This window comes from Microcaecilia unicolor, unplaced genomic scaffold (genome assembly GCF_901765095.1).
Source record: "Microcaecilia unicolor unplaced genomic scaffold, aMicUni1.1, whole genome shotgun sequence".
NCBI lineage: Eukaryota > Metazoa > Chordata > Amphibia > Gymnophiona > Siphonopidae > Microcaecilia > Microcaecilia unicolor.
The window spans coordinates 75,071-147,159 of record NW_021963571.1 but is presented as its reverse complement, the minus strand read 5'-3'; the positions used below and the strand labels follow the sequence as shown (position 1 = coordinate 147,159).

General features: G+C 44.1%; 1 long non-coding RNA gene and 1 pseudogene across 1 annotated transcript; one reads left to right on the top strand and one right to left on the bottom strand.

The window, feature by feature from the left end:
* Nucleotides 1-40,184: 40,184 nt before the first annotated feature.
* Nucleotides 40,185-56,572, bottom strand: LOC115459443. Its single transcript, XR_003940275.1, has 4 exons — nucleotides 56,560-56,572; nucleotides 54,452-54,455; nucleotides 42,641-42,651; nucleotides 40,185-40,329 (listed from the first exon to the last, which is right to left on the bottom strand). It is a non-coding gene; the product is annotated as an uncharacterized LOC115459443 (long non-coding RNA).
* On the top strand, nucleotides 47,842-51,138 carry LOC115459442 (annotated as a pseudogene).
* Nucleotides 56,573-72,089: the final 15,517 nt, after the last annotated feature.

The window sequence follows — 72,089 nt, the reverse complement described above, 5'->3', positions numbered from 1 at the left end:
GGGGAGTTAACTTCTCGACCCCGTCATCGAGGTTACCGTGCCTCCATGTCGGACGGATTTGGATCTGAGCTGCTCTGTCTGAGTTGTTAGCTCAATCCGATGATGGCTCATCTGATGAACAAAAGAATCCGCAGCCAAGCGGAGAACTCGAACTCCCCACGGGAAAACACAAGTATAAGTGAGAGTGGGATGTTTGACCACGGAAATTCAAATCCTGGAGACAAGAATCTTTAAAAACTTGTTTATTGATGAAAAGACTCTTTTCATCAATAAACAAGTTTTTAAAGATTCTTGTCTCCAGGATTTGAATTTCCGTGGTCAAACATCCCACTCTCACTTATACTCATCTGATGAACATGAAGGTCATGGAGTTTTCTCTGCTGAGGATTCTCTAGATCTTCTGTCTCGACTTCCTCACCTACCAGCAGCTCTTCTCTCCGGAGACTTTGTCTTTTTCATTTTTTGTCTGAGGCCATTCCTTTCCTTGTGGAGATTGTGAGTCAGCCCAGGGCCCAGATGCTCGAGATCTTGGACTATCCATCTCCACCTAAGTCTTCTACCACAGTTCCTTTTCATGATACAAGAAGACTGAATCCCAGTATCGGATCCACGGAGGGCCCAGTTTCATTAGGCCTCAGTTACCTCATGATTCGGCGGTGGTGGATTCTGCCCTCAGAACAGATAGGAGTTCTGGAAACTTGCTTCGGTGCCCCCGGGGCCAGAGCATACATCCTTAGCCTCTTTTGGGAGAACGGCGTACCAGGCTGGCATGATCGCATCCAAAATCGAACCCTACCAGATCTTTTCGAGCACTCCCACCGGAGCAGGCTAAACCTTTTCACCAGGTGGTCAGGCAGCACACGGTGTGTCGCAGGTTCCTGTCCAGGGGCATTTTCGACACTTGCAATGTGACATCTAGATTTCTGCTCTGGGTATAGTGATGCGCAGACTCTCATGGCTGCGTACCTCTAACCTGGAGGAGAGGACTCAGCAGAAAATTGCAGATATTGTGTGCATCCACTTCCTCATCTCGGAAGTTCTTTAATGGGAAGAGAAGTTTTCCTTACGCCTCAAGGGGTCGTACGTATACTCCTGCTTCTCGACAGCTGGTTCAGGCTCTGCCACAGCACGCTTGTTCTAGTCAACAGCGTGCGCCTAAGTGGGCCCCTGCAGCTCCTCAGCAAAAACCAGGGGCAGGTTTTTAACTGACTCCAATTCAGCATAGCCACCATAAAAATGGCAAGAAGGGCTGGGATTCTATTCCAGGTACTTCCTTGTGGGAGAGAAAACAGGGAGGTGCGTCCCATCATAGACATAAGGGGCCTGAACAGATATTTGGTTCAGGATGCTTTCCCTGGGCACCCTTCCCATAATTCAGGAAACCGATTGGCTATGCTCCCTGGACTTACAGGATGCTTATACCCAGTTTGCGTCCAGAGTATTTTTCCTAGTGCCTGGCTGTTGTTGCAGCGTCTCTACGTAGACTGGGAGTGCATGTGTTCCCTTATCCCGATGATTGGCCGTCTCAACAGATTACAGCTCAGTAAATATTGAGACTTCTAAGCAGTGCTTTTTTTGTAGAAAAAAAGGTGCCGGTACTCATTGTGGGCAGAGTCACCACATATGACTCCACCCCTATTATAGCCACACCCCTTATACCAGCCATAGCGCATATAAACAGACATCATTGAAAATAAACTAGTATGGGTGAAAAAAATAACGTGATTTGTTTTCATTATAAATAATTTCTGTAAGCTGTTACAGCTCCAGTATACCCAGTGCAAAATAAGACAACAGATGTAAATTCTCAAATTGGACATATTCCAAACACTAAAATGAAAATAAAATGATTTTTTTTACCTTTGTTGTCTGGTGATTTTGTTTTTCTATCCATATTGGTCCTAGTCTCTGATTCTGCTGCTCTCTATTTGTTCTCTTAATTCCCTTTCTAGGGCTTCCTTTTCATTTATTTCTTTACTTTCCACCTTTCTTCTTCATTTCTTGCCCTACATCCGTAAGTAAAAAGCTAGGTCCTCTGCAGACTTGACTGTCCAGTGGATCCAGCTTCTGCCTATTTTCTACATCCATGTGTAGTTTTTCTCCTCTCTTCCTTTTCCCTCGCCTCCATCCATGTCCAGCATTTCTTCTCTCTCCCTTCCCTCTCCTCCATCCACCCATGTCTAGCAGCCCTCCTCTTCCCTGCCCTCCCCTCCATCCATTCATGTCCCACGACCCTCCTGTCCCCCCTGCCATTCACCTATGTCCAGCAACCCCCCTGTCTCCCCTGCCATCCACCCATGTCCAGCGACCCTCCTGTCCCCCTGCCATCCACCCATGTCCAGCGACCCCCCGTTCCCTCTGCCATCCACCCATATCCAGCAATTCTCCTCCCTCCCCTGCCCTCCCCTCTCCCATGTCCAGTGATTCTCCTCCCTCCCCTCTCCCATGTCCAGCGATTCTCCTCCCTCCCCTCTCCCACGGCCAGCGACTCTCCTCCCTCCCCTCTCCCATGGCCAGTGATTCTCCTCTCTCCCCTGCCCTCCCCTCTCCCATGGCTAGCTCCTCTCTCCCCTGCCCTCCCCTCTCCCATAGCCAGCGATTCTCCTCCCTCATCTCTCCCATGGCCAGTGATTCTCCTCCCTCTCCTGCCATCCCCTCTCCCATGGCCAGCGACTCCCCCATCCCCCCTGCCATCCACCCATGTCCAGTGATTCTCCTCCCTCCCCTCTCCCATGGCCAACGATTCTCCTCCCTCCCCTGCCCAGCGATTCTCCTCCCTCCCCTCTCCCATGGCCAGCGATTCTCCTCCCTCCCCTCTCCAATGTCCAGCGATTCTCCTCCCTCCCCTGCCATCCCCTCTCCCATGTTCAGCGACCCCCCCCGTCCCCCCTGTCATCCACCCATGTCCAGCAATTCTCCTCCCTCCCCTGCCCTCCCCTTGCCAGTGATTCTCCTCCTTCCCCTCTCCCATGTCAAACTTCCTTCCACTCACTGTCTCTAACAAAGTCGCAGCGGCGAACTGGTGGGCGGCGCTAGTAAAGGCATCAAGCTCCTCCATTGTCCTTCGCTTCCCTGCCATCTCAGCGTGCGTCCCGCCCGCCCTCACTGAAAGGAAATGACATCAGAGGGGGGCGGGACGCACGCTGAGACGGCAGGGAAGCGAAGGACGACGGAGGAGCTTGATGCCTTTACTAGCGCCGCCCACCAGTTCGCCGCTGCAACTTTTTAGAGACAGTGAGTGGAAGGAAGTTTGACATGGGAGAGGGAAAGGAGGAGAATCGCTGGCAAGGGGAGGGCAGGGGAGGGAGGAGAATCGCTGGACCAGTGAAAAAAGGTGCCGGTACGCCATACCGTTGCGTACCGGCACAAAAAAAGCACTGCTTCTAAGGCACATGGCTTCCACAGTTCATGTAACTCCCATGGCACGTTTACACATGACATCCGCTCAGTGGATCCTAGCGTCCCAGTGGTATCAAGCTTCAGGGAATATAGAGGATGTGACCCAACTGTCCGCCAGTTTTCGGAATTCCCTTCAGTGGTGGTCAATTCACTCCAATTTGGTCCTGGGGCGTCCATTCCAACTTCCTCAGCTATAAAACGTGCTGATGACGGTTCCATCCCTCCTGGGGTGGGGAGCACATCTAGATGGGCTCCATACTCAAGGACATTGGTCCCTTTAGGAAAAGTGTCTCCAGATTGATCTCCTGGAGTTGTGAGCGATCTGGAACGTTCTAACGGTTTTCAGTGATTGGCTATCCAACCAAATTCTTCTAATTCAAACAGACTATCGAGTTGCGATGTCTATCTTGACATCAAAGGGGTACTGGATCTCTCCCTCTGTGTCAGGACGCCGTGCATATGTGGCTGTGGGCTCGCCAACATGGCATGTTTCTCCAAGCAATTTATCTAGCTGGCGTAAACAACAGTCTGGCCGACAGGCTGAGCAGGATAATGCAGCCGCACGAGTGGTCGTTGAGCATAACTGTAGCTCGACAGATCTTCCGAGAGTGAGGCACCCCCTCAGTGGATCTTTTGCCACTTAGTTCAATCACAAAGTTCCTCAGTTCTGTTTCAGCCTTGTATATATTAAAACTGACAAAATGGAGTCACAAATATAAAATGGACTCCAGAAGTGCAGCTGGAATAGCTGACACTGAAAATCTGACATTATAATAACCTTTATTAAGAATGTGCTGAGAGTCCTGAGAAAGAAGGGAGTAGAGGAACAGGATGTCTACAGCATGACCATGAGTTGAAAGTAAGAACAAAGGTTGGCAAGACATGTGAAACTTGTGTCTGATAGTACTGCATAAGGGAAAAAAAGGGGAGAGAAAGTTAGATGCCAGATGGCTTGAGATAAATTAGTAATGAGCAAAATAACATGTAAGGGATGTGTGATGATGCCAGAATTATGTGTATATAAGAAAGGAGACATTTGTATTAGCAAGCAACTTCTTAGCAAGCAACTATAACTGCAGCTTTGTAACTGATGAGATTGTTCTTGCATACTTGCTTCCTAGGCAACCTAATGTTGCGTAGCTCTGTCATGACATTGACAGTTGAATAAAAATTGTTTTCTTGGTACCATTTGTTTCTACATATTTTTTTTTATATACTATGAACTGAATGAACTGAGTTTTGGATTTAGTACAACTGTGGATTTTGTACAATTGGCGACCTGCACGAAGGGACTCCAATCCTTGGAGCTGTTGATTGAGCCCAGGAGCATCGGTCTTACGATACTGATCAGCTTGTAAGAAGTGCCCCTGCAATCTTCTGATCTCGTGCGAGGAGCCAGCGTGGTTGATTGATCAACGGTGCATCGGTCTTACGATACTGGCCAGCTCGTGAGAGGTGCTCTGCAATCTTCTGATTTGTAGACGGGGACTGCTTGGGTTTTTTTTTGTATTATTTTTTTTTGACGTCATTCTTTCTTCTGTATTATATTTCCTTACGCTGCTTGCCATTTTTCTGTTTTATTTTTTATTTCTTCTTGCACTCTTTGTTCTTTGCTATTATTTGCAATACTATTGTACTATATGTAAAATGGCTAATATTAATATTGATATTGAGGTTCCTGTCTCTTCTACAGCAGACGGTGCAAGCTTTGTATATGCAGCACCAGGATTTCGTTGCTGGGGATAATGTTGTTTATCTTTCTTGAATCTGGTTGTTAAAAAGGGTATGACAATTCATGCTTTTCTTTAAGTCTGATGGGTATAGTATTACGGAGGTTAAATACAAAGCCTCCCTTCAGGAATGTAGCCTTGATAGTTTTTTTTCCTCCAGCTGTGCTGTTTTTTTTTGTTTTTGTCACGCTATGTTAACTTTCAACTTTGTGATTTACTGAAAGGTGCATGACGGCATTTTCTGAGGTTTAAAATAAATAAATAGGAATTATTTAGCTGAGTTTTGGATTGTGTAGTTATTACAAATTTTATATACCTTGTATACCAGGATTTTGTGCTAACCCAGTGCCCTTCTAGGCAACTGCCTGGGTTGCCTCACTTTGTTTCTCTTTTATTACATTAGATTTAATATTTGTATTCTTATAGCTCCATGCTGCACTTGGGTTCAAAGCACGGTGCATTTGTTGTAATTTACTGTGAGATTTATGGTATCGTGTTCATTTACTGACCATAGTCCCTAAAGAATGTAAAGAAAACCACAGAAGGTATCCCATACCCCAAAAGCTAAAACATTGGATTTTAAAACTCAGATTTGTAGCTTATGTCAAAGTTACCGAGACAGCTTGTTGCAGCTTGTTTCCTCCCCGCTTCTGCACAGATACATTAAACAAACCCTGCATTCGGAAAAAAAAAAAGGGTCCAGTTTGTGCTTTTCTTCAGGGACATATCAGCTGCCTGTAGCCATGATTCATTTGCCTTTTATGCAAACCTTATGAGTCTCGTAGGCAGTGCAAATCACAGCTGCTTAATTGTATTGCACTAAATTTGTTTTCCTCCACTGCAGGGGAGGGATGCAAATTCCTAAGTTATTCATGAGATTTGCAGACTATTTCTTGCCTATTCTCTGTATCTACCTCAGTAGGATTTGTACAATAAATGTTTGTCTGGTGAAATATCCCACGTGTATGTTCTGTACCACAGGTAATTTAGATTTCAGAGAGATAAGTTTTAGGTTTCATGTGGATTTTCGTTGTTTCAGTGTTCAGTTGTTTGCTTATGATGTCACTCTTCTTTCTTTTATTGATGATTTGCTCCCTCTGCTGATCTTTGTGTGTATTACATGCACAAGTTGCTTTGGAAAAAAAAAAAAAGAAAAAAAGGAGACAGTCCCTGCCCAAAGGAGCTTACGGTCTAAACCAGGGCAGACAGACAAGACTCACAATTACAGACTTTAGTTTTAATAATGTGATTTATGCAAGGAACCGTTTGTCTACTAAACTACTTAATGTGTTTAATTCATCATGCTTGTGATAAATATATATATCTGTGTTACTTTACTTTAGGCAATTGGGACTCCAGAGATATTGCCCCCTTCAGGGTAAAGGAATTTAGCTGAATGCTCAGATTAAGAAGTTGTTAATGTACCTTGAATGAGAATGCTTTGTGCTACTATAGAACATTTTTAGGCACCTGCCTACTTGCTGACATCATCCTTGTTCTAACTTTTCTCCATAAATCATATGTCTCATGATTTTAGCTGGACGCTTAAACCTGGTTGTCCAGAGAGGTGAGGTGTACCATGATAAAGATCTAAATGTAAGTTTTAAATCATAGGGAATCACATTGTGAAGAAGATGGAAGCAAGTTCCCATTCATTGAAAGGTTACTGAGATGTTTGAAGCTTGTAAAAGATATACTGCCAATGTGCAAGTTGTGTGAATAGTGTGAATAACCACATGGCAGGAGTACATGATTATGTGCTATGAAAGTACACTTGTAAGTTAGATAGAAGGGTTGTGGAAGTGGATATATGTGGAAGTGTTTTATTGAGTATAGAATGAAGCTAATGGCATTTTGTTAAGGGTTTGACCAGATATTGAGTGAATTATTATCATTTATGCCCTGAGGCCTACATAGAGGCCCTGTTCTGATTTATCGTTTGGAGTCCTCTTTCTTGTTTTTCAGGTTCATCAAATTGTCCTCTCACCTTAGTTGGCAGGCAGGAAAGATATGTATTTCTACTTCTGAATTGATAAATAATTTTTATAATTGGCATGTGACATTACATTTACCAGCGTCTGACATGAGTAAAGCCATGGAAGCTTCATTTTGGCATCCAAATATGCTTTCTTATGCCACACGAGTTGTATTAAACTGTTTAGTTTGCTCCAAAAATATAGTACATCGAGGACCAAGTATTTCTCCTGGATCCATTCCAATTCCAACGGGACCTGGAGTAGAATGGCATTTGGACTTTACAGATATGGTAATACCGGTAAAAGGTAAAAGGTATCTCTTAGTGTGGGTCGACGCATTTACAAAATGGGTGGAAGCGTTTCCGTGTTCAAAGGAAACTGCTCAGGTGGTAATAGACACCTTTTTGAAATATATATTACCAGCCCATGGATGTCCACAAAAATTGGTAACGGACAATGGAAGTCATTTTGTAAACTCACTGGTCAAAGATATGACTGATTTATGTGGAATACTGCATAGACGGGTGGCAGTCTATCGCCCTACTTCTAATGGCCTAGTGGAACGCTATAATGGCCTATTAAAAACAAGACTTAGAGTCTTACTAGCCTCATTAAATCGAGGCTCAGAAAAGAAATATACCTGGTTGGACTTATTGCCCATGGCTGTGCTACAGTTAAGGTGTCATCCAAGTACAAAATTACAGATCACACCTTTTCAACTACATACAGGACGAGATCCCAGAGGGATACCTGTAAAAGAAATTGATACCGGCTTTGACGGTATAACTAATTATTGGAAACAAATAAATCCAATAATAAATTTAACTAGAGATATGGCAATTTGTAAATCGAAGGAAGCTCCTAATCTGACTTTTTCTTCATCTTTTTCAGTAGGTCAAAAGGTCCTTCGAAAGAACTTCACACATAAGACCTGGAAGGACCCAATTTACGTGGGACCATTTGAAATAAAAGAGCTAACTCACACAGCTGCAAGATTGTCAGACCATACCACCTGGTACATCTATCAGATTTACGTAAGGCTCATGATCTAGGACTACCTGAGGAAATAGAAACCACTATTGCACCTCCAGAGAGAAGAGAACATTGATTAACAACATTGCCAGTGACAAAGGATTATGAAGGCTTTTGTAATCTATTTGCTGGTAGGACTTACTTATGGACTCAATACATATGTTGAGAGAATTCAACATGCCTCAAAGACTCTTAATCTGACTAACTGTATTGTTTGCACTCCACTTGTCACTTCCGTACTTACCATTCCAGCACACATTCACCCTTACTCTATGATTAAGTTGCAAGGTATTCATAATTGTTTCAGTAATGGTACCTGTTATTTGAGTCGGGATCATGAGCACAGACAATATTGGACCAATGTTACTACTCAACGTCTGCCTTCTTTGTTTGCTCATACTATACCTGCACTAAACTATTGGTGTCTGATAAACTCTAGTTCACTTCAGGGTAAGATGCCTAATGTTTTATGTAATTATACTTATGACATACAATCCCGGAATTGGACTGTGTTACAGGGATCTTATGTTATAAATCAGACTGCAACATCTATAGTTTGTGCTAACAAAATAACTTGTAACTGGACACTGACAACCTCTTATGTGACCTCTACTAACCTTACTCTCACAAATTTGACTTTCTTCTTTTCATTATGTCAATTTAATGCCTCTTCTATACAAGCCATTACTGCTATGCCTACTGCGTGTTCTTCACTTAAGGCACTAAATAATCCTATTTTTCCTTTCTCTCAAACCTATGCTTTATATCATAACCTAACTTCTCTACAGTCTTTACGGTTGGGAGATTATCTGTTATGTGATAATATCCTGTACACCTATCTTCCTTCATGTTATAAGTTCTGCACTCTTGTTCAACTAAATTTATTTGATTTGATCATTCCATTAGATGCTAAACCACATAGTTCCAATAGTCAGAGACGACGTAAAAGAGATGTTTCTAGTACCTCCTTTAGTGCTTTAACAGGAGATGATCAAGCTTTACAATTAGCATTAGATTATATTACCAGTACCTATCCTATGACTAAGACACGTTTAGATGCCTTGTCAGCCACTGGATGGCTTCCATTTGCAGGATCTGCCATTGCAGCTGAAATGGGTATGTCAATCAGACGCTTACAAACAACCACAACCATGATCTCACAAAAACAAAATGTAAACATAACCCAGATCAATCAGGAATTGATTGAGAAAAAAGAAATACACAATTTGTATGCTAGAGTATCTGTAATGAAAAAATAACACTTGACAGAAACTGTATGCTAGCTATGACGGCCTCTAGAAAGGGAGTAATGAGAAATACTACATCCCTATAGAGCTCAAACATGCTAGACATACTATAGTGTTTGCCTAAATGTGTGAACACTGTACACAGTGTTCAAGGGAGGATTGTATATATTAAAACTGACAAAATGGAGTCACAAATATAAAATGGACTCCAGAAGTGCAGCTGGAATAGCTGACACTGAAAATCTGACATTATAATAACCTTTATTAAGAATGTGCTGAGAGTCCTGAGAAAGAAGGGAGTAGAGGAACAGGATGTCTACAGCATGACCATGAGTTGAAAGTAAGAACAAAGGTTGGCAAGACATGTGAAACTTGTGTCTGATAGTACTGCATAAGGGAAAAAAAGGGGAGAGAAAGTTAGATGCCAGATGGCTTGAGATAAATTAGTAATGAGCAAAATAACATGTAAGGGATGTGTGATGATGCCAGAATTATGTGTATATAAGAAAGGAGACATTTGTATTAGCAAGCAACTTCTTAGCAAGCAACTATAACTGCAGCTTTGTAACTGATGAGATTGTTCTTGCATACTTGCTTCCTAGGCAACCTAATGTTGCGTAGCTCTGTCATGACATTGACAGTTGAATAAAAATTGTTTTCTTGGTACCATTTGTTTCTACATATTTTTTTTTATATACTATGAACTGAATGAACTGAGTTTTGGATTTAGTACAACTGTGGATTTTGTACAGCCTGCAGGCCCATGGCAGTTTAGCATCGGATGCCTTTTCTCCTTCATTGGGGGACAGGCCTTCTGTATGCGTATCCTCCCATTCTTCTGGTGGGAAAGACTTGCTGATACTCAAGCCAGATCATGGAGCCATGATTCTGATTGCTCCCTTCTAGCTGCGTCAGACATGATTCCCTCTTCTTCTGGAGTTGTTCTCTGAAGAACCCTGGAGATTGGAATATTTTCCAGCTCTCATTACACAGAACGAGGGGACACTTCTCCATCCCAATCTTCAATTCCTGGCTCTCACGGCCTGGATGTTGAAAGTGTGGATTTCGTCTCTTTCGGTCTTTCAGAGAGTGTCTTGCTTACTTCCAGAAAGGATTCCACGAAGAGGTGTTATTCTTTTTAATGGAAGAGATTTGCCATATGGTGTGCCAGCAAGGCCCTAGATCCTCGCTTTTCTCCTATACAAACCTTGCTTGAGTCCCTCTACACCTGTCTGAGTCTGGTCTCAAGTCTAATTCAGTAATTGTTCATTTTAGTGCAATACGTGCTTATCATCATTGTATAGACGGTCAGCCTATCTCTGGACAGCCTTTAGTTGTCCGCTTCATGACATGTTAACTTTTGTCCATTGGAGCCGACTCTGTGGGTGCTGTGGGTGTTTGCGCACCCCCAATATTGAGAGAATTCCTTGCATGTGTCCAGGGGTGTTATTTCCGTTGGGCTTATCACCCCCAATGATTTTGAAAAGTTGGCTCCTATGCTTCTGTTCATGGGATCTCAATGTCGTTCTCATCCAGCTGATGACAGCTCCTTTCGAGCCACGGGATTCCTGCCATCTGAAGTATTTGACCTGGAAGGTCGTTTTCTTGGTGGCTGTTCCTTCAGCTCATCGGATCGGTGAGCTTCAGGCTCTAGTAGTTCAAGTGCCTTCCTTCAATTTCATCATAACAGAGTAGTCCTCCGCACCCAAAGTTCTTACCGATGGTGGTATCGGAGTACCATCTGATCCAGTCAATTGTCTTGCCAACATTCTTTTCCCCTCCTCATACAAGCCCTGGCCAAAGCAAGCTGCACACTTTGGACTGCAAAAGAGCGCTGGCTTTTTAAGTGGAGCGGACGAGCCCCCACAGACAGTCCGCCCAGTTGTTTATTTCTCTTAATGCCAATAGAGGGGAGTTGCTGTCGGGAACCGCACCATTTCTAATTGGCTAGCAGATTGCATCTCCTTCGCTTTTGTCCGAGCTGGACTGACTATAGAGGGCCATGTCACAGCTCATATTATTAGAGCCATGGCTGAGTCGGTGGCTCATCTAAGATCAGTCATTATTGAAGAAATCTGCTAGGCTGCGGCGTGGTCATCAGTCCACATATTCACATCTCACTACTGCCTTCAGCGGGATAGCCGACGCGACAGTCAGTTTGGGCAGTCGGGGCTGCAGAAATTGTTTGGGGTTTAGAATCCAACTCCAACCCTCCTAGGCCTGTTTCTATTTTGTTCCAGGCTACACTCTCATTTAGATGTTTCTTCTTTTCAGATTTTTTAATACATCTTGAAAAGATTAGCAGTCCAGAAGATGAGTGGTTTCTGGTGACTTTAGATGTGGTCAGTTTATATACGGTGATTCCTCAGGAGGAAGCATTAAAAATCTTGGAAAATGTTTTAGATCGCAGAAAGGATTGTTGGATACCTACTTCCTTTGTTATTGATTTGGCATCTCTAGCATTGAAAAACAACTTCTTTCAGTTTGAAAACAGACTTTTTAAACAAGTCACAGGGGTAGCGATGGGTGTAACTATCACACCCTCTGTGGCTAACTTGTTTGTTACAAACTTTGAGGAATATTTTATCTATGGATCGCCCTGGTTTAACAAAGTGAAACTATGGCTTAGATTTATTGATGACGTCTTTTGTCTTTGGAGTGGCAAGAAAGAAGAATTAGAGGATTTTGTGGTCTTTTTGAACAGCTGCCATACATCTTTAAAATTCACCATGCAATACAGTACACATACCATTTCTTTTCTGGACGTCTCTATTATGAAGCAGGATAGAATGTTTAATACTACAGTCCATCGAAAAGAAACAGATAGAAATACTCTTCTGTATTATGACAGCTGTCACCCTAAAAAATTAAAAAATAGCTTACCGTTTTCTCAATTTCTACGGTTTAGACGTATCTGTTCGAATCTTTCGGAATTTAAGAGGAAAGCTAAAGACTTAAGTTCACGATTGACGGACAGAGGTTATCCAAAAGAAATTATACAGCAAGCTTATAAATGTGCTAAATATAATAATCGGGATTACCTTTTTTTACCCAAACAAATTAATGTTAATGAACATGAAGACATTTTAACCTGTGTGTTACCATATTCCAATACAGCCCATAGGTTTGCCAATATCATTAGATCTAAATGGCATGTGATACAGACACTACCAGGTTTTGAAAACAGTAAGCTAAGACTGGCATTTAGCAGAGGACGTAATTTGAAAGAAATTTTGGCGCCGTCTGCTTTATGACAACCTATATCATCACAAAGCAATGCTTTGGGTCATATAAAATGTGGACATTGTGCAATGTGTTCCATCATGCTTGAAACTACAGAATTTATTCACCCTCAAACTAAGAAAAAATATTTTTTACATCAAAACAATTCTTGTGTATCTGATTGGGTAGTTTACTGTATTCAATGTAGCTGTAACAAATTATACGTTGGTCAGACATCCCGCAAATTATCTACCAGATTGGGTGAACATAAAAGTAATATTGTTACAAGAACAACTACAGCTCCTCTTGCTGTGCATTGCAATAAAGAAGGACACGCTTTTGAGAACTTGAAATGTATTGTACTTCAACAATTGAAATGGTATCCAGGAGGAGGAGACAAGAAGCTCCTTCTACTAAGATTGGAACAACGTTGGATTTTCCGTTTACATACTTTGCACCCATTCGGTTTAAACTCTAAGATAGAGTGGAATCAATTTTTTTGATTAATCATCTTTATCTATATTCTATAAAGAAGATTCTACATCTGAAGGTTTTTTTAGGGGTGGAGTTTTCAGCAAGAGCGTCTGACGTCAGCTTATAAAAAACCGCAGCCATCTTGTGATCATTTGGCAAACGAGTCCAGATAGAGATCGTGCCTTGTAAGAGCAGATGAAGTGCTTTTGAGCTCTGTAAGTTCGGGAGGACTGCACTGATGTATGTTTTTCTTTTCTTTCTCTTTTTTCAGATCTTTTTCATTCAAACACCACGGACCCTGAGGCAGTATTTTGAAACTTTGGCCGGAGTTGGGCCGTGGATGGTGTCTGTTGACTGTTATACAAAAAGATAAGTAACCGATTAGTGAATTTTCACACGGTATATTTTTGGAAAAGTATTTTGAGCATATTAGCCATATTTAGAAGAGGTTTTTGCCTATGATGATTTAGAGGACCTCCTTATGTTGATATTATCAACGATAGAGTAGATTTTGAGGCTTTTCCTCTAATTATAATTACATACATCGATTATTAGTGGATATTGAATATAGCTGACTTTTATTTCATATATTTTTTGCATATCCTTGCTTGCTCTTTATGATGTTTTAGATTTTTATTCTTTTCAGGTCAATTTTTATTCTGTCCTCGCCGTTGCGAGGCTCAATTGACCACTGTTTGTTGTGTTGTGTAAGCCTGGGAGCTAGGGATACCCCCCTTGTGAGAATATCAGCCTGCTTGTCTTCGGAGAAAGAGTAGTTACTGACCTTTAGCAGGTGTTCTCCGAAGACAGCAGGCTGCATATTCTCACAAACCCTCCCACCTCCCCTTTTGGAGTTGTTTTCTTCATCTTTTCGATTTAACTGAGGGGCATGTCCATGCGGCGAGCGGGAAGATGTGTGCACGCATGCGCGGTGCGATCGCTCGCGCGACGGAACGCTGTTGAAGAGATTTTTAGATTTTGCATGAAAATCCTCCGGGGCCGACGTGACGTCACCCACTTGTGAGAATATGCAGCCTGCTGTCTTTGGAGAACACCTGCTATAGGTAAGTAACTACTCTTTATTCTCTCCAGCAAGTTTCCACCCCTGGAACAACTCTGTATTACCAGTCTCTCGTTACTGGACAGGCTGTGGGGAGGGGCAACAAGCACCGCCCAGGATCCCGCCCCCTCCTAGCAGCCTCCTGAGAAGTGCTCACTGCTCAATTTTTCCTGTTTTGTTACTAGTTAAAAAACAAAATAAACAAGGAAGTTAAACACAAAATCATATCAATACGATGATACAGACTCGTGTAAGCAAGGGAGACTTTAATGCAGATAATAAGGATATGTTAAAAAGCACTCGCTCAAGCAATATTGGGAGGGAAACGCCTATTAACAGTTTACAAGCGAGTTGCTAATCATGCCAGTGATTTATTTCTCAGGATTTATTCAATAATTCCAGAGTTTCTCATGCCAGTCATTAATTTATTAGGATTTATGCAATAATTCAAGAGTTTCTCGTGCGATTCATTCATTTATTAGGATTTATTCAATAACCAGAGTTTCTCATGCCAGTCATTAATTTATTAGAATTTGTTCAATAGCTCCAGAGCCGCTCATGGTAATTTGGAGCAGTGTCTCTTCCCATCTCGAGATGGTGAGTCGTAAGAAAATATTATTCATGAAGAAAGGGAAGCTGAAGCTGAATCTCCCAACGAGGGTTATACGAAGACTTCGCCAACAGACGGGAATCGTTAAGTCAATTGTTGCCATTGCACAGAGCGGAGGTTAGAGTTTTTTGTCTTCGGAGGAATAATAATAATAATAATGAGCGAGGACAGCCGGGCACAGCGTCTTTATAGGCACGGTCGAAACTGAAGCCTCAGTATACACGGTCGGTGATCTGCACAGCGAAGCAAAAGAGAGCAAGATGCTGTTCTGGCATCTTGAAGCCCATTGATATAACACCGGCGATCAAAAAAGGTAGCAGTAACAGGATAAAACGCACAGTACTAATAGTCGAGAGAAAATCGATGTCAAACAGATATCAAATGGAGAAGAGATCAATCTAAATTTACAGTTGTGTATATTCACTATGGAATTGTAATTAAAACACGAGGAAAAAGACCTTCATCGGGGTGTCAGCTAAGTGCTGGACTTTTTCTTTGTTCTATTTGAGTAAACAAAAGACAAAAAGAATTTGCAGCTTGGAGCACTTTGTTGATAATCGCTGCTCATAACCATGATAGTAACGAATTGCTGCTTCTAAGCCAGGGTAGCTGGAAGATGGTCTCTGGGTGTGTGACTTTGCAGCTTCTAGCACGTCACCGCTGCTCACAACCGTGACACCCCTCGCTGGCTCACTCCTAAGCCAGTGTGGGTGATTTGAAGCTGCACTCGGAGCAGTTGTAGGACGTGCTACAGAGCCTCCCAACTTTGAGTTTCACGTCCGTCGCCATGTCAGTAATAACAGTAAGAATATAAAGTGACTTTGCAGCGTCTAGTATTTTAGGGGAGGTGATCGCTCTAGTGAAACCGCCTAGGGGACAGCTGTGTGGAAGACGATCTCTGTCACAGTCTGTCAGTGTGGGTGATTTGAAAGCTGCACTCGGAACAGTTTGTAGGACATGCTACGGAGCCAGTAATAAGAGTAAGAATAGAAAGTGACTTTGCAGCGTCTAGCATTTTAGGAGAAGTGATCGCTCCTCAGTGCAACATGACAGTAGTGAAACCGCCTACGCGAGAGCTTTGTGGAAGACGATCTCTGACTGTCACAGTCTGTCAGCGAGAAAAGTGCGGATTTTTCGCGCATGCGCAAACGCCCCTGCTCATCGTCGGAGTAGGAGGAGCTTAGTTCCTGAGCCTACAGTATAAGAGGACAAGGTTGCGGGAAATGTGCAGAGCGCGGCGGAGGGGAAACATCGCTCTTAATTAACCTTCTGCCTTTTTTTTACCTGTACAATGGCGACATTTCGGCGCATAATGAGTGTGTTCCAGTCCTGGGATCTTGCTATCGAGATCAGTATCAGATTAATCACTGTGACCGTCAGGTTCAACTATCCAGTGAGGTCGCAGTTGCAGCTCATCATCTGGGCAGCGAACGGCGTGAATGGAACGGGAAGTGGACCCAGAAACGAAGCGGAGCCCAGAAGACGAGAGGACTGAGTCTGGGCATCTCGCACTTCCCGGCGCGGGCAGCGACAAAGCCCGAGGATGGCAACTTAGCAGTTATACGGCAATCCCTGCCACAGCCCCGCTTGCTCCCTTTTGCTCTCTTTTGCCTCAAACTGGAGGCATGCAGAGGCCACGCGAACACCCATTGAACATCTCGCGAACACCCGTTGAACATCTGTGCAGCTGTGGATGCAGCAGCAGACTTTCAGCGCATCAAACGCGCTGCGGGGTCCCTAAACATCTGTGCGGCTGTGGATGCAGCTGCAGACTTTCAGCGCATCAAACGCGCTGCGGGGTCCCTAAACATCTGTGCAACTCTGCATCTAGCTGTGGAGACGTCGTGCACCCTGCCAATGCCAGGCAACGATTACCCTTCAGCCGAAATTTCAGTACCAAGTGAGACTGATGGCTTTATTTACGCAAACCTGCTTTATTATCTGCATTAAATTCTTCTTTGCTTCTTACCAGTCTTGTTTATCAAATGTTTTTTCTTTCATTTTGTTTTAAAAGGTCTGTGTTGTTTTCGGGTAAGTTAGACGGGGGACAGGGTCCAAAGTGTAGATCAAAGGAGGCGCTCGACCACGGGAACTGCAACCGGCGAATATTCCAAAGCACGTAACGAGAGTACTGGCGAGTGCACGCATCAGATCGCCGACTCCAAATGTCGGCGAGTGCGCAGATCGCCGACTCCAAATGTACCGGCGAAGTACCGGCGAGTGCGCACACATCAGATCGCCGACTCCAAATGTACGGGCGAGTGTGCACACATCAGATCGCCGACTCCAAATGTACCGGCGAGTGCGCACACATCAAATCACCAACGCCAAATGTACCGGCGAGGCAAATGTACCGGCGAAGTACCGGCGAGTGCGCACACATCAGATCGCCGACTCCAAATGTACCGGCGAGTGCGCACACATCAGATCGCCGACGCCAAATGTACCGGCGAAGTACCAGCGAGTGCGCACACATCAGATCGCCGACTCCAAATGTACCGGCGAGTGTGCACACATCAGATCGCCGACGCCAAATGTACGGGCGAGTGTGCACACATCAGATCGCCGACGCCAAATGTACCGGCGAGTGTGCACACATCAGATCGCCGACTCCAAATGGATGTACCGGCGAGTGCGCACACATCAGATCACCAACGCCAAATGTACCGGGGAGGCAAATGTACCGGCGAAGTACCGGCGAGTGCGCCCACATCAGATCGCCGACTCCAAATGTACCGGCGAGTGTGCACACATCAGATCACCAACGCCAAATGTACCGGCGAAGTACCAGCGAGTGCGCACACATCAGATCGCCGACTCCAAATGTACCGGCGAAGTACCAGCGAGTGCGCACACATCAGATCGCCGACTCCAAATGTACCGGGGAGGCAAATGTACCGGCGAGTGTGCACACATCAGATCGCCGACTCCAAATGGATGTACCGGCGAGTGCGCACACATCAGATCGCCGACTCCAAATGTACGGGCGAGTGTGCACACATCAGATCACCAACGCCAAATGTACCGGCGAAGTACCAGCGAGTGCGCACACATCAGATCGCCGACTCCAAATGTACGGGCGAGTGTGCACACATCAGATCGCCGACTGCATAAAGGCATCCAACTGTTCCCAGTGCAGCTTCAAATCACCCACACTTAGGAGCGAAGTGTCACGGTTATGAGCAGCGATCAAGTGCTAGAAGCTGCAAAGTCACACACCACCGAGAGATAATCTTCCAACTACCCTGGCTCAGAAGCAGTTAGTATCATGGTTACGAGCTGCGATCACAGACCACTAATAATCTTAAAGTCCCAGAGGCTGCAAAGTCACACACCGGCGAGAGATCACCTTCCAGCGACCCTGGTTTAGAAGCAGCGATTCGGACTATCATGGTTACGAGCAGCGATTACCAACAAAGTGCTCCAAGCTGCAAATTCACACACTGACAGATCATCCTCCACACGCTCTCGCATAGGAGCAGTTTCAGTACTGTCTTTGTTCTGAGGAGCGATCGATCACCTACCTAGAAGCCGCAAAGACACTTACTGTTATTATTGACATAGCAAAGAACGTGAAACCAAAGTTGGGAGGCTCTGTAGCATGTCCTACAACTTAGCTGTTTGATAAGAAAAGCATTCTATGTTTGAGGCTTTCCTGGAAAAGAGGAAGAAGACGAAGCTAGAAATGTACCACAGATTAGTTTTTCAGGGTGTGGTTATTTCAAGCAGTCATTGAAATCGTACTTTCTTTCAGCTGCTGCTTTTTCAATATATTTTTCAGTATGAAGCACAACATTTCAGATCAAGACAGATGAAGATGGCTGGCAGTAAAAACATCAGGTAAGTGGTGATTGATAAAAGGAGCATCTTAGGCAGGCAGGACAGCTTATGTGAGCTTTTAATGTGCCCTTAGTGTGCAACTGAGAGATAGCACATGGAGGGGCATTTTTGATATGACATCTGAATATGATCAAGCTTTTTTTTTTTTTGCTCCTGTAAGAAACAAAGAAATTAAGGACAAATACTCTCCAGTCTGCCCATCTATACCAGCTACTCATTTCTACTACCCCTTTCTCTCCCTTAAAGATCTTCTGTGCTAATCCTTGTCTCCACCATCACAACCCTTTCTGTATTCAAGTATTTCCTTAGATTACTCCTGTCCCTTTTCACTTTCATCCTATGTCCTCTCATTTCAGAGCTTCCTTTCAGTTTAAACAGACTCTGCCTCCTGTGCATTTGTGCTCAGGAGGTATATAAATGTCTCTATTATGTATTTATTTATTTATTTATTTATTTGTTGCATTTGTATCCCACATTTTCCCACCAATTTGCAGGCTCAATGTGGCTTACATTTGCCGTAATGGCGGTTGCCATTTCCGGGTAACAGAATTACAAATGGTATTGCGTTAGGTGCATACATATATGGTAACATACATGGAACATGGCTAGTATGGAACAGATCATGGTATATATATGTACCATGTGCATACATAGGTGTTAAAGAAAAATAACTTATGGTATTGCATGAAGGTTTCTGAGAATAAGTTGGATTGTAACATACATTAGGTCATCGATTATAGAGAGTCCCTTTTCAGCATAAGGTTGAAGTGGTAGTGCTTGATCATAAATATCAAAGAGGTTAATCAGTCATGAGGTAAAAGATCGGTTATGTATACAGTGGGGGAAATAAGTATTTGATCCCTTGCTGATTTTGTAAGTTTGCCCACTGACAAAGACATGAGCAGCCCATAATTGAAGGGTAGGTTATTGGTAACAGTGAGAGATAGCACATCACAAATTAAATCCGGAAAATCACATTGTGGAAAGTATATGAATTTATTTGCATTCTGCAGAGGGAAATAAGTATTTGATCCCCCACCAACCAGTAAGAGATCTGGCCCCTACAGACCAGGTAGATGCTCCAAATCAACTCGTTACCTGCATGACAGACAGCTGTCGGCAATGGTCACCTGTATGAAAGACACCTGTCCACAGACTCAGTGAATCAGTCAGACTCTAACCTCTACAAAATGGCCAAGAGCAAGGAGCTGTCTAAGGATGTCAGGGACAAGATCATACACCTGCACAAGGCTGGAATGGGCTACAAAACCATCAGTAAGACGCTGGGCGAGAAGGAGACAACTGTTGGTGCCATAGTAAGAAAATGGAAGAAGTACAAAATGACTGTCAATCGACAAAGATCTGGGGCTCCACGCAAAATCTCACCTCGTGGGGTATCCTTGATCATGAGGAAGGTTAGAAATCAGCCTACAACTACAAGGGGGGAACTTGTCAATGATCTCAAGGCAGCTGGGACCACTGTCACCACGAAAACCATTGGTAACACATTACGACATAACGGATTGCAATCCTGCAGTGCCTGCAAGGTCCCCCTGCTCCGGAAGGCACATGTGACGGCCCGTCTGAAGTTTGCCAGTGAACACCTGGATGATGCCGAGAGTGATTGGGAGAAGGTGCTGTGGTCAGATGAGACAAAAATTGAGCTCTTTGGCATGAACTCAACTCGCCGTGTTTGGAGGAAGAGAAATGCTGCCTATGACCCAAAGAACACCGTCCCCACTGTCAAGCATGGAGGTGGAAATGTTATGTTTTGGGGGTGTTTCTCTGCTAAGGGCACAGGACTACTTCACCGCATCAATGGGAGAATGGATGGGGCCATGTACCGTACAATTCTGAGTGACAACCTCCTTCCCTCCGCCAGGGCCTTAAAAATGGGTCGTGGCTGGGTCTTCCAGCACGACAATGACCCAAAACATACAGCCAAGGCAACAAAGGAGTGGCTCAGGAAGAAGCACATTAGGGTCATGGAGTGGCCTAGCCAGTCACCAGACCTTAATCCCATTGAAAACTTATGGAGGGAGCTGAAGCTGCGAGTCGCCAAGCGACAGCCCAGAACTCTTAATGATTTAGAGATGATCTGCAAAGAGGAGTGGACCAAAATTCCTCCTGACATGTGTGCAAACCTCATCATCAACTACAGAAGACGTCTGACCGCTGTGCTTGCCAACAAGGGTTTTGCCACCAAGTATTAGGTCTTGTTTGCCAGAGGGATCAAATACTTATTTCCCTCTGCAGAATGCAAATAAATTCATATAATTTCCACAATGTGATTTTCCGGCTTTAATTTGTGATGTGCTATCTCTCACTGTTACCAATAACCTACCCTTCAATTATGGGCTGCTCATGTCTTTGTCAGTGGGCAAACTTACAAAATCAGCAAGGGATCAAATACTTATTTCCCCCACTGTAGATCGTGTATAGCGGTGTTATTTAGTATTTAAGATGGAAGTTTATGGTATGCCTTCTTGAAAAGATCTGTTTTCAGGAGCCTTCGGAAGATGGTTAGGTCCTGCGTTGTTTTTATGGCCCTTGGTAGTGTGTTCCATAGCTGCGTGCAGATGTATGAGAAACTGGTCGCGTATGTGGATTTATATTTTAGCCCTTTACAGTTAGGATAGTGGAGATTGAGGAATGTGCGTGATGATCTTTTCGCATTCCTAATAGGTAAGTCTATAAGGTCTGACATATAGGTCGGGGCTTCCCCGTGAACAATTTTGTGGACCAGGGTGCAAACTTTGAACACAATTCGTTCTTTTAGTAGAAGCCAGTATAGTTTTTCTCTTAGGGGCTTGGCGCTTTCGTATTTCGCTTTCCCAAATATGAGTCTGGCTGCTGTGTTTTGAGCGGTTTGAAGCAGTAGTCTAGATGCTTAGCACCGTTAATTGTACTAGGTTGCGGAATACTTCTCTTGGGAAGAAAGGTTTGATTCTTTTAAGTTTCCACATTGCATATAACATATAACATTTTCTTTGCTGTATTTTTGTGAGATTCCGGTCAATTGTGACTCCCAGAATTTTCAGGCTGTCTGAAACCGGAAGGGTGTAGTCTGGGGTGTTTATGGTGTTGGGTTTGTTTGTGTTGTATTGTGAGGACAGGATGAGACATTGTGTTTTTTCTGCGTTTAGCTTTAGTTGGAATGCGTCCGCTCATGAGTTCATTATTTGGAGGCTGTGTGTGATTTCCTTTGTGATTTCAGTTATGTCTTGTTTGAATGGGATGCATATCATGACGTCTCCTCTCTCCTGCCTTTCTTCCAAAATATATATAGTAAGATCTATAGATGTTGTACTGTGTACAACTAGAAGACCCTCAATTTAACATACTTCAAGGCCCTGATAGAACATGTTACAGTGGTCTATTTAACTCATTATTAGCGTGTATACACCAACATGTGTAGTGTTGTGGTATCTGAGATGGAATAAACAGTACAAGTAGCTGTGGGGCATAGAAAGAGTTCTGGATCACATTAGAGAATTAAGCATCAAAAGTAAATACCTGTCCAATACAAATCCTATTATTTGGTAGAGTCTTTCATAAGTACAGTGCACGCCATTTAAGTGCATGTCTGATAAGCGCATGCTCTGTTTAACTGCATGCCGTACTTCGGTCCCGTTTTTGGCGCCATCAATTTCTATGTGGACCAACTTCAGTTTAGCGCACCACTGATAAGTGCAAGATTCGTTTATATGTATGGTTTAAAACCACTCCTCTGAAGGAAAGATTCCGCATAAGTGCGCACACGGAATATGGAAGCCGAATGGCGTGTGACAACCCACGAGCTTTCAAATTTACCGTCCCATTTAACTGCCACAGGCAGAATAAGCGAAAGAATGTTGTTAGAGTGTACACTGGAGTCAGAGTCGTGCAACTGTAAGACTTTAATACTGGATGAACGAATAGAAGTTCTTAAATAATTAGAAAACAAACAAAGTCAAGCATCTATTGCCTGGAATGGATTTCCTGAGCCTATACGCCTAGTTCCATCTCTACCTGTTTTCAAATCTATGCTGAAAACCCACCTTTTCACCACTGCTTTTGGCTCCTAACCACTACTCAATTCCCCTATCTTTGTTCCTTCTCACCCAGTACTTTCCTCGCCCTTAATTGTCTTGTCTGTCTGTATTTTTAGATTGTAAGCTCTATCGAGCAGGGACAGTCTGTGTCAGGTGTTCAGCGCTGCGTGCGTCTGCTAGCTCTATACAAATGTTAATAATAATAATAATATGGTGTCAATCCCAGTCAAATTTCATGTATCTTGAAGCAGAAGGAGCAGCTTCTGGAAGACTGGCAAAACAATACAAATCCACACCAGAAACGAAAACAAGCGGGAAAAGCTGAGGAGGTAGAAGATGCTCTTCTTTGGTGGTTTTCTCAAGTCAGGAGCAGACAGTTTCCTGTCAGTGGTCCACTGCTTATGGAGAAAGCTAATCAGCTAGCTGAAAGTCTTGGACTAACTGAAGTCAAAGCCACTGTTGGGTGGTTGGAAAGATGGAAGAAGAGGAACAACATAAAATTCAAGAAACAGCATGGTGAAAAACAAGATGCTGATGACTTTGGTGCTGAAAATTGGATTGTTTCAGTTCTTCCTACCATCTTGAACGAGTTTGCACCTCGTGACATTTTCAATGCTGACGAAAACGGTCTCTACTGGCGAGCGATTCCTGATGGAACACTTGCATTCAAACAAGCTGAAACTACAGGAGGTAAAACGTTGAAGGACCGACTGACGATCCTCCTTTGCTGCAATATGGATGGGAGTGAGAAGTTGGAACCACTCGTCATTGGAAAGAGCAAACAGCCCCGTTGCTTCAAGAAAGTTAAGTGACTTCCTGTGTCATATGAGGCTAATGCAAATTCATGGATGACTGGGGAAATTTGGAAGCAGTGGCTAAAGAAGTTAGACACTAGAATGTGGGCACAAAAGCATCAGATTTTGTTGCTTTGTGATAATTGTGCTGCACACAGTGATGATGTCAGGCTGTCTAACGTCAAGGTGGTCTTCCTGCCACCAAACAGTACCTCTCTGATCCAACCTATGGATCAGGGCATAATAGCCAATTTCAAACAACATAGCTCTCCTCCTCCCCCATTCTCTATTTCTGTGGATAACACTCTCATCCTTCCTGTCTCATCAGCTCGTAACCTTGGGGTCATCTTCGACTCCTCCCTCTCCTTCTCTGAACATATTCAACAGACTGCTAAAACCTGTCGTTTCTTTCTCTATAATATCAGCAAAATTTGCCCTTTCCTTTCTGAGCACACTACCAGAACCCTCATCCACACTCTTATCACCTCTCGCTTAGACTATTGCAACTTGCTTCTCACAGGTCTCCCACTTAGCCATCTCTCTCCTCTTCAATCTGTTCAAAATTCTGCTGCACGACTAATATTCCGCCAGTGTTGTTATGCTCATATTAGCCCTCTCCTCAAGTCACTTCACTGGCTTCCTATCCGTTTCCGCATACAGTTCAAACTCCTCTTATTGATCTATAAGTGCATTCACTCTTCAGCTCCTCAGTATTTCTCCACTCTCATCTCTCCCTACATTCCTCCCCGAGAACCCTGTTCACTGGGTAAATCTCTCTTATCTGCTCCCTTCTCCTCCACTGCTAACTCCAGACTCTGTTCCTTTTATCTTGCTGCACCTTATGCCTAGAATAGACTTCCTGAGCCAGTACGTCAAGCTCCATCTCTGGCCGTCTTCAAATCTAAGCTAAATGCCCACCTTTTTGATGCTGCTTTTAACTCCTAACCCTTATTCACTTGTTCAGAACCCTTCTGTTATCATCCTCACTTTAATATTCCCTTATCTCTTGTTTGTCCTGTTTGTCTGTCCTAATTAGATTGTAAGCTATGTCGAGCAGGGACTGTCTCTTCATGTTCAAGTGTACAGCGCTGCGTACGTCTAGTAGCACTATAGAAATGATAAGTAGTTGTGCTACGTTGTCTGAAGAGCATTATGGATGACCAGACTGGCAAGGATAAACGTGCTGTTGAACTGGCTCGTAATCTATCACTGTTGGATTCCCTACATATGCAGAAAGAAGCCTGGAATCATGTTACACAGGCAACCATTGTGAACTGCTTCAAGCGGGTAAGCTTTGTTAGGGATGCGGAGAGAGACGAAACAGATGCAGCTGTTGCAAACACATCAGATGAACAGGCTATTGACATCCCAGCCTGTGTTACTGCAGAGGAGTTTCATCACTACGTAGCTGTTGATTACAATCTACAAACAGCTGATGACAGCACTGATGTCGAGATATGCGCCTACACGCATGATGAAACAGATGATGAAATGAGCAGCGAGGCACATGCTGACGAAATTCAACAACCTCCTGTCACTTTTGCAAGAACGCTGGAGAGTCTCAACACCGTGCGGGCCTATCTGGAGGCCACTGGATGTCAGTGCTATGACAGTTTTTACCGTCTGGCAGACGTAGTCTATGGAACTCATAGACACAAGAGTGTACAGAGGACTATGACTGATTACTTCAAGTAAGCCTAACGTCAGTTTGTACGTATAATAAATAGTACTTGACATATGTTTATCAGATGTCAAGCTTCTTTGGGTCACAATGGTTAAGTGCACGCTTCGGTTAATTGCATGTATTTCTTTGGTCCCAGACCCTTGCACTTAAACGGATTGCACTGTATATCTAAACAATTCTTTTTCCTTATCAACCTCCAGATATTCCTCCCACCCTTGAGTTGCACAATGCCACTTTTGTCACAGTCCCCAGCAGACTGTGTAACACAGGCAGAAGGCCAGCTGCCTAGGATGGATAAGGATGATATAGCAGGCCTGGGGCAAGAGAGAGCTGCCTGCAGTAGCCCCCTGGAGATAGAAACGCCAACCCTGTTGGCATCTGGGATTCTGCCGGCATGGCTTTTGGTGCAGGACTGATGGAGGAGGAAACCTAAGATACAGCTGGAGATGCACAGGCTATGACAGATCAACGTGAGGTACTATCCCAGGGGACTTCTGCTGTTTCAACATGGGGGTGGGGTGGATTTAAGGCTTAACCTCAAAGAAGCCCATTCAGAAATCTTCTGTGATGAACTGTGAGGTGCTTTTCAGCTTCTGTTACCAGCCATCTGTGGGAGTCAAGGCACTTCAAGCTAAAGTTTTGGGGTAAGATAGTGGGGTTCCCCAGGGGTCTGTGTTGGGGACCGCTGCTTTTTAACATATTTATAATTGATCTAGAGATGGGAGTAACTAGTGAGGTAATTAAATTTGCTGACGACACAAAGCTATTCAAAGTTGTTAAATCGCGAGAGGATTGTGAAAACTTACAAGAGGACCTTACGAGACTGGGAGACTGGGCGTTTAAATGGCAGATGACGCTTAATGTGAGCAAGTGCAAAGTGATGCATGTAGGAAAGAGGAACCCGAACTATAGTTATGTAATGCAAGGTTCCACATTAGGAGTCACTGACCAAAAAAGGGATCTTGGCGGCGTTGTTGATAATATGTTGAAACCCGCTGTTCAGTGTGCGGCAGCGGCTAAGAAAGCAAATAGAATGTTAGGTATTATTAGAAAAGGAATGGAAAACAAAAGTGAGGACATTATAATGCATTTGTATAGGTCCATGGTGCGACCATACCTGGAATATTGTGTTCAATTCTGGTTACCGCATCTCAAAAAAGATATAGTAGAATTAGAAAAGATACAGAGAAGGGCGACAAAAATGATAAAGAGGATGGGACGTCTTCCCTATGAGGAAAGGCTGAAGTGTCAAGGGCTCTTCACCTTGGAGAAAAGACGGCTGAGGGGAGATATTGTAAACCCCCACTATGATGTCATAAGTGTTTACTCGAAGGAACAGGCCCTGAAAAATGTCACAGTGCTCTTCCCCACAGAAGAAATGATCAGAGCCTTTACCATATCAAGGAAATTGTTACAAATTAAAATTTATTTAAAACTAACTTAAAATTATGTCAGCATTTCAATTTCTTTCATGGATTAACGTGGATTTTATTTCTTTTCTCTAACAGCAATCAATCCTAACAGCTTGGATCTAAATGCTTTCAATCAATATATCAGATAAGTATTTTAAGTTTCTAAATCTTAATTATTGTTAATAATGTTAAGATTGTTCCTCTATGTGAAGAACTGATCCTTTGTGTTGTTTTCTTTTCTTCCAGGTCTCACAGTCAAGAATGCGAAGGTAAGTATACAGTATTTCAATTTATTTTTTTTACCTTTTAATTTAACTACTTCTTTTGTTCAAAGTTCGAACAAGCAATCACTTAGCTGCAACACTGCTGCAAAACTTCTTCAGCTTTCTCCTCTTTTTTGCGTTGGAGCTCTTCCGGTCAGGATGATTAAATTGTTGTCTGTACCTGAACTTTAATTAACCGAAAGGAAACAAAACCCTGTCTCCCTGACAATAATATCAAGAAAATCTGGGAATTTAAAGCAAAACTGGTGGCTTAGGCACCCCGTATAAGAGGCTTGGGGAGGCTAAGAGGCATATTTTCAAAGCACTTAGCCTCCCAAAGTTCCATAGAAACCTATGGAACTTAGCCTTCCAAAGTGCTTTGAAAATATGCCTCTATGCCTCCCCAGCCAAGCTGTGACCTTTCCTCGCCTTTTCCGCCGCCGCCCCCCCCCCCCCCCCGTTGAGTCCGCCCTCAGCTCCCCGACCTTTCCATTCCTGCCGTGGCCGCCCGGCGTTTAACCTTTTTAAGTCACAGTGATGGCTCACCTCCACTCCAGCCTTTCCCAACTCGCCTCTCGCTCAGTGTCCCGCCTTCCTCTGATGAGGTATTTCCTGTTTCCAAGAGGGCGGGACACTAAGCGAGAAGGAGAAGGGAAAGGCTGGAGCGGAGGTGAGCCGTCGCTGCGACTTAAAAAGTTTAAAATGCCGGGCGGCCACGGCAGGAATGGAAAGGTCGGGGAGCTGAGGGCGGGCTCAGCGGGGGGTGGGCGGTGGCGGAAAAGGCGAGGAAAGGTCACAGCTTCTTATACGGGGCGCCTAAGGAATGGGTTTCATTTCAGATCATTGTGGCACTTGCTGCTGTTTGTGTTACTTATGTAGTAACAGCAAATCTAATGGGATTTTGGGGAAGGTATTCTCTTTTGCTGTCTGCTATAATCTGCAGGGCTTCTACTGAAACCAAAGGGTTAGTTGTTTGCCCTCGTACCCAAAGTTTGAAACCAATTTTCTTGACAGAAATATATATATTTTTTAAATATTGACTTAAATATTTTTATATAGATGTTGTTTTAATTAGATCTTTGCTGTGCAAAATCAAGTTTACAGACTTGGAAAATCAGCTTTAAAATGAATGGCAGAAGTTCAGAATTTGCAGGGACGTTTGTCACTTGGGTTCTGAAGCAGTTTTTTGTGTGTGTGTTTTATTTTTGTTTTTTAAATGCCTTAAGAATTTGTGCTTCTGGTCATAGTTTCCATATGTTTTGTTTCATCATATTTTAAATGTGAAATTCATTAGCTAAATGCCATTTGTTAGCTTTAGTAGAGGGAGAGACAGACAGGAAGAGGTGCTGGAGAGAGAGGGAGAGGCCGAGAGGGATACATAGATGCTGGATCAGCTTGGAGGGTGGGGGGCAAGAGAAAGACTGATTGACTGACTAGGTAAAGAAAGGGGGGGGGGGGAAGACCCTGGAGATCTAGGAGGGAGACATACTGAACGGTGGGGAGGGGAAAGAAAGAGGGAGTCAGGGAGACATCCTGGCCCCAGGATGGGGGAAGAAGGGAAGAGAGAGGAGAGTGACAGGGAAACAAGAGATGTGAGATATGGAGGGAAAGGAATAAGAACACAAAGGTGCACCACTGGACGGGGGTGGGGGTGGGGAGGGTTAGTGACACAGAGGGGCAATACTGATCACAGCAGGGGATAGGGAAAAAGAGAGGGAAATGCAGGCCAAGGCAAGACAAAGACATAGATGGGAAGCTGCTGAATGTAAGGGCTGGATTGGAACATTTTAAGGGCAGATGCTGAAACTGGAGGAAGGATAGGGACAGAGCTACAAGTGGTAGACAGGACGCATAAGAACACAAGAGGATGGTGGACATGGTGAGAGAAAAAATATCAAATGAAAAGAAAACACTGCATAAAACAGAAGACGCTGGGACCAAAGCGAATAGAATAACTAAATGCTCAGACAACAAAGATAGAAAAAAGTATTTTATTCAGAATTTATTAATTGGAATATGTCAGCTTTTGGAAATGTGTATCTGTGATATTTTGCATGTATGTTTCAATTTTTCTAGTATTGCTGCATGCTGAGTCTGATTTCTTGAGGTAACTTTCCAGTTCAGTATTGTGCCTTCATATCTGTTGTGTCATGTGTTTTTCATGTGTGATCAAAATGCAGTATTCTGCTAGTGTGTAGTATTTGCAGCCCTTTTTGTTTTTTTGTTTCACTAGGTTGTGTACTGGTGTTTTACAGCCGGCTGTAATTATAATGCTGCTTTTCCACACACAAGGTTGTAGCTTGTCCTGTCCTTGGAATTAGTGCTGTTATGGTTTGGTAAGGTTATGAGTGTGTTTTTGCACAAGTTTGTGTATAGTGTTTTGCAGTGGAGAGATTGTGTGTTGGCCTTACTGAGGTGGCAACAAAACATCAGAAAGGGTGTAGAGCCTAAATCATGACACACTACCTCTTGAAGGATCTACATATGGTCGTTAATAAAAGGAGTTCATTGTGAACACTATCCACCCTAAAAGGGTGTTTTGTGGCTCTACATGAGAATTATGATATTATGATCCCTTGTTTCATATTGTTGACGGTCTGCATTTTCCATATGGGTGGTATATTGGTGTATTAGGTCTGCCCAGTGTAATATTTATGGTACAGTAAGGTTCTGAGTGTGTTTTTGCACAAAGTTGTGCATAGTGTTTTGCAGTTGAGCGATTGTGGTTAGTATATGCTTTGAGCAACCACTTTATTCTTTGACATATGATACATATCTAATATCTAAATTTAATAAAAGGTATTAATTGTGGGTGGGAGGTTCCAAGATGGCGCTCTGACCGGACGCACCTGAGTTTGCTGCTGAGGTCTTTTGTAGTTTTTTTTGCTGTTTTCGCTGTTTCTGTGTCCTCCTCGATGGGGAAACGGAGGGGGAAAGTTAGGGAGCATTCCTCGGCTCCTGGGACGCCCTCGGCGCTGCGGCAGACGACTCTGCAATTTCCAAAGCAGCAACCGGGACCTCGGGGAACTTTGACCCCCCTCTGCCGCTCTCGACGCATCGGCGTCGATTGAGAGCGCTAACGGGGCTTCTCTGAGCCCTGTAGAGCGCATTGCTCCGCCTCAACCCGGAAGGGAATTGCCGATAGCCCAAGCAGGGAGGGAGAATGAAGGCGTTCAACCTAACCTGCTCGAGGGAAGGACTGCGGCGATAGAAAATGATCCCCAACTGAAAGAAACACTTTTTCAATCAGCTTTACAGGTATTTCCTTTGGAAATTGTTTCTAAATTATCTGAAGTTGGTGCTCAAATTCAATCCCCTCCTGGAATTTCTGGCGTGACTAGACCAGCAATTGTGACATTAGAGTCACTATGGGATATGGTACATAATATTCAAATCTCCATGCAACCTACATTAAAAGAAAATACTGACAATATAAGAACCATTTCTGAAGCTGCGTTACTCCAAGCACAGGTATCTGCGCAGCAGGCCTTGAAATTGGAAAATTTGAATACTAAATTACAAGAAATGGGAACTTTAGAGACTGCTTTGGTTAAGGATAATGTTTTTCTCCATAAACGAACAGAATACCTGGAGAATCAGATTCGGAGACTTAATCTTAGGTTTCTAAATTTTCCTAAGTCTCCCCTGATTTCACCTGTTGAAATGATTAAGAAATATATGGTGGACATTCTTGGAATGGACAAGGATTCATTGCCCCCCATAACACGGGCCTATTACATCTGGAACCCACAGGGGGGAGATGGAAACCCCCCAATGGTGGGGGATGGAATGAATTTAACTTCATTCCTCGAGAGTTCATTGGAGATTATTACCCAGAGGACTACTATGCTTGTTACTTTTGTCTTGGAACCCGACCGCAATGCAATACTAAGACTTTCCTTAAGACACTTAGAAAACCTGTTTATGGGTTCAAAGGTTCGTGTTTTTCCTGACCTCTCATGGCCCACACAAGCTAGGCGCAAGGCCTTTTTGGAACAGCGTCCTAGAGTGTTGGCATTGGGAATAAACTTTGTACTACGATTTCCTTGTATATGTAACTTAATGCTTGAGGGCAAACAGTTTCAATTTGTTGACCCTAAACAGTTAAAAGAATTTCTTGATGCTAGAGTAGATATGAATGTGGTGTGCCTTCCATAAAATGCAGGCTGGGATCAGTAACCCTGAGGTAGCAACTGGTGGGGATTAATTGTTTTTTGTTACTTATACTTATATTTCTTGATTCTTGGAACCAATGTTTCTTTATTTGTGGACGAACTGGCTTTGAATGTAATTTCTTGTTTTTATTTTTTTTTTCCCTGTTGTTAATGCCTATTGCATATTCATAATTTGTAGTGAAATAATGATTTATACCAATAAATAAAATAATAAAAAAAAAAAAAAGGTATTAATTGTGACTATTTTATTTTTACTTATTTTTTTCTGTGTGTTGTCAGACAATTATGGAGGTAAGTTCTGCCCCTGGCCCCACCCCTAACCCCGCCCCCTTTAGCTTCCCCAAACAATTGGGCCACTGACCGCCTATGGTCGGCGGTCTGTAACTGATGCCTATATCGGATATAAAACGCGCGATCTAAGGTAACTGTAGCAGGATCTAAGCCAAGGTGTTAACGTTAATGTTCCCGTGCCTCACCCTGTTATCAGCCGCTTCCTCTTACAGTAAAGCCTCTTACAGCAAGAAGCCCCACTGAAGACCCCCCCCCCTCCATTATCAACCTTCTGTTCCAGAGAAGCCTAAGATTAGTAGGGAGAGCGGTGGAATTGTCCACTGCTTTATAAACGAACTATGTACAGCAGCGTTATTTTTTTTTCACTGCTTGCAAAGGAATTGTCCGGGGATAGGAATTGGGAAAGCATTGCACGCTGTTTCTAGTCCCAGCAGCAGCAGTAGAAGTGAACCCAGTTTATAGTGGAACAGTCGGGGGGAGACAGGATTAAACTGTTTATAGAAGCTGCCATTGAGGGCGTCTTTAAGCGGCGGTAGTGTTTTTAGCGTGCGCTAAATACTAGAGATGCCCCTATTTTCCTATGGATATCTCTAGCGGTTAGCGCGTGCTAAAAGCGCTACCGCGGTTTAGTAAAAGACCCCCCTGAATAACTTGCAATATTGAAGATGGTTATTACATAAAGTCCCGATATTTATTTATATCTCACATTATCCCCAAAACAAGCTCGAGTTCAATGTTTCCATTAAAAATAGAGGTTTATTTTTTGTTAGGTTTCCTTTATTGCTTTTGGTTTATTGTTCTTACTTTAGTTTTGGAAACTATTTGGGCAATTTATTGGTTATTAATATGTTACAAGAAATGATTTAATTTGGGGAAAATAGCTCTAGAGCAACTCGCCACTGCTTATAATTTAAGAGCAGGTGCTGTATTTATATTGATTTCTCCACCAATCACCAAAGGTGATAATTGCAGTAAATTAAATAAATTAAGTATACTCAGAACACAAAGAGACCGTATTTTTAGCTTCAAAAAGGTTGATTTAATATACAATTGCACACGAGAGGTAGGTTTTAAGGGATCTTTACAGGTAATCTGTGCATAAAATAGAACAAAGTAGCAGGTAGGTTATCTTACAAGTCCTTGTTACAAGCATGCTGTGGTGCAGCTGATTGATGAGCACATGGTTAGGACAGGAGGGCTTCTGCAGTGAATGGATCTGAGTTGCTTGCAGCTGAAGAGAATCTGACTTGCTGGCAGTTGATGAGAATCTGAGTTGCTTGCAGTGAAGAGAATCTGAGTTGCTTGCAGTGAAGAGAATCTGAGTCTTGGGGAAACAGCTTTTGCTTTTATACTGTAAAGGATTAAAAAATATATATATATATATAAAATTAAAGTGCGCCCCTTTAAGGGGTTTACCTTAGGCTCCGGGGTTTCGTTGGGCTTCGGGGCTGGTTTTGAGGTGCCCCGACTGATTCCTTTGACCCTGTGCGGGTCCGATGTTTTCGGGCCGGTTTTGGCCATTCAGGATGGTGGCTGGCACGATTCGGGGCTTCCCCAGGCTTGCTTCAGCGTTTTGAGTCCCGATTTGGGACCGGAGCAAGGCCTGGGGAAGGGAAGAGACAGCGGCAGTAGTAATCGCGGTAGGCGCGAGTGGCGCGCCACCGCGAGGCCGATTGGTGAGGGGCGGAGGAGAGAGAGAAAAGCCTTGGGAGGAGTCTGGGTTCTCTTCGGCCCTGCGTCGGCATCCGACGTTGACGTAATGACGTCAGACGCCTGTTTGACGCAGGGCCCGAGTTTTTTTTTAATCTTAAAGGGAACCGGCTCCTTTTAACCGCAGAGCCGGTTCCGAAGAGGGAAAAAGACTGGAGTGGGACCGGAGGCAGTGGGGAAGTGCTCCGGTGCACTCTCCCAACGTTTTGATTTTATTTTTTAAAGCGGCCAGCCATGAAGGCAGTGCTGCACGCGCCGGGAAGTGCAGAGAGCCGGGTGCAGGAGAGGACACGAGCCAGCTGTTACCTCGTGCACGGAGCTGGCAAAAGGCTCGTGCAGGGAAGGAAAAGGAAGATTTGCAGGCTATAGGAGCCTTAAGGTATTAAAGTTTACATTTGTTTAAAGCGCTGGTTATATGTATATGTGCAAAATGGGTCAGTATTAATTTAAAAGTGCTGTGTTTGTGTGCTGGGGGTTTTTGGAATGTGTTAAGCTCGTGCTTATGGCTCGAGCTGGGGGGGGGAGAGTTGTGTAGGGTTCTAAGCCTGGCAGTTGGGAGGTGAGTTTGACGCTGAGCAGACGTGTGCTAGTGATATGCTCAGCTGTCATACAAAAATTACTACTACTACTACTATTTAGCATTTCTATAGCGCTACAAGGCATACGCAGCGCTGTACAAACATAGAAGAAAGACAGTCCCTGCTCAAAGAGCTTACAATCTAATAGATAAAAAATAAATAAAGTAAGCAAATCAAATCAATTAATGTGAACGGGAAGGAAGAGAGGAGGGTAGGTGGAGGCGAGTGGTTACAAGTGGTTACGAGTCAAAAGCAATGTTAAAGAGGTGGGTTTTCAGTCTAGATTTAAAGGTGGCCAAGGATGGGGCAAGACGTAGGGGCTCAGGAAGTTTATTCCAGGCGTAGGGTGCAGCGAGACAGAAGGCGCGAAGTCTGGAGTTGGCAGTAGTGGAGAAGGGAACAGATAAGAAGGATTTATCCATGGAGCGGAGTGCACGGGAAGGGGTGTAGGGAAGGACGAGTGTGGAGAGATACTCGGGAGCAGCAGAGTGAATACATTTATAGGTTAGTAGAAGAAGTTTGAACAGGATGCGAAAACGGATAGGGAGCCAGTGAAGGGTCTTGAGGAGAGGGGTAGTATGAGTAAAGCGACCCTGGCGGAAGATGAGACGGGCAGCAGAGTTTTGAACCGACTGGAGAGGGGAGAGGTGACTAAGTGGGAGGCCAGCAAGAAGCAGATTGCAGTAGTCTAAACGAGAGGTGACAAGGGTGTGGATGAGGGTTTTGGTAGAGTGCTCGGAAAGAAAGGGGCGGATTTTACGGATGTTGTAAAGAAAGAAACGACAGGTCTTGGCGGTCTGCTGGATATGAGCAGAGAAGGAGAGAGAAGAGTCAAAGATGACCCCAAGGTTTCGAGCTGAGGAGACAGGGAGAATGAGAGAGCCATCAACAGAAATAGAAAATAAGACAGATTTGAAATGTTATAAAGCCTGTATGTGAGTGTGAGGAATGTAATTGGAAGTAATTACTTAATTTTAAAAGCCTGTCGCGAGTTTAGGGGCTTTAGGGAAATGATTGATGGCTGCTTGAAAAGTCTTGGTGTTGGAATTGAAGTAGCACAATAAATCCTGCTAGGATATTAAAGTTATAATGTGATAAAAAGGCTGGTCCATCTGATAACGTGTTCCAGTTAATATTTTTGTAACAGTGCTGGTTGCAGTACACTTTAAAATTCTATTAAATCTGATTGATTTTAAGAAAGAGTTTGGAAAGTGAAAAGCTGCACTGAATGTTAAAATACATGACTAATTGAAGGAAAAGACTAATTGCACTGCATTCTGATGGCAGTGCAAGCTGATGTCAAAATAGTTTCCAGGGATTGAGAAGTCTGGTATTGAAAATATAATTTAATATACTCACATATTAAATATTCTACTGAAAGAAGCTATGGGAGGGAAAGTATAGGGACCCAGAATTATCCGTTTCTTTGGCTGGGGTAGCTAGCTAGGGAAAAAAAACATAATTCTCCCTGCAAGCGGATAAGGGGGTTATGTACCAATGCCAATAGCTAGAGTATAGGGTTTTGTATTTTTTGAGTTTATTAAAGTATAGTGTAGTAGGTATCCAAGTTCCAGGTTCCTGCTCACTGGCAGCGTTGAACCAAAGTACTGGCAACATCAAAGCAACAAGTGCACCAACGTTAAAGAAAGACCAAAGTTAACACCATACAAGAAAGGTCTACAAAACAGCTAAGTACAAACATCTACAGTGGTTCAGAGACTAAAAATACTTACCTGAAGGTATAGAAGTGTTTTCATATCCAAGTGGAGGAGGTTTGATCCTTAAAGAGAAAAATTGAGATAAAGAATCAATTTCTTCACTAAGATTTTCTGGTTAAAGTAAATTTTGAAGAATAGAGAATATAAACAACTGTACTACTTATCTGACTTGTTTTGTGAAAGATGTCAGTAGATGGGAGGCTATTTATTGTAGGTGTACACATTTTCTGAAAGTTAGAAAAAATGTTGAGAAAAAATGTTGCAGGTTATAAATGTCTACTGTTTGTTCTGAAGTGAAAACAAATCTCTTACATTTGATATTTTAATACAATTGAACAGCTGTTTTATTAATGAAATTATTACAATTATATATTGAATTTTTAAAGAAACACTTTGGTCAATAAATTATTTTAATTTCAAGTCTAGTGTGCAATATTGTCATCGCTTTGTAAAATTTGAACCATCACCAAGGGAAATTCATTTATTAACATCTTGAATTGCACACTATACCAAATATAGAATTTCCTTATTTTTCTCTGTATTTCCTCAATTGGTGAGTGTTGAGTGTGGGGCCTGTACACCGTGATTACATACTCTTACCATCTGCTCTAAACCTCACCCATAGGGGATCTACAATACCTTGCAAGCTGCAGGAGGATATGCCATGTGGATCTTTGCTGGCTTCCTGGTTTTTTGCACACGACCCCTGAGCATTTGCAAAGCATTGTGGTATCTTGGTCTCATGTCTTATGACATCACGAGACTTACAGTCTGGATTTTCTTTTGATGTCCTGCTCAGTCTCTGGGGCAGATACACATTACAAGTCCTTCCTTTCTGCACATGTCTGAAAGCTGATGGGAGGGGCAGGTATACCTTTGACAAGCAAATGTCCTGTTTATGCTTCTCCTGAGTTCTTTGTTTTATTCAGGTGTCCACCTTAGTCCATCTTTTGTTAGGTGGGAGGGCAGAGGAAGCTCTTTTGTGTTTGTTAAGTGTTTGTGATTAACTATCCCTGCTCTCAGAAGTTCCCAGAAAAAGGAAAGGAGAGAGAGGGGCTTGAAATGAAACTATTCTCTCTGCTGCCGTGTCAAATATATATTTTTAAAAGATACACAAATATATTGGTGTATATATAATCCAGCAAATATGCTACATATTTCAGTAATAAACTGATACCATTACATTCCCTCTCTTGGCTCCGAGTGAAAATAAATTTTTAATATATTGGAATGAGGAGCCATAAAATGAACTATTAAAGCTAAAATTAAAAAAACAACTCTAACCTAGTACAGTAGCATAATTTCAAAAGAACAATAGCAAAGGTACTGAACTGTTTACATGGGCATGTGTACTGGAAGAGGTGAATCTTTTAATAATGGACATTGAACAGACTGGACCGTGCAGGTATTTTCCTGCCGTCATCTACTATGTCACATCACTATGAATCTTGGAATATGTCCTTAGCTGGAATATTGACTGTTATAAGCAAAAAGACTCATCATTATTACTTTTGTTTGCTCACGACTTACATTTAGGTAGCTAGGGTTAAGTTTTCTGTGGTCAGTTTCATTAGGCTTTCATTCAGTCAGGTGGCAGAGTATGGCTTTGCTCTGGTTTAAAATAGGATTGCAAGTACACTTTATATGACTTCAGCCACAGAAGTGCCATTTTGCTCTATTTCCAGAGACCATCTCTTTTTGTGTCACCTGCTCAGGGGCATAGGCTGCTCCCAAGTTTGTGCCACAGGATATCTTACCCAGTATGCTAGCCAAATCAATAGCATGAGAGTGCGCAATTGACCAATTTATACCACCGCAATGGGGTGGAACAATCTATTCAGTCACTATTCTCAGCGTTTGACATTCCAAAGAAAATCCTGACACTGTTAATGTTTCCCTATATTCTCTATCTCAGAGGCTAACTGAGGTATTCACAGCAGTGATACATAAGCAAGGGTTTAAATGTGGAGCTATTATACTACTGTTTCATTAGAAACAAGAAAGACATATGTATGCAATTATCATAATAATACACAAAAGGAAAATAATTATTCCTATCAATCCTATGCAATAATATTTACTTAATCATTGACCAAATAAACAAAAACAGAGTCATGGTATAGTGCCATGAACTACCTTTCAGAGAGAAACTTTTTATTTTTCAGAGAGAAACCTTTTATGGGTAATGAGTGTGGTAAAAGGTTACCATATTTATCTGCTTTAGCAGTGTTTAAGGAGGCATTTTTAAAACTTCTTACCCAGTATTTTAGTTTCAACTCCAGTGGGAGTCACTCATCAGAAAAAAGACATTTCTAAATCCTTATACAATATTATATCAAAAACAAATTACAACAGAAGCTATCACAGAGAGACATTTTAAATCTGACTTATTGCAAAGAGACATTACTAAATCTTAAATGTTCAAAAGAACAATAAAAGCTACATTTTAAATCTTTAGAACAATAGAAGCTACATTTTTAATTAAAAGAACAATAGAAGCTACATTTTAAATTCTTAGCAAAAACGTTTTCTATTTTCCTGTCCAACATATTTTTAAAAATTAGCACCTGGATTTCCCTGCCATCTGCAGAGTGGGTCATGCTGTGGAGAAGTCCAGTCCAGGCTGGACGCGTCTCCTCATGTTTTAGGTTTTAAATTGCAGGAAGGGCTGACAGAATGTCAGTTTCTGGTCCAGCAGGACTTGCAGTTATAAGTTTCTGTTTATCTGGCGGCAAATTTCTCTTTTTATTGTTAGCTATCTGCAATATCTGCAAGGCTACATGAGAGTTTAAAATGTCACATGCTTGCTGGCGGTTTTCAGTAGCTACATACTGAGGAGCTGATTTCTTTATTAGAGGTTCCCTTCTATGGGAGCTTAGATCAGAATGCAGCCCAGGTGGTGCATCTGTGTGCTGAGGAGCTGAATCATGAGCATTTAAATTAGACTGCAGAACAGGTTGTGCATATATGTGCTGAGGTTTTGGATGCTGTGAGGGGGTCTGAGAACTAATGGTTCTAGTTGAACCTCCTGCTATGGGTGTGGACTGTGATACTGTTACCATAGCTGAAACAGGCATGGCTGTAGCTGTATTTGGGTCTGGAGGAGCACATGGGAGACCCGTAAAGGCTGACCCCTGCAAATGTGAATCCTGTACATGATCAATATTCTCATCTATTGGGGGCATCTGCAGTGTTAATTCTCTGATTAAATGCTTCAAGTCTGGAACCTGGCTGGCCTGCATCTCTAAAGCTAAAATTTGGGTCTGCATCTGATTTTCTTGAGCTACCTGCTGTTGGACTTGCTGTTTAAGAGAATCTACTTGATAACTTAAGCAACTAGTCATTGTGATTAAGAACTCCTTTTCATTCTCTATCTGCATACATTCTCTCTCTTTGGCTAGTAATTTCTCATTCAATTCTGCATGTTCCCTTAAGGCTTTCTTATATATGGTCCACATTAACCAAGTGCATGCAGAAATTCTCTTGCTCCCTTCCTTAATTGAATATAAATCACATTTTGTTTCAGTTACATTATGGGTCCAAGGATTAGGGCCAGAGGATTCTACGCATTGCTTAGGCAAAGTGGGGTTATCTATGTCCTTCTCAAAAGAAACTGCAAAATTGTTTTTTATTTTATGCCAGAGCATGCCTAAAGATTTGATTATGAAATACATAAAGTACATGAGTGCATAAGTACCTAAATAAGACCAAACATCCATCCAGCACAGCATTCTAAATATTCTAAATGCCCTGAAAACCTTATCAATTTATCACTCGGAAATTTAATTAATGAAACCTGATACTCAGTTCTCTATAAAGCAGCAAAATACAAAAATATAATTTAAGAACACTGCTACCGTATTCTACTCGCACAGAATACCTGTCCCCGTTCTCCACCAATTAATATGTTACAAGAAATGATTTAATTTGGGGAAAACAGCTCTAGAGCAACTCGCCACTGCTTATAATTTAAGAGCAGGTGCTGTATTTATATTGATTTCTCCACCAATCACCAAAGGTGATAATTGCAATAAATTAAATAAATTAAGTATACTCAGAACACAAAGAGACCATATTTTTAGCTTCAAAAAGGTTGATTTAATATACAATTGCACACGAGAGGTAGGTTTTAAGGGATCTTTACAGGTAATCTGTGCATAAAATAGAACAAAGTAGCAGGTAGGTTAACTTACAAGTCCTTGTTACAAGCATGCTGTGGTCCAGCTGATTGATGAGCACATGGTTACGACAGGAGGGCTTCTGCAGTGAATGGATCTGAGTTGCTTGCAGCTGAAGAGAATCTGACTTGCTGGCAGTTGATGAGAATCTGAGTTGCTTGCAGTGAAAAGAATCTGAGTCTTGGGGAAACAGCTTTTGCTTTTATACCTTGCAAGCTGCAGGAGGATATGCCATGTGGATCTTTGCTGGCTTCCTGGTTTTTTGCACACGACCCCTGAGCATTTGCAAAGCATTGTGGTATCTTGGTCTCATGTCTTATGACATCACGAGACTTACAGTCTGGATTTTCTTTTGATGTCCTGCTCAGTCTCTGGGGCAGATACACATTACAAGTCCTTCCTTTCTGCACATGTCTGAAAGCTGATGGGAGGGGCAGGTATACCTTTGACAAGCAAATGTCCTGTTTATGCTTCTCCTGAGTTCTTTGTTTTATTCAGGTGTCCACCTTAGTCCATCTTTTGTTAGGTGGGAGGGCAGAGGAAGCTCTTTTGTGTTTGTTAAGTGTTTGTGATTAACTATCCCTGCTCTCAGAAGTTCCCAGAAAAAGGAATGGAGAGAGAGGGGCTTGAAATGAAACTATTCTCTCTGCTGCCGTGTCAAATATATATTTTTAAAAGATACACAAATATATTGGTGTATATATAATCCAGCAAATATGCTACATATTTCAGTAATAAACTGATACCATTACAGTATTATATGATGCTTGTTCACTTCTTGTAAACATATCTATTACTTTTGTCCTCGCCCTATAATAAACAACAGAGGCAAAGAAAACAGACACAGACCCGTGTAAGCAAGGGAGACTTTAATGCAGATAATAAGGACATGTTAAAAAGCACTCGATCAAGCAATATTGGGAGGGAAAAGCCGCTTAACAGTTTACAAGCGAAGAAAAGTCGCTGCTCATGCCAGTGATTTCTTTCTCGGGATTTATTCAATAATTCAGCAGTTTCTCAGGCGAGTCATTAATTTATTGGGCTTTATTCAATAATTCCAGAGTTTCTCATGCGAGTCATTAATGTATTCAATAGCTCCAGAGCTGCTTATGCTAATTTGCACCAGTCTTCTCGAGATGGTGAGTCGTAAGAAAATATTATTCGTGAAGAAAGGGAAGTTGAACCTACGATCAATTTGTATACGAAGGTTTCACCAAAAGACGAGAATTGTAAGTCAATTGTTGCCATTGCACAGAGTGAAGATTAGAGTTTTTTGTCTTCGGAGGAATAATCTACTATAATAAAACGCACCCTCAACGTTCTGAGGACACTGACGTCACTGCAGGCACTCACACACAGGTTCGTAACTTCATGGTGGTGAAGCCACAACACTCACCATGTCTGCATGCCCCGCCCTCGCGTCACACGTGATGACGTCGAGGGCGGAACACGACAACAAGGGAAATCAACGCACGGGGAGCAGTGTTTCCCTACTCCTCCCCTTCCAACAAATCCCAGTCACAAACGACGACGTGCCCATCACCCCGGCCCCTTTCACCACATCGCCCCACCCCTTTCAAGGTACCGGCCCGCCCCCGGTACCACACTCTTCCCCTCATCACCTTACCTCCCATCCCCTTAAGCCACTATTCCTGGTGGTCTAGCGGTACCTGTTTGCTCGGGCAGGAACGAAGGAACCCCCGCTTTCCTCCCCGGAGCGCTGCTGCTAGCTGCCCGGCTGCATTGTGTCTGAGTCCGGCTCTCAGCCAATCAAAATGGCCGCCGAGAGTTGAAGCTGCCTCGCGAGACCTCAACTCACAGCGGCCATTTTGAAACGCCGAGAGCCGGACTCCCAAACGATGCAGCAAGGAAGCTAGCAGCACTGCTACGGCCAGGAAAGGGGGCTTTCTTTCCTGCCCCGACCGAACAGGTACCTCTAGACCACCAGAAAGACAAGTGTAAGGGGAGGGGAAGGGAGTCCGGTGCTGGCTAGGGCCCGTTTCATCAGCGGCAGAAACGGGCCTTTTTTACTAGTAATAATAATGAGCAAGGACAGCCGGGCACAGCGTCTTTATATGCACGGTCATAACTGAAGCCTCAGTATACACAGTCGGTGATGTGCAAAGTGAAGCAAAAGAGAGTAAGATGCCTTTCAAGCATCTTGAAGCCCAAGGATATAACACGGACGATCGAAAAGGTAGCAGTAGCAGGATAAAACTCACAGTACTAATAAACGATAGAAAAACATATCAAATGGAGAAGAGCCTAATCTAAATTTCCAGTTGTGTACATTCACTATGAAATTGTAATTAAAACACGAGGAAAAAGACCTTCATCAGGGTGTCAGCTAAGTGCTGGACTTTTTTATCATTCTATTTGAGTAAACAAAAGACAAAAAGATTTCTGAAATAAGAAATCTACTTCTACAATTCGATATGTCTAGCGCCTTCGACATGGTTGATCATAGAATACTACTACATATCCTCGAATTCTTCGGAATTGGAGGCAATGTCCTCAATTGATTAAAAGGATTCCTAACCACACGATCATACCAAGTAACATCTAATTCGACTACATCAGCTACATGGATACCTGAATGCGGAGTTCCACAGGGATCCCCCCTCTCACCGACCTTATTCAACTTAATGATGATACCCTTGGCGAAACTACTATCAAACCAAAACCTTAACCCATACATATACGCAGACGACGTAACGATCTACATCCCATTTAAACAAGATCTAAAGGAAATTTCCAACGACATCAAAGTCTACACATCATGCACACATGGGCAGACGCATTTCAGCTGAAACTCAATGCAGAAAAAACCCAATGCCTAATACTCACCTTGCAACATAACACAAGCAAACAAATTCACTACCATCAACACACCAAAACTGAATCTCCCAATTTCAGACACCCTAAAAATTCTTGGAGTTACCATTGATCGACACCTAACACTTGAGAATCACGCGAAAAACACAACCAAGAAGATGTGGAAATTAAAAAGAGTGAGACCTTTCTTCCCCAGGACAGTCTTCCGTAACCTAGTACAATCAATGGTACTCAGTCACCTAGATTACTGAAATGCACTATAGGCTGGCTGCAAAGAGCAAATAATCAAGAAACTTCAGACAGCTCAGAACACTGCAGCTAGACTCATATTCGGTAAAACAAAATATGAAAGTGCTAAACCCCTGCAAGAAAAACTACACTGGCTCCCACTCAAGGAACGCATCACGTTCAAAATATGTACCCTAGTTCACAAAATCATCCACGGAGATGCCCCAGCCTACATGTCAGACCTGATAGACTTACCACCCAGGAATGCTGAAAAATCATCCCGCACATTCCTTAAACTTCACTTCCCCAACTGTAAAGGTCTAAAATACAAACTAACGCATGCGTCAAACTTTTCCTACCTGAGCACGCAATTCTGGAACACGCTGCCGTGCAACTTAAAAACGATCTATGAAATAACTAACTTCCGCAAAATACTGAAGACCCATCTCTTTAGCAAAGTATACCACAAAGACCAACAAATATGAACTCCTATACTTATATTCAGAACTGCTTTTCTACTTGTTAATCTACCATTATGATCCATCATTATCATGTTACCCAAGACCCCTCTGTTATACTAAATGTATGCTTCCTTATATATTTCCACTATTCATGTTATATTGTAAGCCACATTAAGCCTGCAAAGAGGTGGGAAATTGTGGGATACAAATGCAATAAATAAATAAATAAATAAAGTTCATGCAGAAAACTAGCAGCTGGAGGTTAACCAAAGAAATGCTTTCACAGTGGGAGCAGTTGCTGTGTTGTGAAATTTAAACTGAGCAATGTGGATCTGCTGTTAAAATCGCTGCAGTGTTACTGACTGAGCTCAAAGCTGCTTTCGGTCATTCCTGCTTCCACATGTTGAGTGCTTGTATTCCTTAAAGAATGCTAAGAGTTTTGCTATATTGGTTAGTTTTTTTCTCATTCTGTCTAGACACTTAATTCATTTTACTAATGGGTTTGATTCCTATTTTGCTACCCCAGTGTTATATCCTAGGAGATATTATTATCCTTATTGTTTACCAACTTATCACGAAAGGAATCCCTCTACTTTTGCTTCTAGTTATTTGAATCACAAGGATCCGAACATTGTGTCTTCTACTAAACATCACATTAAAAAAGGCTCCGCCATTTGATTAAAGTCCCACTGTCAGCAACTTTACTTGTTCTTATTTTTCTCTGTCTATAGGTTATGCCAGTGCTGGATCAGTTGTTAACAAAGCTGTAATTATTAAAGACTGGATAACTGATGTTCAATTTGATTTTGTTCTAATCTCTGAAACTTGGCTACAGGCAAAAGATGACCCTGTTATTGTAGATGTATGGCAACCCAATTATTCTGTTCTTCATTTCCCTAGAGCTAAAAAAAAAAAAAAGGGGGGGGGCGGAGGTGGTTTAGCTATCATCTCTAAATCTTTATTTGAGGTAAAAACGATCTCTGAATTTCAATCTCCAAATCTGGAAATTGCTACTTGTTCTGTTTCTTGCCATTCTTTATTTAAACCTATCTGCCTCCTAATGTTATATTGTCCTCCTAATTGTTGGAACTCACTTGAGGCTGATCTTACCGAACTCATCTCCAATGCATGTATTAATAATGATAATATCATTATGGTTGGAGATCTTAATTTACATCTTGCAACATTACCAACCAATACACCAAGAATTTCCTAGAATCCCTTAATGTTTGGCAATTCTCGCTTTTCAACGGAATGTCCTCTCATATTAAAGATCATCAATTAGATATATTAGCAACTAAATTTACAGACCCAACTACTTTTTTCATCTCAGATTCTCATTGGACCCCAATACCTTGGTCAGATCACAGTAGCCTCTTTTTTTAAATTGCATTGGAAGAAAATTAATTGTCATTCCAAATCCTGAAATTGGTTACATTTCTTTAAAACTAGAGTTAAAATTGACCTTTAAAAATTCTGGTCCAATGAGTCATTCACTGCATTACTTACCTCGAACCCCTCCCTGAATTTCATTCAGCAATAGAATGATACTTGTAAAGCAGTCCTTGATGTTATTGCAGCTGTGACTGTCAAATCTGGTACAAAAAGATTATCTCCTTCCTTCAATTATGATCTTTTAGAAATGAAACGTGAAAGCAGGAGACAAGAGAGAATTTGCGCTAAGGACAAATCCACTCAACCAGTGGCGTAGCCAGAAGTCAATTTTTGGGTGGGCCAACAGGTTGGATGGGTGGGCACTAGACAGTGGTTTGCTGGTAAATGTTTAACAACAGGCTCTCTCCCTGGTCCACCTCTGCGCCCCCACCCCCCCCGGTCCACCTCCCCTCAAAATTGCAGAGCTGGCTATAGCCGGGGAGAGAGCCTGGGGGTGGAGGCAATGCATTACTCTCTCCAAGAAATAAAATTAAATGATCCCAGGTGCCAATCTAATTCATGTTTAATGTGGGATAAAATGCCATAAATAAGTAAATAAATATAAACTTTTAATGTTGAGCACCTGATTCTCAAAGTGGACATATTCCAAACACTATAATGAAAATAAAATGATTTTTTTCTACCTTTGTTGTCTGGTGACTTTGTTTTTCTGATCATGCTGGCCCAGTATCCGATTCTGCTGCTATAAGTCCTCTTAACTCCATTTCCAGGACTTCCTTTCCATTTATTTCTTTCCTTTCCTCCTTTCTTCTTCATTTCTGGTCCTCCGCAGACTTGACTGTCCAGTGGATCCAGCTTCTGCCTATTTTCTCCATCCATGTGCAGTTTTTCTCCTCTCTTCTTTTCCCCTCATATCATCTCCTTCCTCTCTCTTCCCTCCTCTCCATCCATGTCAGCATTTCTTCTCTCTCCCTTCCACTCCATCCATGTGCATCTCCTTTCTCTGTCTTCCCTCCCCTCCATCCATGTCCAGAATTTCTTCTTTCTCCCCTCCATCCATGTGCATCTCCTTCCTTCACGTCCATCCCATCTCCTCCACCCACCCATGTCCAGCAACCCTCCTCTCTCCCCTGCCCTCCCCTCCATGTCCAGCAATTTCTCCTCTCTCCCTGGGCCCTGTCCTCCCATCCATGGCCATCGATGCTCCTCTCTCCCCTTTGACCATCTCCCTCTCATTCCCTTTCCAGCACTCCTAGTCCCCCCTCTGTCTCTCCCTTACCCAGTCTCCTAAATTCCTCCCCCCATCTTTCACCCACTTCATTAGTCCCCCATTCCCCATACTCTGTACTCACTACCCCTCCCAATCCCATCCTTCCCTCTGATCACCAACAATAAAGAATGACAACGTGGACGCAGGCAGCAGCTCACAGGTTTGCTTCCTGTGATTTGAGTGAAGGCGACGGCTGCGCGGGGGAGTAGAAAAAGATTTTCTAAATGGCTTCCAGTTCTTTCCCTCCTTCTCTAGTCGCAGCGGCGAACTGGCGCGGGCGGCCAGTAAAAGCATAAAGCAGCCAGGCTCTTCGACTCCGTCCGTCCTTCGCTTCCCTGCCTTCTCAGCGCGTCCCGCCCACCCGAAAGGAAATGACATCAGAGGAAGGCGGGACGCGCTGAGAAGGCAGGGAAGCGAAGGACGGACGGAGTCGAAGAGCCTGGCTGCTTTATGCTTTTACTGGCGCCGCCCGCGCCAGTTCGCCGATGCGACTCTGGAGCGATCAGATGAGCCAGAGCGGGTACTGTTTCTGCTGCAATGTGTGTGCACTTGGGTGGGCGGGCGGCCGGGCGGGCCTGAGCTGAAATTGGGTGGGCCTGGGCCCACCCAGGCCCACCCGTAGCTACGCCCCTGCACTCAACTAATAACCAGTTCTACTGATCCCACACCTACTGCCGACCACTTGGCTACTTATTTTAAACAGAAAATAGCTAAAATCAGACTACCACTATTTCCTCTATTTACATCATCCTTTACTGCCTCATTCTCAAGCAGATGGAATCTGCTCCACTTTCATCCAATCACTTCTGATCAGGTCAATCAGGCGTTATGCAAATTCACATTGTCTGCTTGATAAGCACCCTACTTATCTCCTAAAGTCAGCTCCCATTTATTCTTACATCATTTGCACTCAAATCTTACTTTGATGTTGTCCAAAGGTTTCTGTCCCTCTGACAATGGCCATATTATTTTGACTCCTTTCCTAATAATACCTAACATTCTATTTGCTTTCCTAGCCGCCGCAGCACACCGAGCAGAAAAGAAGGCTGGCGAGCAGCCATGCAGTAGCTCCCTGTCCCGTGCTCAGCCATCCCCTCCGGGTTCGCCCTTTCCTCTCTGAACACACCACCCGAACTCTCGTCCACGCTCTCATTACCTCTTGACTGGACTACTGCAACTTACTCCTCACCGGCCTCCCACTTAGCCATCTATCCCCCCTTCAATCTGTTCAGAACTCTGCTGCTCGTCTCATATTTCGTCAGAACCGATATACTCATATCACCCCTCTCCTCAGGTCACTTCACTGGCTTCCAATCAGATACCGAATTCAATTCAAGCTTCTCCTTCTTACCTACAAATGCACTCAGTCTGCCGCCCCTCACTACCTTTCTACCCTCATCTCCCCTTACGTTCCCGCCCGTAACCTCCGTTCACAGGACAAATCCCTCCTCTCAGTACCCTTCTCCACCACCGCCAACTCCAGGCTCCGCTCATTCTGCCTCGCCTCACCCTATGCGTGGAACAACCTTCCTGAGCCCTTACGCCAAGCCCCCTCCCTGCCCATCTTCAAGTCTTTGCTTAAGACCCATCTCTTCAATGCTGCATTCGGCACCTAACCCTTACCACTCAGTGAATCCAGACTGCCCCGATTTTGACTGCCCCTATCGGACCGACCATTCACTTTATTTTTGTTACATTTGTACCCCGCGCTTTCCCACTCATGGCAGGCTCAATGCGGCTTACATGGGGCAATGGAGGGTTAAGTGACTTGCCCAGAGTCACAAGGAGCTGCCTGTGCCTGAAGTGGGAATTGAACTCAGTTCCTCAGTTCCCCAGGACCAAAGTCCACCACCATAACCACTAGGCCACTCCTCCACTCCACTTGTCTATTAGATTGTACGCTCTTTGAGCAGGGACTGTCGCTGCGTAACCCTAGTAGCGCTCTAGAAATGTTAAGTAGTAGTAGTCGTAGTAGTAGTTCCCCTTAGTAGTAGTAGTAGTAGTTCCCCGTCTGGGTAGGAGTGACGTCACTGGAAACTGCAGCGGGGATTGGCTGGGAGGCTGGAAGGGAAGGGCGTACAGTGCAAATCGAGATAAAGGTTTGCCGAGGACACAGGGGTGCCTTTTCGGCGGCAAGTTCGGCGCAAGCAGTGGCAGCAGATTGTTTGAGCAGGTCATTCACACAGCAGGTCTTGGACGGCAGCTCAGTTTCCGGGAGAAGAAAAATGGCGTCTAGCGTCGCAGCACCGAGCGGCTCCATGGCGGCTGGCCCGGGGAACCCGCCCGTGTCCGGCGGAGCTACGAGCATTACTGCTTCCATCACTGGCACAATGAACAAGAAGAAAAAGCCTTTCCTTGGCATGCCCGCTCCGCTCGGATATGTGCCGGGCCTGGGCAGAGGTGCCACCGGTTTTACAACCCGTTCTGATATCGGTCCTGCCCGAGATGCCAATGACCCAGTAGACGATCGCCATGCTCCTCCAGGAAAGAGGACAGTGGGGGACCAGATGAAGAAGAGTCAGGCTGATGACGATGATGAGGACCTAAACGATACTAATTATGATGAGTTTAATGGCTATGCCGGGAGCCTGTTCTCCAGCGGACCCTATGAGAAGGATGACGAGGAGGCAGATGCTATTTACGCAGCCCTGGATAAGCGGATGGACGAAAGGAGGAAAGAGAGAAGAGAGCAGCGTGAGAAAGAGGAGATTGAAAAATACCGCATGGAGCGACCCAAAATTCAGCAGCAGTTTTCTGACTTAAAGAGGAAACTGGCTGAAGTCACAGAGGAAGAGTGGCTAAGTATTCCTGAAGTTGGTGATGCCAGGAACAAACGGCAAAGGAACCCACGTTACGAAAAACTGACACCTATCCCAGATAGCTTCTTTGCAAAACACTTACAGAGTGGAGAGAATCACACCTCTGTGGATCCCCGACAGACACAATTTGGTGGACTAAATACTCCCTTTGCTGGGGGGCTGAACACTCCTTATCCAGGAGGAATGACATCTGGGCTGATGACTCCAGGCACTGGTGACCTGGACATGAGAAAGATAGGACAAGCCAGGAATACCTTGATGGATATGAGACTGAGCCAGGTGTCAGACTCTGTGAGTGGCCAGACTGTGGTGGACCCCAAAGGATACTTGACTGACTTAAATTCAATGATCCCAACACATGGTGGAGACATCAATGATATCAAAAAAGCCCGGCTGCTGTTGAAGTCAGTGCGGGAGACCAACCCTCACCACCCTCCAGCTTGGATCGCTTCTGCACGTTTGGAGGAGGTCACTGGCAAACTACAAGTGGCTCGAAATCTTATCATGAAAGGCACTGAAATGTGCCCCAAGAGTGAAGATGTTTGGTTAGAAGCTGCCCGCCTGCAGCCCGGTGACACAGCTAAAGCTGTGGTAGCCCAAGCAGTACGCCACTTGCCACAGTCTGTGCGGGTTTATATTCGAGCAGCAGAATTGGAGACTGATATCCGAGCGAAAAAGCGTGTGCTGAGGAAAGCCCTGGAGCATGTACCTAACTCTGTGCGTCTGTGGAAGGCGGCAGTGGAGCTGGAAGAGCCTGAAGATGCCCGAATCATGCTTAGCAGAGCTGTAGAGTGCTGTCCCACGAGTGTGGAGCTGTGGCTTGCTTTAGCAAGACTAGAAACTTATGAAAATGCTCGTAAAGTTCTCAACAAAGCTCGAGAAAATATTCCTACAGACCGGCACATCTGGATTACGGCTGCCAAACTTGAAGAAGCCAATGGAAATACACAGATGGTGGACAAGATCATTGACAGAGCCATTACTTCCTTGCGGGCAAATGGAGTGGAAATCAACAGAGAGCAGTGGATCCAGGATGCAGAGGAGTGTGATAAGGCTGGCAGTGTGGTGACATGTCAGGCAGTTATCCGAGCTGTGATTGGGATTGGGATTGAGGAGGAAGACAGGAAGCACACCTGGATGGAAGATGCTGACAGTTGTGTTTCCCACAGTGCTCTGGAGTGTGCCCGTGCAATCTATGCCCACGCTTTACAGGTTTTCCCAAGCAAGAAGAGTGTCTGGCTGAGAGCAGCATACTTTGAGAAGAACCATGGCACCAGGGAATCCCTGGAGGCGCTCTTGCAGAGGGCTGTCGCTCATTGTCCCAAGGCAGAAGTCCTTTGGTTGATGGGAGCAAAGTCAAAATGGCTGGCAGGCGATGTGCCTGCTGCCAGGAGTATTCTGGCTCTGGCTTTTCAGGCAAATCCAAACAGTGAAGAGATCTGGCTGGCTGCAGTGAAGTTGGAATCTGAGAACAATGAGTATGAAAGAGCTAGAAGACTACTAGCAAAGGCTCGCAGCAGTGCATCCACAGCTAGGGTCTTCATGAAGTCGGTAAAGTTGGAATGGGTGCTGGGAAACATCAAAGCTGCCCAGGACCTCTGTGAAGAAGCCTTGAATCATTATGAGGATTTTCCCAAGCTCTGGATGATGAAAGGGCAGATCCTGGAACAGGAAGAACTTTCAGAAATGGCTCGTGAAGCATATAACCAGGGGCTAAAGAAGTGTCCCCACTCCATTCCACTGTGGCTGCTGCTCTCCAGGTTGGAGGAGAAGGCTGGACAGCTGACCCGTGCCAGGGCCATCTTGGAGAAGTCTCGTTTGAAGAATCCAAAGAACCCGGAGCTTTGGTTAGAGTCTGTGCGCTTGGAGTACAGGGCAGGGTTGAAGAACATTGCCAACACGTTGATGGCTAAAGCCCTGCAAGAGTGTCCCAATTCAGGAATATTGTGGTCAGAAGCCATTTTCCTGGAGGCACGGCCACAGCGTAAAACAAAGAGTGTGGATGCCCTGAAGAAATGTGAGCATGACCCTCACGTGCTCTTGGCTGTAGCCAAGTTATTCTGGAGTGAGCGTAAAATAACAAAGGCCCGGGAGTGGTTTCATCGCACAGTGAAAATTGACTCGGACCTGGGTGATGCCTGGGCTTTCTTCTACAAGTTTGAGCTGCAGCATGGTACAGAGGAGCAACAGGAGGAGGTGCGCAAGCGCTGTGAGAACACAGAACCACGTCATGGCGAGTTATGGTGCCAGATGTCCAAGGATATCCAGAACTGGCAGCACAAGATCGGGGAAATTCTCTTACTTGTGGCTGCCAAGATTAAAAACGCCTTCTAAATGCCTCATTCACTGGCCAGTTGTAGATTATGCCTCTCTTTACATTAAATGTATGCTTGTTGTGTGCGTTCTGTGAGTGTGTCTTAATTCCTGTATTTCCCGTAGGAAAAGCTTTAAGAAACAGACTTCTGAGCTGAATGTACATTCCCTTAAAGGAAGCCAGGGCAGCCTTAGACTGAAGGACAGAGGAAAATGACCCATGCAAAGAATTACAGGTGAAAGGATGTTTCTAGCCCTATTTGGAAGGGTTGACGAGTGGCTCTGAGAGCAGTACTGATCCCCAGCATGGACAAAAAGTTGATCCTTAGACATGGATGCTGGCTTTCCTTTCAAAAGTCTCATCTTGACCAGTTTTTTCTTTATTCAATGAAATTGAATAAAGAAAAAACGCAATGCCTGGTTCTCTCTTCCCAATACTCCCCTTACCTCCCGACTACTCTGAACACCCCTGATGTCAAACTCTCCATATCCGATAATGATGAAGTAATGATTGACAACCATTTATCATTTGATAACCACGCCAAAGTCACCACAAAGAAAATGTTTAATATGATGTGGATATTGAAACGAGTGAAGCCATACCTCCCATTCAACACTTTCCGGAACCTGATACAGTCCACTGTTATTACCCACGCTGACTACTGCAACAGTGTTTTCTTAGGATGCAAAACCCAAATACTGACTAGACTCCAGACTGCCCAAAACACGGCAGCCAGACTAATTTTTGGCAAATCAAAATTTGAAAGTGCATCACCTCTGCGAGTGAAGCTTCACTGGCTCCCCATCAAAGAAACAATAAATTTCAAGATCAACACATTGACCCACAAGATCATACACAGAGAATCCCCCGGTTACATGAGTGATTTGATCGACCTCCCTGCCAGAAATAGATCTATTTCTTCACGAACTTAACCAACTTTTGCAAACTATTGAAGACCCATCTCTTTGATAAGATATACCACAAAGAGCAGCACATGTGAAATTCCCCACTTATATCTAGAAATGTCTTACAATGTTCTCTGTTATATTGCTATCATGTATTTCTTTACCATGTAACCCAAAATCCTGTAACACCAATTATTTATTTTCTTATTTCCACTATTCATGATGTATTGTAAGCCACCTTGAGCCTGCAAAGAGGTGGGAAAATGTGGGATACAAATGCAACAAATAAATAAATAAACCTGCACCTTCCCAATTCATTTGATCTACCTTTCTGAGCTTACTTAACGTTAATTCCGAACTTGTTTCTCGGTTAGTGTCAGCTTGGCCACGTTGCTCTGGCAAAACTCTTACTGTACATCCACGGGTTGGAGTGGCCTAGTGGTTAGAGCACTGGTCTTGCAATCCAGAAGTGGCCGGTTCAAATCCCACTGTAAGCAGTGTTGGTGTCCCATGTGGTAGGCATCAAGAATTTTATTTTAATTCTGAAACAAAAAATTACGCTAGATGGCCGGTTCTCTCCAAGGCTGTGAGGTGATGACACATAGAAGTATTGATTGTGGTTTACATACTGTTCCCCTGTAGTAAGATGAGGTTTTAATGCATGCACTTTTCCAGCTTAGCATGTAGAGAAATTTTTAGCCGCCATATTTGCCAAGGTGGGTCTCCTACTTATCACTACTGTGTGTCTTAAATCAAACGGCTGTGTGCAATCCTTACTGATATGCAATCTGAGCCCATTTTCTGGCACACTAGAGGACTGGTGCAGTGGTTAGCGTTCCACTCTTTACATCCGTTGGTGTTGGTTTTTTAAATCCTAGTGCATGTGAATTCCTCAATGCTATTACATGCATATTTGTTTACGCTTGTCTTCCTTATTAACATGAGGATTCCCTCAAGGCTATTACGGGCATATTTGTTTACGCTTTTTTTCCTTAATAGCATCCTTCGATAAGCGTTTAATGCTGAGGCACTCCTGTATTTCATTGTACAGATCATACAAATTCAGATCACTGCTGTACTTCCCTGAATCTGGTCTATTACCTGAATTCAGTATTACACTGCTCATTTCTCTACCCCTTAGGCACAAGGATCGATGCTCTAGCAGCAGTGGAAGTACAGGGCATTTCTCCCCTAGTCCTTTATCCTCTAACGAGCAAAAGGGTAGGTGGGAAACCCATTCTATGACATACAGCATACAGGATCTGTTTCAGAAAACAACCTGGAGTTGATGAGTGGCCTAGTGGTTAGAGCACCAGTCTCAACATCCAGAGGTGGCCAGTTCAAATCCCACTGCTGCGCTTTGTAAGGGCAGTTACCCCTGCTGGAAACTTATCCCAGTGCTTGAATTTAGGAAGGTTCCTCTGCTTTTACAAGCATATCCATCTTTGCAGCCCAGGATGCAGAATACAAACACCACAAATCCCCATCTGGCAGGACGGTTGGGAGGGCACTTCATTTTATTCACTGCCTTTTGAACAGGGGATTTTACTTTTATGATAAAGTAGTTCAGCTGTATTGCAGGTATAGCATAGTGCCTAGAGTATCTTCCTCTGAGCTTGGCAAAGTGGGCTCATTTCCCTCCTGTGGCTCTTAAAAAACTTGTAATCCTTTACTTTCTCTTCAACTCTGTACTCCTAGTATGTGTGCCCTCGCAAAGCCTTCAAAGTGCACACCTTCCCGCAGTTCATCTAATTTGAATTTATTCACTTCCTGTGAGGTGATCGTCAATCTCCCTGGACTTGATCTACTCGGGGTTCTATCATAATGCTGTATTACTTGGAGGATATGAGAGAACTTAGGTTTTCCTTGTTTTAGAGTACTAATGTTTATTTTGTGGCAGCCTTTTAGCCTCTTTCGAAGATGGAGAGACACTTTGACCAATGATGAGATTCCTAATTTGGAGGTGAGTGAGCTGAGTCAGCGGAACATTTTGAAGTTGGATTCCCTTAATGAACAGTGGACCCAAGCTTAGTTGTTCTTCCACTCTTTTGGAGCGAACAATGCAGACGGTTGAGGTGTGCATATGCAAAGCAGAGGGGGGCTCTTTAAGTGTGCCTCCTTTAATGGCTTGGACACGAATGCTATGATGGGGCTAGAGCTAGTGCCCACTGAAGGCTTTCCTCGTAGGAGCTATGCCCTCACAGGAATCTTTCTTTACCTCTCATGCTTTCGGTCAAGGTGACAGACCTTTGTGACTCCACCTCTCGAAATGCATCATTTCTTGCCATGATTGGGTCTGTGGACTTCATGCCTTGTGTGGTCCCTAACTTCCGCACCAAGTTACCAGCATGCATTCAACCACGATTTAGGGTATAACGTGGTTATACAAGAATTTCCCCCCACAGGTGATGTCCCCTTCCCCCTTTCTTTACATGTGTGCCTCCCCCAGCTGATTTTCCCCTTTGCAAGTGGTCTGTCTATTCACTAACTAAACCTGGTTGCTAGAGGAGGAGTGCACTAGTGGTTACAGCACTGGTTGCAGCCCAGAGGTTGCCAGTTCAAATCCCACTGCTTATACAGGCAGATGGTACTTCCCATTGCTACTTGCATAATAGGTTCATAGGATGCTTGAAACTGGTATCCACACCCCTCAGAACCTTTCCTTGCAATTGTCAGGCTATCTAACCACCTGCTTTTATCTGTTCCTTTTCACTCCCACCTTATTTGTCCATTTCTACACCAATGCATAGTTAGGTGTCCCTTGCTTTCGGAGGCAGAGTTAATGTTGTGACTCCACGCTTCTATGGTTGTTTCCTGATGCTTGCATCCAGTTAGCTATGAATGATGCCTCCTGTCCCCTCACAAGGCATTCCACTTGGTCCTGCGAGATCAGCCTGGCTGACTCACTCAAATACTCCCCCCCCCCCCCCACCAGTGGCGTTCCTAGGAGCGCTGACACCCGGGGCGGATTGCCGATGCGCCCCGCCCCCCTGTGCAGCGCGACCCCGCCCCAGCGAAAGAACCCCCTCACCCCCGGGTGCACGCTGCTGGGGGGGGGGGTGCCGCGCGCCGGTCAGCATTCGTTTCCATGCTCCCTCTGCCCCGGAACAGGTTACTTCCTGTTCCGGGGCAGAGGGAGCATGGAAACGAACGACGCTGACTGGCACGCGGCACCCCCCCCAGTGGTGTGCACCCGGGGCGGACCGCCCCCCCCCCCCTTGGTACGCCACTGCCTCCCACAGCTGCATCTCACTGGATCTCTGACATCCAAAATAACCTCTCTGTCACTCTCTCATACACACACTGTCAAGGACACACAGCATCTCTATGTCTCACACACAGACACACACTCCCTCCCCTAACCCACGCAATAAAGAAATTGTTACAGTGGAATCCGGAATACATACAAATGTCACACAGCTCTTTTTTACACATCATATTACACATACTACAAAAAAGCAAACATTTTTTTAAACATTTCAGAAAATAATACCATTTTCAACATTAATGCCAGAAACCCATCACCTTGCTAGCGCCCGTTTCATTTGTTTCCGAAACGGGCCTTTTTTACTAGTGTTAAAATAAATGGTAAGCAGGCTGTTAGCTATTCTGCCCTGATGTAGAGAGGTTTTTAAGGACACATGACCTGAGCACAAGGTGAGAAATTTACTGCTAACTCTGAGGTGATAAAGAAGGGTTAGCTCACCCTCTACATTGGGGCAGAAAAACTAATAGTGCCCCCTGGAGCCCCAGAAATCCAATTACCCTGATCCTCCAATCATCCATACATTTTGGAATGCCTATGAAATGCCCATTTCCACATCCATAACCATGCCCTTTTTGGCTCTATGCATTAGAATTTAGGTGCTGTGCGTTGCAAATTATGCATGTCAATTCTAATTATTGCCAATTGGTGCTCATTATTGCTTGTTGAGTGCTGTTAAAAACACTGAAGATTGGCTTAAGCCAATTAAGTTACGCACATTGATATAGAATATGCTTGAATTTTTGTGCGGAACGCTAGGCACAATACATTGAATTCTGGGGTATATGTGACATATGCAGATTATAAAATATATATGTAAAGTGAATCGTGAAAATTAATATATATCTGTCCATCAATGTGGAAATTAAAAAGAATACGACCTTTCTTCCCAAGGAGTGTTTTCCGCAACCTGGTACAATCAATGGTGCTCAGTCATCTAGACTATTGCAACGCACTATATGCCGGCTGCAAAGAACAAATAATCAAGAAACTCCAAACAGCCCAGAACACTGCAGCTAGACTTATATTCGGCAAACCAAAATTTGAAAGTACTAAGCCCTTACGAGAAAAACTTCACTGGCTCCCACTTAAGGAACGTATCGCTTTCAAGGTATGCTCATTAGTTCATAAAATTATCCATGGAGACGCACCAGCTTACATGCCAGACCTGATCAACTTACCACCTAGGAATACCAAAAGATCATCCCGCACATTCCTTGATCTGCACTTCCCCAGCTGCAAAGGAATGAAATACAAACTAATGCATGCGTCAAACTTCACCTACCTGAGCATGCAGTTATGGAATGCACTACCGCACAGCTTGAAATCGGTCTACGAACTTCCGCTCATTACTGAAGACCCACCTCTTTAATAAAGCCTATCACAAAGATCAACCAATGTGAATATGTACAAATCGCCTTTCTATATTTAGAATTGTCTCTTAATATCTGCTTGTACACTATTATTCTGTCTTATTATCATCATGCTGACCAAAACCCTGCAATACTAAATGTTTATTAACTAACATTCTTCCACTATTCATGAAGTATTGTAAGCCACTTTGAGCCTGCAAAGAGGTGGGATAAGGTGGGACACAAATGCAACAAATAAATAAGTATGTAAAAACCTATCAAAGTGACTTAAATGAGGAAATAATGTATATATGAAATTCATATACTAGTGAAATGTGTGAAGACCATTTAAAAAACATTAATGAGTGAAGAAATCAGATTGCTGAAAGAATTGCTATCCAGTATCAAACCTTGAATAACAAGGGAAACAAGGAGTAAGAGCATGCAAAAGTTTATTTGCCCAAGTAAATTGACCCAAAAGCAATGGCGTTCCTTGGTTGGCTGGCACCTGGGGCAGATAACTGCTGTGCACCCCCCCCCCCCTCCCGGGTGCATTCTTCTTGCCTGCTGGGGTGCTGGGAGCAGCCGCATCGCTGTCGGCTCTGCTGGTTCCCTCTTCCCTCTGCCCCGGAACAGCAATTAACAGCAGAGGGAGCAGGGAACCGGCAGAGACGACAGCCCTGCACCATTCCTGCAGCATGCACCCAGGGCGGACCACCCGCACTGCGCCACTGCCCAAAAGACCCTACATGGGCCGTGTTTCAACACAATGCTTTCCTCGGGGGATCAAGATGGTTCAGATAGATCAGTTTCTCAGAGAATGTAAATGGTAATAACCATTAATATACTGGAGCACAATACATTGCGTGCCGTGGTAATTGGTCCTCTCTGGCAAATAAACTTTTGGATGATCTTACTCCTCGTTTGCCTCGGTCAGTTGTTTTTGCTTGCATTCCTGGGGAACCAAATTCAATTCCCTCTGCAGTTCCATGTGACCCTGGGCAAGTCACTTAACCCTCCGTTGCCCCAGGTATAATATGCTACTTAGATTGTGAACCTATTAGGGACAGTGCCAGGACCTGTACAATTGTATGTATGTAAACCAATTCATGCTTTAAAGAGGTGGTATATCAAATTAAGACATGATAAGAATGATGATAATATCAATACGTTCTACATTCTATATGTATTTTCTGATAGTTGAATTTCTGTCTTTTAATTTCTTGATATGTTTATATTTTGTGTATTTTAGATACTTTTGATATTTTTTTATGTGTTTTATTTGACTGCTTTATATTTTTTAGACTCCAGAAGCAGGTGCAACTAGTGCTGAAACACTGCTCTGTGTCAAGTCTACAAAGTGTACTTCATGAATAAATTCTGTTTGATATATCTTTGATTCCCTCATGTCTTTTGGAAGTGCCATTTTCTTCCTTGACTGCTTTTGCTTCGCTCGTAATGTTCTTCGTTCCTCTACTTTGGTGGTTGACCCCTTACATTTAAAAAGAGGCAGACTGTGTTGATGTTAAATTCGAATACCCTAATGGGATTTAAAAAATGTACGAATAATACAACAAAGGGGCATTTGTGCATAATCTGCCGGATTCCATATATGGTGTGATAAGGTACGTGCGCGCTGAGGGGATCCAAGATGGCGACGGTATGAGAAGCGTTGCCAGTCGCGTCTCACTTTCCTCTGCGAACGCCACAAAGTTGCTCCTTACCTGAACCCTTGAATGGGGAAACGGAGAGGCAAGGTCAGGGAGGCTCCCTCTCTCCCTGACGGGACAAGTCAGCTTCGGCAGGCTAAGATGGAGGATTTTGCAGTCGCGCTGGGTCCAGGGAAGATTTCTACTCCGGTAGCTGAGGCTGGCGCTTCGGCGTTTGCCGACAGTGTAGATGGGGCTTCCCTTAGCCCAGTCGAACGTGCGGCTCCTCCACAACCAGGAAGTGAACGTCTCAACGAGCCCTGTAGCTCAGATCCAAAGTGGAGAGCAGAGCGTGCAGGGAAGGAGCCTTTTGGAGACAAGGGGCGATCAGAGGGACGACAGCTTGGGAGCTCCAGAAGTGACCGGCTCCTGTACTGCCAGTACAGACAGTGAGTATCCTGGGAAATGCTGCTAAAGCACCCCTTCCTGAATTGACATTGGAGAAAATGGAAAAGCCAGCCGTAGTGACGCTAGAGTCACTATGGGACTTAACCTTTATTGCATATTCCTCCCTACAAACTGTGGTAACTAAAAATGCTGTAATTATTAAGACTTTATCAGAAACTGCATTAGCCCAATTGCAAAAGACTGAACATCAAGCTGCAGAAGTAAAATCTCTTACTGAACGAACGAAAAAAATGGAACTTGTGGGTCAAACATTGATTAAAGATAAGAATTTTACTCTCCGAAGGCTGGAATATCTTGAAAATCAGTCCAAGAGACTTAACTTGAGGCTAATAAATTTTCCTGGTTCGCCTCTTATTACCCCTGTACAAATGATTAAAAAATACCTTGTGGAAATATTGGGCATGTCAGAAAATTCACTACCACCAATAACTAGAGCGTTTTATTTGCCAACTGATTCTAGAGTGGAGTCAGAAAACCTTCCTCAAGGTGGTGCAGTGATGAATCCGACTACCTTTTTGGAGTCATCCTTAGAAGTTGTAACGAAAAGAGCAACATTATTAGTCTCATTTGCTTTAGAAATGGATCGGGATGCAGTACTGAGACTTTCTTTAAGACATTTGAATTCAGTTTTTTGGGGTCAAAAATAAGAATATATCCAGATTTATCAAGAGAGACTCAGAAGAGGCGTAAAGCCTTTTTGGCTTTGCGCACAAGAACTGTGGCAATAGGAGCTACCTTCCTGTTGAAATTTCCTTGTGTATGTAGAATTATGTTTCAATCTAAACAGTTTCAAACAGCTAGAGGAATTTCTACTTAGTAGGGAAGAGGTTAATGTAGTGGTTTAATCCCATATGTACACTGTTTAACAGCCTTGGAGTGAATCACTCAGGACGTTACGCTTCATTAATATAATTTACAATGTATGATTATTTCCTTTAGATTATATGATTAATCTTACATCTTGGATTGATTTCTTATTCTTGTGGTCGATAATTATATGAAACTTAAATAGTATTTGCTTGTTTATATAATTTTTCATTTCCAAATTGTGCATTATCATTCATAAATGTGAAATTATGTTTGTTAAAAAGTTTAATAAAAATAAAGTTTAAAAAAAAAGGTACGTGCGCACCTCAATTGATTAATGAGTCACTTATCATTAAGTGGATTTAAGTGGAATTTATGCATGCACTTTGCTCGGCATATTCTATAAAGCAGAACGTGTAAATTCTCAGACTTGCAGCCAAAAAGGGGGCGTGGCAATGGGAGAAGTCTGGTCTTGTTAGGCCTATCAATCACATCTATGCACCCGGTTATACAATTTGGGCCAGTGTGCGTAGATGAAGGCATAACATTACACTGGCGTAAATGGATGTTCCTCAATGTAGGCGCAACCACCCGGCCCATGGTGGATGCGCCTCTGTCTGATGCACCTAGATTCTAGGTAAATCTCCTTAATCGGTCTCCCAAATCAGCAAAGGTATCTCTATATAATAATTTGCACGTTCAACGTCTGGATGCCTGGGTTCGTAACATCCATTCCCATTGGCCCGCCCTTGCGTCAAAACGTAATGACATCAGAGGGCGGAACAATGAGAGGGAAGGGAACACTGGAGGCGAGCTGATGTCAGGAGGGATGTTACAAATGGAACGGAAGCCAGCGCCAGCCAGCCAGAGAAGTTCAGGTACAAATCGAGGTGAGGAGAGAATCTCAAGACATCGAGGGAGGGAGGAAGAGGAGGGGAGGGCAAGGCAGAGGAGAATTGATGGACATGGATGGGATGGGAGAACAGTAGAGAGAATCGCAGGATACAGATGGGAGGGCAGGGAAGAAGAGAATCGCTGGGCAAGGGAGAGAGAAAAAAAAAGCTTACAGGACAGCGTACCTAAGGCCCGTTTCATTGTTGAGGAAACGGGCATGGTTCCACTAGTATATACATAATTGATCACCCAGCTGTAATTATTTCAGTCTATTTATAACACCATTCAAATCAGACTTCTATTTGTATTTCAACCATCTTGAAACTTTATTTTTGAACAAAGAATTCTTTAAAACACTTTACAGCTTCAGTGTGTATCACTTGCATATCTTCCAAACAAGTTTACATAAATATAAGCAGAAATGTAATGACATCAGGGGTGTGGTTATTTGTTTCTGACGTTCTGAGCCCTGAATTTTTATATAAAAGGCGACACTGCACATGGGTGGAATGAGCACAAAAGATGGCAGACACCGATGCAATGTGGAGAAAAACTGTTCTGCACGTAGGTATGTGATATATCTTTTGTACTGTTTTCTGACTATTAAGAGTTTTCAATGAAGGTTGATAGAATGTAGGTGGAGGTGTCCGTGTTGTGCACTTTATGTAAACTTTGTTTGGAAGATATGCAAGTGGTACAAATTGAAGCTGTAAAACGTTTTAAAGAATTCTTATGAAAAATATGTTCAAGAATAAAGTTTCAAGACGGGTGAAATAATTACACCTAGATTCTAGCCCAATGTAACTTTGGTAGTTAATGCTAAATACAGTAATTAAGGGGCTCTTTTACTAAGCCGCTGGAAAAAGTGGCCTATGGCAATGCGAGCACATCTCTTGGGCGTACGCTGGGCCATTTTTTACTGCGTCCTGGACAAAGGGCCTTTTTAAAGGCACCGGAACACAGTCATGTGTTAAGATGAAAACCAGCATGTGTCCATTTTGGGCCCGAGACCTTACCGCCACCCATTGACTTGGCGGTAATCATCAGCGTGCGTACAATGCAACCTGCTACACTAACCTTAGGCCACTCCTCCATTCCCATCCTCTACAGCTGTAATGATGCTCGATGTCGCCACCCTTCTATGGTGATGATGATGAAATGGCTTCATAGTGTCTTGTACCTCAACGATAGTTGCTGTTTCTCAGCTCTGAACCAGTACTTGCCAGCACACAATATGTCAAGTTCCTCTTTATTAAAGCAACAAGAAACATCTCAACCTAACATTTTAATGATCATTTCTGCACACCAACTTTGAGAACCTATAGTCCACAGTCTCTTAACATTTTCCCCCAAATGTTTCCATCCCCTGATAGGTTATACCAGTCTTAACATTCCCCCTTTTATAAATTAAACTTTATCTATATTACTACTACTACTTATCATTTCTATAGTGCTACTAGACGTACGCAGCACTGTACACTTGAACATGAAAAGACAGTCCCTGCTCGACAGAGCTTACAATCTAATTAGGACAAACAAGAGATAAGGGAATATTAAAGTGAGGATGATAAAATAAGGGTTCTGAACAAGTGAATAAGGGTTAGGAGTTAAAAGCAGCATCAAAACGGTGGGCTTTTAGCTGAGATTTGAAGACGGCCAGAGATGGAGATTGACGTACCGGCTCAGGAAGTCTATTCCAGGCATATGGTACAGCAAGATAAAAGGAACACAATCTGGAGTATATTAAAGCACAGTACAATAAAGAGAGAAACAGACAAGCATAAATGGGAGACTGAGTGGGCCAGAATAAACTTCCTATGCCTCTGTCTCCTTCTGCCAGGGCTGATCAGGTAATTCATATGGAGAAGGTCAAGAAACTGTTTGCCAACAGTATTAGAAGAGAAGCAGGCTGTTTGCTACGCTCTGCCTCTTTTGCTGCAAATCAAGGGTTGCTGGACAGGCCCCCTTTTACAAAGCTGCGGCAAAAGGGGGCCTGCGTTGGCATCAGTGCATGTTTTAGACGTGCGCATGTTTTAGACATGCGCCGAGGCCCCCTTTTACCGTAGCTGGTAAAAGGGCCGGTCTCGGTTTCCTTCAGGAAATGGCTGGGCAGCAAGTAAATCACTTGCCACATGGCCATTTCGGGGGGGACCCTTACCACAACCTAAAGGACTCCCACGCTAACCCGGCGGTAACCGGGCAGTGAGCGGAACTGCCCGATTACCGCTAGGTAGTATCTGGCGCTACAAATTTGTGTAGTGCCAGAAATGACTGCACGGTAGGAGTGAGAAGTACCGCTGGGCTGCTGCAATAGCTCAGTGGTACTTCCTAAATAGCGAGCGGTAAGCCTGCGTTGGGCTTACCGCCGCTTAGTAAAAGGAGCCCCTTGTGTTGTTCAGAGTACTTAAGTAAAAGTCAAAATAAATGTATATTTTAATTCTTAAGTACAAGTACAGTGAGGAACACATTTGAAAATGTACTTAAGTGAAAGTAAAAAAATTATTTCCTAATGGAATACTTTTTGAGTAAAAAGTAAAAGCACCACAACTACAATGAATGCAACTATTGTTAACGTTTTTATCCCAACAATGTTATTGCTCTACAATTATATCCACTTTGCTCTTAGCAAAAGTACATTTTTGAAAATGACTGTCATTCATGCGAGTGCACTTGTGCGTCATTAATCCAGCACAGCTCAAAAGCTCTTCAACAAATCCACTAGAGAAAATGGATTGTTCAGTGTGATAAAAAAAATATTCCTTCAAATCAGTTCAGATTGCAATATTATTGATGTCTTCTGACTGCGTCTGCAGCGTTTTATCATGGGAATCTCCGAGGGGCCCTTTTACTAAGCTGTGTAAGCACGCTCAACGTGTGGCTATTCTGAGTTACCGCATCGCTCATGCAGTAAAGAGTAGTTACTTACCTGTAACAGGTGTTCTCCGAAGACAGCAGGCTGCATATTCTCACAAGTGGGGTGACGCCACGTCGGCCCCGGAGGATTTTAAAGCAAAATCTCAAAATCTCTTTACGGCGTTCCGTCGCGCGAGCGATCGTACTGCGCATGTGCGCACACCTATTCCCGCTCGCCGAGCGGACACGCCCCTCAGTTATATCCAAAAGATGGAGGAGACAACTCCAAAAGGGGAAGGTGGGAGGGTTTGTGAGAATATGCAGCCTGCTGTCTTCGGAGAACACCTGTTACAGGTAAGTAACTACTCTTTCTCCAAAGACAAGCAGGCTGATATTCTCACAAGTGGGGTATCCCAAGCTTTCAGGCTTACACAACAAACAGTGGTCAATAGAGTCTCGCAACGGCGAGGCCAGAATATAAATTGACCTGAAAAGAAGAAACATCTAAATGAGTGTAGCCTGGAACAGAACAAACATGGGCTTAGGAGGGTTGGAGTTGGATTCTAAACCCCAAAGAAGTTCTGCAGCCCCGACTGCCCAAAACCGACTGACGCGTCGGCTATTCTGCTGAAGGCAGTAGTGAGATGTGAATGTGTGGACTGATGACCACGCCGCAGCTTTGCAGATCCCTTCAATAGTGACTGATTTTAGATTAGTCACCGATTCAGCCATGGCTCTAATTTTGTGAGCCGTGACATGGCCCTCTAGAGTCAGTCCAGCTTGGACAAAAATGAAGGAGATGCAATCTGCCAGTTAAGAAGAAATGATGCGGTTTCCGACAGCAACTGGCATTAAAAGAAATAAACAACTGGGCGGACCTTCCGAGGGAGCTCGACTGCTCCACGCAAAAAGTGCGCAGCTTGCTTTCGCCAGGGCTTGTAAGATGAGAAAGCATGTTGGCAAGACAGTTGACTGGATCAGATGGTACTCTGATACCAGCGCCAGTAAGAACCTTGGCTGCATGCGGAGAACTACTCTGTTAAGATGAGAAGTAAGGTAAGGAGCTTGAGCTACTAGAGTCTGAAGCTCACCGACCTTTCGAGTTGAAGGAACAGCCACCAAGGAAAATGACCTTCCAGGTCCAATACTTCAGATGACAGGAATCCAGTGGCCCGAATTGAGCTTGCAGCAGCTGGATGAAAACGACATTGAGACCCCAAGATACTGAATAAGGAGTGATAGGGGCTCTGACCGAAGCATAAGAGCCAACTGTAAAAATTATTGGGGGTGCTAAGCCCAACAGAAATAATCCCCCCTAGACACATACAAGGAATTCTCTCAATACTGTGGGAGAAGTAAACGTCATGAAGTGGACAGCTAAAGGCTGACCTTTTACACGTTGATGATAAGCTCTTATTGCACGAAGATGAATACTGACCGAGTTGGTCTTGAGACCAGATTCAGACAGGTGTAGAAAGAATTCAAGCAAGGTCTGTATAAGACTAGAGGCAGGATCTAGGGCCTCGCTGTCACACCAGACGGCAAACCTCTTCCATGAAAAGAATAACACCTCTTTGTGAAATCTTTTCTGGAAGCAGGCAAGAGTCGGGAGACACTCTTCTGGAAAAGTCAACGAAACCTACACTCTCAACATCCAGACCGTGTGAGCCATAGATTGGAGGTTGGGATGTAGAAGTGCCCCCTCGTTCTGCGTAATGAGAGCTGGAAAACATTCCAACTCCAGAAGAAGAGGGAATCGTATCTGACGTAGCTAGAAAGGAGCAATCAGAATCATGGCTCCACAATCTTGCTTGAGAATCAGCAAAGTCTTTTCCACCAGATGTATGGTAGGATACGCATACAGAAAACTTGTCCCCCAAAGAAGGAGAAAGGCATCCGATGGTAGCCTGCCGTGAACCTGCAGCCTGGAACAGAACTGAGGGACTTTGCGATTGAACTAAGTTGCTCAGCCTGTCGGCCAGACTGCTGTTTACGCCAATTAGATAAATGGCTTGGAGAAAACAAGCCGCGTTGGCGAGCCCACCGCTACATCTGCATGGCATCTTGACTCAGAGGACAAGATCCAGTACTCCTTTGATATCGAGTACATCACAACCCGATTGTGTGGTTGATTAAAATAATTAGGTTGGATAGCCAGGAGGGATGCAACCTTCGTCAGCAGCTTTTGACTGAGTAAGGTGGACTGGACACCTCAGAATCAAAATGGAGAGAATTAACCACCTCTGAGGGGAATTCCGAAGACTGGCGAACAGTTGGGTTACATCCTCTAGATGTGCAAAAGTGTCACGGGAGTTGACGTGAACTGTGGAAGCCATGTGTCTAGAAGTCTCAATATTACCGTGCTGTAATCTGTTGAGACGGGCAATCAACGTGTTAAGGGAACACTTGCACTCCCAGTCCATGAAGATACGCTGCAACAACAGCTAGGCACTAGGAAAAACATACTCTGGACGCAAAGTGAGTAGAAGTATCTTGTAAGTCCAGAGAGCATAACCATTCGTTTTCCTGAAGTATGGGAAGAAGGATGCCCAGGGAAATCATCCTGAACGAAATCTGTTGAGGCCCCTTATGTCTATGATGGGACGGAACCCACAAGGAAGGACCTGGGATAGAAACTCAATCCTTCTTACCCTTGTGGAACAGGCTCGACTGCATTGGTACTGAGAAAGGCAGAGAGTTCCTCTGCAAGTACTCACTGTTGATGGAAGCTAAAGGATTAAACTTCCAATGAACAATGTGGAGGGTTTGATTCCAGATTGAGAATGTATCCTAACCAGACTATTTGAAAAAAAACCCCGGTTGGAGGATATAGAAGTCACCTGTGGTGGAGAAAATTTGAACTTCCCCCCGACAGGCAGATTGGCCGGTACGGACATTTGTTGGTTTTTTTTTTTTTATATAGTGGCTATGCTGAATTGGAGCCACTCCAAAACCCCTCTCTGGTTCCTGCGGAATAGCTGCAGGAGCCTGATTAGGTGCACGCCGCTGACTAGAACGAGCGTGCTGATCTCTTTAAAGAAGTTCCGAGATGAGGAAGTGTATGCACAGCATATCAACAATTTTCTGCTGAGTCTCCTCCTCCAGGTGAGAGGCACACAGTCATGAGAGTCTGCGCATCACCATACCTAGAGCAGAAATCTAGGTGTTACAATACAAGTGATGAAAACGCCATTGGACAGGAACTTGCGACACTTGGAAAAAAGATGTAGCCTACTCCGGTGGGAATGCTCATAAAGATCTGGCAGGACTTGGTCTTGGACGCGATCATGCCAGCCTGGTACGCCATTCTCCAAAGGAGGCTAAGGATGTATGCTCTGGCCTCGGGGGCGCCGAAGCAAGTTCTTAGAACTGCTATCAGTTCTGAGTTGAAGATGGTAGTCCAGGACCTCGAGCATCTGGCATTGGGCTGATTGACAATCTCCATTGTAATGTGTCAAGACAAATAGAGGATCTAGAGGATTCTCAGCAGAGAAAACCCCATGACCTTCATGTTCATCAGATGAACCATCATTGAACTGAGCCAACTACTCAAACAGAGCAGCTCAGATGCAAACATTGACCAGTATAGAGCAACTGTCATACATACAATTCTACAGAACAGCTATGGAAAAATATGTTCTCCTGTAGCAAAATGGCTGTTCTTAACATGCATTTCTGGGCCTGGAAGCCAAGATATGGAGGCGCGGTAAGTTCTACGAGCGAACACCCATACCAGAGGCAGCATCGGTGAAGGAGACCAGTTGAAAAGCTAGATGCCGCGGGAGGCGGTAGCATCCATGGCATCCAATGGTACCCATGGTCTCGAAGCCAAGGACAACATCTGGCAATGCAAGGGAATCGAAACCAGACTGCCAGATGACTTCCATAACAGAGATGTGACCGATGGTACTGATAGTACCCATGGCACCGACGGTGCCTATGATACACATGGTACCGATGACCCCCGGTACCAATGGAACCCATGGTACTTGGTACCGATGATAGTCATGATATCTGGTATCGATGGTACCCATGTGACATGTGGTACCGATGGTACCCATGATATTCGGCACCAACAGCACCGACGGTACCTATGGAACACATGGTATCGACGGTGCTCAAGACACCTGGTACCAATGGCACCCATGGTACCGATGGTACCTGGTCATGATATTTGGTATCGACGGTACTCATGTACCGACGGTATCCATGATACCTATCCATGGTACCGACGATACCCGATACCGATGGTACTCGTGATACTCGGTACCGATGGGCAATGATACCTGTGATCGATGGTGCCCATGATACCTGATGCCGATGGTGATACCTGGTGCCGACGATGCCCATGCACCGAAGACACTCGGCACCGATGGTACCCATGGCGACGGAATCCATGGTACCGATGGTACCGGTACCGACGGGACCCATGGCACCGACCATGGTACCAATGTTCCCGGTACCGATACTCCTCGGTACCGACGCACCGGTGACATTCGGCACCGACGGCACCCATGGTACCGATGATACCCGGTACCGACGGCACCCATGGTACCGATGATACTCGGTACCGACGGTACCCATGACACCCGGTACCGATGATACTCGGCACCGACGGTACCCATGACACCCGGTACCGATGATACTCGGCACCGACGGTACCCATGACACCCAGTACCGATGATACTCGGTACCGACGGTACCCATGACACCCGGTACCGATGATACTCGGTACCGACGGTACCGACGATGCGGTGTATCGACGTCCAATGCCAGGATACCTCCATAATAGAGGGAGCAACGCTCTCGGCACCGACTGATGTCTGAAGCCCGAATACCTCCATAACAGAGGGAGCAAAGCTCTGGGCACCGATGGTATCGACACCCGCTGATGCGCCCGAATGACCTGCCAAGCAGGAGGCGCCGAGGCAGGTGGAGACCTACTTGATGCATAACTATACCCAGCGTGCATCGGTCTCTGTCGGACTCCAGAAACTCCTTTGGGCATCCCTGACAAGTAGCATAAGTCTCGTCTTTGAGACACTACTTGCGCTTCACAGGGAGATGATCCGGTCCTTTGGGCATCCCTGGCAGAGTAGAATACGTCTCGGTACTTTGAGACACTACTTGCGCTTCACAGGGAGATGATCCGGTCCTTTGGGCATCCCTGGCAGAGTAGAATACGTCTCGGTACTTTGAGACACTACTTGCGCTTCACAGGGAGATGATCCGGCCCAAGACACTTCCGCCGATGCGTCCGAATGACCTGCAGAGCAGGAGACGCCGAGACGGGTGGAGACTCACTTCAAAGGTTACACCACTGATATTGTGTCACCAGGCTGCCCATTCAGTGGCTGACCAGGGATGCACCTGCTTAGGTTCCTGGTTTTTCCTGTGACATACACCTTCACCACTTGTGAGGCTTAAAGACAGTAGTGTGCTGAAGCAGGCTCTCACAGCTCTCGAGAGCAATTTGTTTAAGTTTTAATAAATGGATCAAAAAATGTGGGCTTGTTTTATTTGCTGGCTAGAGAGAGCCCACAGATAACAAAATACCAGCACTTTCAAGAAAAAAGAAAAAGAGAAGCTTATATGCTTCGTTGAGGCACAGCCCCTTGTGACTCTGGCAATTACTTAAATTTTTTCTTGCCTCAGGTACAAAAAATACCTGTATATATAAGCCACAATGAGCCTGCCATAAAAAGTACAAATGAAAAAATAAAAAAGAGATTTACTCCGAAGACCTGAAGAAAACACGAAGCCCTAACGAACTCCGTGTCTCCTCAGACGCGGAAAAAGAAAAACTGAGGGGCGTGTCCGCTCGGCGAGCGGGAATAGGTGTGCGCACATGCGCAGTACGATCGCTCGCGCGACGGAACGCCGTAAAGAGATTTTGAGATTTTGCTTTAAAATCCTCCGGGGCCGACGTGGCGTCACCCCACTTGTGAGAATATCAGCCTGCTTGTCTTTGGAGAATTTCATTTTTTTAGACGTGCACCAGAAAATATTTTTATTTTCTGGCCTTCGTGTGGTAATCAGGCAATAATCAGTATTTTATGTGCCTAGACCATTACCACCTGGTTACCACTTGAGACCTTACCACTAGGTCAATGGCTGGCGGTAAGGTCTCAGACCCCAAATGGACGTGCAGCAATTTTCATTTTGCCGTACATCCATTTTCAGCCAATTTTTTTAAAAAGGCGTTTTTTACAAGTGCGCTGAAAAATGATTCTGTGCACAGCCAAAACACGCGTCTACACTACTGCAGGCCATTTTTCAGGGCGCCTTAGTAAAAGGGCCCCTGAAACACTTAACTTCCATATAGGAAAAAAAAGAAAAAATACTTTATCATCATTATTATCATCTGCATTAGGAGTAGTGCTGTCTAATTCATCACTTCCATCTCAAAGTTGGAATCATTGGGACTGATATTCACACCATGGGAGTTAGACTGGTTAACAACTTCCGCCATCAGTGCTAAGCCTGGCCATTTTTGGCCGGTTTAAAGATAACCAGCTAAGTCAATATTCAGATTTAGACAGTTATCTTTAAATCAGCCAAAGATATACCAAGTTTTCACGCGGCCAAATTTGGCCGCAAAACCCAGTTTAAAAATCAGTCACCAAGGTCTACAGCTGCTGTTAGACCAGTGGTTCTCCACCTTTCTTCTCTTGTGACACATCTGACAGATAACGTTAATGTACGTGACCCACCAAACACTAAGGGGCCCTTTTACTAAGCCGCATAAGCGTCTACACGTGCCAAAATGGAGTTACTGCATGGCTACCACGTGGCTCTTGTGGTAATTTCATTTTTGCCATGTGTCCGATACGTGCGGCCAAAAAATAATTGTTATTTTCTGATGCATGTATCAGATGTGCACCAAGTGGCATTTGGCGTGCATAGGTCATTACCATTACCGCCCAGTTATCGTGTGAGACTTTATCGTTAGGTCAATGGCTGGTGGTAAGGTTGCAGACCCAAAATGGATGTGCAGCAATTTTGATTTTGCTGCACGTCCATTTTCAGCAAAAAATTTAAAAAGGCCTTTTTTTTACAGGCGAGCTGAAAACTGGATTGGTGTGCACCCAAAACCCACACCTACACTACCGCAAGCCATTTTTCAGTGCACCTTAGTAAAAGGACCCCTAAAATTCACAGCAGCTGAACAAACCCATAAATGTAATCACCCCAGACCACACCCTATCTCAGATAGCTTGAAAATCCTCGGCATTACAATCGACCGAAACCTCACCCTAGAGAGCCAAGTGAAAAATACAACAAAGAAAATGTTCCATTCAATGTGGAAACTCAAACGTCTGAAACCATTCTTCCCACAAGAAACATTCCGCAATCTGATACAATCAATAGTACTAAGCCACATAGACTACTGCAACGGCATCTATGCAGGTTGCAAAGAACAACTTATAAAGAAACTGCAGACCGCCCAAAACACGGCAGCCAGGCTAATATTTGGAAAAACACGTTTCAAAAGTGCCAAACCCCTCCGAGAAAAACTGCATTGGCTCCCAATCAAAGAACATGTCGCCTTCAAAATCTGCACCATGACTCACAAAATTATCTACGGCGAAGCCCCAGTATATATGACAGAGCTCATAGACTTACCTACCAGAAACACAATCGTATCAACAAGATCATACCTCAATCTTCACTACCCAACAGGGGCGTAGCCAGAAAATAGATTTTGGGTGGGCCTAGGCAAGAACTGGGTGGGCACCAAGTGTTCTCCCCCCCCCCCCCCCCCCAAAACCAAAAAATTATCTCAGCTGGTGAGAAAACCTGAATATATGTAAACCGCTATGAATGTAGTTGCAAAAACCTCAGAAAGGCGGTATATCAAGTCCCATTTCCCTTCCCTTTCAACCATAACCACCGAGGGGGGGAGCAGGAGGGACAAAATTCCCCGGGCCTCCAAGGGGGGCCCGGTGCTGCAGTCCCACCCACCCTCCGTCATCGACCGTCTGCCACCGGGCCGGGTTCCCTGCATTGAAATCACAGCGCCTCTCACCTCCGTGTGAAAGTGCTGCAGGCAGATCGCCTCCCTTCAGTCCTCCTTCCCTCCTTGTGTCCCGCACTCGCAGAAGTTACGTCAGATGAGGGCGGGACACAAGGAGGGAAGGAGGGCCGAAGGGAGGCGATCTGCTGCCTGCAGCGCTTTCACATGGAGGTGAGAGGTGCTGTGATTTCAATGCAGGGGGCCCGGCCCGGTGGCAGACGGAGGGAGGTGAGTGGAGGGGGGAGTGGCGGCGGCGACCTTGGGGGGGGGTACAGGGGGGAACGGTGGCGGCGACCTTGGGGAGCGGGGCCCCGGGCCCAGCCCAGTCTCTCGGCGGCCCTGCTTTCAACCTTGGCAGTCTGCAGCAGGCATGCGCTGAAAACTGAGCATGTGCAGATGCCGGTAGCGTGGAGACTAGCATTTTTGTTACCATCAGGGGGAAGTCTTCAGCTGGTAGAGCTTGGGATCTCCATCAGCTACCACTAAATATAATTTTAGTATGAATTTGCCTCTCTCGGCTACTAATACCTTATACAACATCGTGTGTTCTTAGATCTTCCTCTCAAAATCAACTCATGGTACCCTCCTTTAGGCAAACTGTGTTCAATTCAATCAGAACAAACTGGACTAACCCTACGGAAGGTCCTCCTTGTGATTAGAATCATCTTTTGATAAATTGAAGGCCCAGCTGGAAACATATTTGTTTTGCAAATGCAATGCATGTTGCCTGCCACGTAATAGTCTCCAGCAGACATGTCCTGTAGTGCAGGGAAGTGTTGGAAGATGAATGACGTAGACACCTTCACTTCCATTCTTCCTCTATTAGGATTGTTAATTTTCTCTCCTTTCTATCTCAATATGATTCTCTAGATATTAATATTTTATTTATTGAGATTTATTGGGATGTAAGCCACTTAGAAGGTCTCACCTATGAGCAAAGTATCAAATAATAAAAATATAAACACATTACAGAGCAGTTCATGAAATAAGCTTAAAATGATCTTTTATTGTTAACAGGTGTAAAAGTATGTATTTGTTAAGCAAGAAAGAGATGCAGGAGGTCTCTTTTCAAATGACTTGAAGGATGTTGGCGTACCTGGGAATTTTTGAGTTCTGGTCACCTGAGACTG